This window comes from Elaeis guineensis, chromosome 2 (genome assembly GCF_000442705.2).
Source record: "Elaeis guineensis isolate ETL-2024a chromosome 2, EG11, whole genome shotgun sequence".
Lineage (NCBI taxonomy): Eukaryota > Viridiplantae > Streptophyta > Magnoliopsida > Arecales > Arecaceae > Elaeis > Elaeis guineensis.
In genome coordinates this window covers 115,079,368-115,140,315 of record NC_025994.2, presented here as the reverse complement: position 1 = coordinate 115,140,315, position 60,948 = coordinate 115,079,368, and the positions used below count along the sequence as shown (strand labels likewise).

The window sequence follows — 60,948 nt, the reverse complement described above, 5'->3', positions numbered from 1 at the left end:
CACTTGGTTTTTTACCCTTCTCATTTTACAGTCGAAATTCTGCCCGCGTGAGTCCTTGTTCCAGGTACTCTCCCGCTCCACCCTTTGTTTGCAGTTCTTTCTTTTCCTTCCAAGGGCCATTGTTGTCTTCCCCACCTTCTTCTTCTTCCTTGCCATCTGCTCTGAATCCATGGCTAGGACGTCCCCACGAGGTAGTCGGTCGGGAGAGCCGACCGAAGACACTCGGTCGACCCCGAAGGTGGAGGTTTCTTCACTTTCGGGGTCGAACGTCGATCGACTCCGGGAGCAGTACCGCATCCCGGAGCAGTTTCGACTGTTCACCCCCGACGTCGATGATCGGGTTAACAGCCCGCCCGAGGGCCAGGTGGCCTTCTACTTGGAGGATCTCCGGGCCGGCCTTCGATTCCCGATTTCGGAGTTCATCCGAAACATCTTTGACTATTACGGGCTGTGCCCGGCACAACTCGCGCCGAACTCGGTTCGGCTGATAGTCAGTTTTGCACTTTTGTGTCGGCTTTTGCCGACCGAACCTCGGATCTCCCTTTTTCGAGTCTTCTTTGTCCTCCGACCCCACCCTAAAGCCCGAGGGTGGTGGTACTTCGTCCCTTGGAAAGGGCTCTCTTTCATTACTGGTCTTCCATCGTCCATTCACGGATGGAAGAATCAATTTTTCTTTGCGTCGTCTTCTGCTTCTTGGGGGTTTCCCGTCCGTTGGGGGAATCCCCGAACCGAGCCGAATGAGAACAGTCGGGTGGAGGCTGATGATCGGGAGGACTTCCACCGGCTGAAGGACATCTCGGTGCCGAAGCAGAGCGAGCTCGTCACCGAGCAGGCCTTGTACGACGCCGGCCTTAGCCCGGTCCCACGTTTAGGTCGGTTTTTTATTTTTCCGACCACTCTTTCTTCTTTTTGCCTTTCCTTTTCGGCGCTGACCATTTATTCGTTCTTTCCAGATATGCCGCCGAGGACACGACTGACGGCGGCCGACATACGCCAGCACGCCGTGAGGAAGAGGCCGGCGCAAGGCGCCGGGCCGTCGCAGCCTCCCAAGAGGCCCCGTGCGCCTCCGTCGAGCGAACCGACCGGGTCGGAGGCGGAGCCGGTGATTGCACTGTCAGCGCCGACAGTGCTCGTCGATGTCCCGTCCGAGGGACCGTCGGTCGAGGGCGTCGCTTCACCCGACAGACGGGCTGTCGAGTCTGCAGATGGCGCGCCGACCGCTCAGCAGGCTTCAGAAGTTCGGGAGGAGGCCCGTGAACCCGAGCGACCGACGCACGCTGCCGCCGCACCGTCGGTCGAGACTCGGTCGGGGTCAAGCCTGCCGTCAATCTCCGACGCTAGGGCCTGGGCAACTAGCAGAGGCAAGGCCCCCATGGCGTCGGGCGACGAAGGTCGGTCGGCTGGCGGAGGATCGGCCGACTTTCCGCTTCCCGAAGGTGCATCGGGCCTGGCCAACCACAATTTGGCTAGGAAATTGTGCCAGGCGCTCCTCCTTCCCGCCGACATCAACGTGATGAAGAATCAGCATGTGTCCGACATGCTGTCTTCGTTCTATCCGATGATGATCCGGGTAAGTTTCTCTTTCCTCCGACTTTGAATGTAGTTTCTCATAAATTTGCTTTCTCATCGGTCGGTTTCACCTTGTGCAGCTGGTCTTCAATATCTCGGAGCTGGAGGCCGGATATCAGAAGTTCGGCGAGATGCGTGCGGCGTGGAGGGACAAAGTCGGAGCCCTTGAAGCCGACAAAGTCATCCTCGTCGATCAGCTGCAGTAGTCGGTCGACCGAGATGGCCGACTCGAGGGGGAGGTCTCCCGACTTTCCGAGGAGGTCTCCCGACTCAAGGGGGCTTTGGCATCGTCGGAGTCGGAACTTCAGTCAGCCAAGGACGACGCGAAGAAGAAGTCCCGGACCATCCGTCGGCTCCGACATGAGCGAGACGGCGTCGCCAAGGAGCTGGAGGCCGACCGCGAGCAACTCCGAGTTAGTCTCAGAAATCTCGCCAAGGTCGAAGAAGGCTTGTCCATCGCCCAGGCCGACGCAGACATCGCGAAGGCCGAGGCTGAGTCGGCGAAGGAGGCTCTGAGTCGGGCCGTTGAAGTCTTCCGAGACTCGGAGGAGTACCGAGAAGAACTTCTGGAGAGCGGCTACCTCTCGTACCGGGTCGAGTACGAGGATGCTCGGGAAGTCGTTCGAGGCTTGTACCCGAAACTGGATCTCAGCAGCGTAGTTCTGCCGGAGTCGGAGGCCCCAGCTGCGGAGGAGACGGCCGAACCAGTGTCGGATGGTCTCTCCACCAGGGCGGAAGTCAAAGAGGATGCAGAGCCGGCTGCCGAAGATCGGTCGGCCCCGACTGCAGAAGTCAGAGCTGATCCGCCGACCAACTCCCATCGTCATCTAATGGAGGATGTTGACTCCGACGATTAGTCGGTTTTGTTTTATGTTTTCGCTCTGACTTGTAATCGGGCTCCGGCCTTCCTTTGTAAACCTTATTTTGATCCTTCAATGAAATCAAAATTTTTGGACTTAGTTTTTTCTCTGCTTGTTTTCCTTCATTCGTTGTAGAATGTCTTCGTAAGTTGCTAACACATACAGGTCGGTAAGGACGTTCGGCAGCTCGTGCCGTCACGAACGTAGAGTAAGTCCCGACTTTAGATCGGCTTCCGATAGTCAGCGTCGTCAGTCGGGCACGTCTGTTGAGTCGGGAGCCGACCGAATGTGGCAAAGGTTTAGTAGTCGGGTTTCTACTAACGCGTTCAGTCGAATGTCGCTCGGTGCATTCAGTCGGGGGAGCGACGACAAGTCGGATCCCAACGCCCTTATGTCGGGTACTCATGCTGCGCCTTTTGATATACGGTGGCAAGCCGAATATCGTCCGGCCAGCCGTAGCCCGGTCGGTAAGTCGTCAATGCGACAAAGGTCGCGTCGTGCGATAGACGGTGGTAAGCCGAATATCCTTCGACCGGCCGTAGCTAGGTCGGAATTCGCGACGTCGGTCGCGTAGGCATTTCACCTTTCTTTGGTCGGGGCTCGATCGGCTTGTTAGCCGATGGTCTCTGACCCGAAAGTTCGACCGTAGAAGGGGTGTCAACTCCCATCAATGTAGACGCGTCGGTCCTCTTAAGAGTCCGATGTGTCGTCGAAGGTCGAAGGAGTGTAACTCCCGTCCATATGGGTGCATCGGTCCTTGTAAGGATCCGATGTATCGTCGATCGTCGAAGGAGTGTCAACTCCCATCCATAAGGGTGCATCGGTCCTTGTAAGGGTCCGATGTATCGTCGATCGTCGAAGGAGTGTCAACTCCCGTCCATAAGGGTGCATCGGTCCTTGTAAGGGTCCGATGTATCGTCGATCGTCGAAGGAGGGTCAACTCCCGTCCATGTAGATGAGTCGGTCCTCACAAGAGTCCGATGGGTCACCGGCGATAAGGCCGTTGGTTCCAAGTGGACACTAAGTCCACGTTGGCATGTCGGGGCTTGACCTTGATGAGCACCGATCATTAGTCGAAGAGTTAAAACTCCGAGATTCCAAACCGAATTTGTATTCCGACTGAACAATTACAAAGTTCACGGGTAGTACAACTTCAAGTTGTCAGCATTCCAAGTCCGGAGAACGGTTTTCCCCTCAAGGGTCTCCAATCGGTAGGCTCTCGGACCATAAGTATCTGCTACTTTGTAGGGTCCTTCCCAGTTTGGAGCCAACTTCCCTTGGTCCAAGGGCTTCGAGACCTCCGCCTTCCTCAAGACCAAGTCACCAGGCCTGAAAAGCTTTGGTCTGACCTTGGCGTTGTAATACCGAGCGACCCTCTGTCGGTACGAAGCCATGCGAATTTGAGCCTCGTCTCGTAGTTCGGGGAGGAGGTCTAGGTCGGCCCTCCGACACTCAGAGTTGCCCGGCTCTTGATACTGCTCGACCCTTGAAGATGGCAGTCCAATCTCGAGCGGGATCATCGCCTCCGTCCCGTAGGCCAGGCTGAAAGGCGACTCCCCGGTCGGAACGCGGGGTGTCGTTCGGTAAGCCCACAGAACGGAGCCCAGCTCGTCGACCCAGAGACCTTTGGCTTCGTTTAGTCGGGTCTTGAGTCCGTAGAGCAAGGTCCGGTTAGTCACCTCAACCTCGTCGTTGGACTGTGGGTGCCCGACTGAAGTCAGTCGGTGCTTGATGTGGAACCTGGCGCAGAAGTCTCTGAAGTCTCCGAACGTCGTCCTCCGTAAAGGTGATCACGTCGTCTGGGCGCGGCCTTTTCGTCGGCTCCCCTCCCGCAGACGTCCCCGGGCCCAGCCGCTTGGAGATCATGTTGATGACTCCGGCCGTCGGCTGATTGTTCGCCGCTTCTTCAGTCGGCTGGGGTCGTCGATCGGCAACTGATTGGGTCGGCGGATCCTTCCGAAATTTGTCGAGATACCCCCGGCGGATGAGAGCTTCGATCTCATCCTTCAGCTGGATGCACTGCTCGGTGTTGTGGTCGTGGCCTCGGTGAAATCGACAGTACTTCCGACGGTCGAGGCCTTTTGCCTTCAAAGGCGGAGGCCGTCGCAGGTATTCTTCCCCCTCGATCTCCATTAGAATCTGTGCACGAGGAGCGGAGAGAGGAGTGTAGGAGTCATACCTGGGGCATGCCGGCCTCGGAGTTTGTTGCCGGGGTGATTTTTGGGTTCGTCGGGGCGGCGAGACCCGACTATCGGTCGGGGGCCTGCTGGGTTCGGCGGGCTCCCGACCTTTCCTCCGCTTCTCTTTCGGGCCTCTGGGCTCGGCCAAGCGTCGGTCGGACGCTCCTTCGTTCGTGCGCATATACTTGTATGCGCGCTCCAGTAGCTCGGCGTATGTCCGGGGGAGGATCTTGTCCAGAGAGTAGGTGAATCGGGACGCCCTCAGGCTCCGTTTCATGGCTGAGATAGCCATGTCTTCATTGAGGTCCCGAACCTCAAGCGTGGCCGCATTGAATCACGCCACGAAGTATCGGAGCATCTCATTTTCCCCCTGTTTGAGGGAGAAAAGGCTGTCCGATGTTCGCGGCGACTTTCGACTGGTGCTGAAGTGGGCCACGAACGAGTGCTCGAGTTGTCCGAAGGAGTGGATACTTTCCGATCGAAGATCGGAGTACCAGGCCCTGGCAGCCTTGCGGAGTGTGGCGGGGAAGCCGATGCAAAAAAAAGCGTCGGTTGCCCCTTGAATCGTCATGAGAGCTTTATAGCTCTCGAGGTGGTCGACTGGGTCGGTGGAGCCATCATATGGCTCCACGTGCGGCATCTTGAACCGACTGAGAATCGGTTCGTCGAGGACCAGTCGGGAGAGAGGTTGGGCGGTCTGGAAGTCGACGTCGTTCGAAGACTTCTGGCCGTCCATCTGCAACTGCGCGAGCCGACGGTCGATTTCCTCGAACCGACGCTCGTAGTCGTCCGCTCGTCGATGCTGGGAGACCCCGGGAGTGGAGTCTCCGGAAGATTCCGAAAGGGAGGCCGACGGCGTGCGCGGTCGTTTCTCCTTCCTTGCCCGTTCCAGCGGGGAAAGAGAGGGTTGCTGGGACCGCCGGTCATCACGCCAGGGCCGCTCCTCCTCTTCTCCGCGGGAGCGCTGTTGAGGGCGCTCGTGCGGAGGCGACAGGGATCGGCGCGATCGTCGGTGGCTGCTCCTGGAGGGCATCGGACGGGCCGCCGGTTGTTGCTGGAGGCTCTTGACTGCGTCCGTCAGTACAGTCATCTGCCGTACTATGGCCGCGATCTGCACCTCCGTGGTCACCGCGGGGTGTGGAGAGCTGGGCTCCGCCGCCGGCGGTGGCGGGGAGGCCTCTTCCCGACGGGAAGAGCGCCTTGCCGATCTGGTGATCCTCGATCGCTGGGCTCTTGTCTTTGTCATCGTGTCTCCTACCTGGCGCGCCAATCTGTTGCGGCCAATCGCCTCATCGTCCGATCACCGGGGAACGTGCACCTGCAAAAATGAGAAGTCCACACTGACCGGAGGCGGCTCCGACGGGGACCCTCCGACGATCAAGTCAGAGAGGTGACTGGGCAACAGTGAAATGAAGACAGAGAGCTCGATCGAGAGAGAGAGAGGGAGAGAGGGAGAGGAGCGAGCCTGTGAGAAGTGGGGGGAGCCGATCCTTTGCACTGTTGCCTTCCCCGATTTATATAGTGGAGCACGGTATGGCGCCGTCATTAATGGCGCAGACAAGTGAGGAACTGTCAACTCACTGTAGACTGTCAGAGTCGCTGTGAAAGTGTCACGTCGTCGTGGGACTGTCAAATCACCAGGGTTGACAATGCCCTCAGCGGGACAATGCCCCTAGGTGGCAGCGCCGCATGCCGCTGTCAGAACTGACAAGGTCCGGCGGTTGTACGGCGATCAGAGGAGTCGACCGACCCTAGGTCGGTAGCCAGCTGAGTGGCATCGGGCTCCTCCGTTGGTCGGCAAGTCTTATGTGAGTCGGCCGCCAGACATTCCGATTCAGTCGGTCGGGAAGGGTGCGCCCGACATATCCTCAGTCGGTCGTAAGCCGATGATGGGCCGGTGATGGCGTCAGTCGGTCAGTCCGACTGTCAATCGGTCGGTCGGTTCCTCCGATCGTAAGTCGGTCGGTCGGTCCGACTGTCGATCGATCGGTCGGTTCCTTCGGCCATCGGTCGGTCGGTCGGTGGGTATTCTCCAACAGAACTCAATCCCTACTCTCTTTTATGGATTCAATTTTTCATTCCAATTCTGATTTCGATCACGAACCAAATATTTTGGAAGATTTGATCATTTCGATTCCAATTCCGAACCATTTTGATTCTCATTTTTATTTTGATTTCGGTTACGATTCAAATGCCCCCTCTATATAGGTGTTATTCACAATGTATTCACATGTCTCTGATAAAGCGTGTTCTTTGTATCTGATTTATGATGTAATTTGTTAGCACGATGATTATAAACTGAAATCTGTAGTGGCAGCTTCTGTAATTCTATCAAAAGTCTGTGCATTGCCAAGAGAGTTCGCCGGTTCATATTTTTAAGTTTGCACAAAAACCAGGAAAGGACTGTCCTCTGCATGCATGGCTGTGGTGGCTTTATGTACTAATAGTGATATAGAATTGCAGGGGGTAATATATTCAGTATGGCTCAACTTGATTCTTCTCCGTCGACTGCAGATACCATCATCTACATGTAATATCTTAGAAAGCATCTTTCAATTTGCATATCTATCATCTAAGTGGGCTTTATGTTAACAAACTTTCCCTTGCCTATTTTTTAGGGTTAGATCCGAAGGAAATCCTAATCATCCTCAGCGTTCAAGATTTTCGGATCCACAGATCTCCAATAGCCTTGTGGTAAGGTGATTATGCCACATAATCTGACAGTCACAACAATTATATCCATAAAATAAGATGAAATTATTGGTGCTTATACCATCAAAACACAACCCTCCTCCCCCCAACAAAAAAAAAAAATTCTCTCCAAAAAAAAAAATTTACGTATATTTTCAAACTTCAAATTTACATGAATATCTTCATAAAATTACTATTTATTTATATATTTTTATATTTTTTTTACATATCTATTTATAAAGATAGTTTAATTATTTTAATTTTAAATTATTAATTTTTTAACGATATTAACTGATGTGAGTACATATACGAAAGATAAGAAAAAAGATATATATAAAAAATAAATATTTTATGAAAAAATATATATAAATATTAATTTTAAAAAAATATTTATGTAAATTTAAATATTTAAGATGATATGCATGCAAAAAAGAAAAAAAAAAAATCAAACTCAATGCTGGCATGGTTAATAATATTTTCTACCAAGATTTACTCAAACATTCGCTTAACTATATTCCATAACAGCATATAACAACTTATCAAGCAAAGCTCAAAAAACCAAACAAACAATTGGATAGATAAATCATCCGATTTAACTAAAAAACAAAACAAAAAACTTGATAGAAACACTAAAATCCGAGAATCTCACGACTTTGTAACACGATCAAATCTTTTCAAATTTATTAGCCCTTACAACAGGATTGGCCTTGGCAATGGCACTTCGACCTGCAGCCTTGTAGTCGAACGTGCACTCGTGCTCTTCCGGATAGCGGTGCACTGCACAGTACGTCGCTCCGCACCGGCACTTGAATCCCCCAGCCGGCCCCACCCTTTTGTTGCACCGGTTGCATCTCTGCTTCGCCGACTCTCCGCCGCTAGACGATGGAAGCACCGCACCGGCTGTGGGAGAATGGGTGGTGCCATCGCCACCCTCATCAACCATGGCGTTCATGGTAACAATAGCAATAGGTGCAACAGGTTGTTGCTGATCGAGACAAAATGCTTTGAAACACTTGGAGCATAGATTGAGCGTCGTCGAGCTCCCAAAAAACCCACAGCCATTGGCACACAGAGATGGATTCTTGCAGCCCTCCTCAGAAGCCATAACGATCAACCGTGAAATCTCTGGTGCGAGAAACTTTTGCAGGGATTAAAAAGAACTCTAGGTTGAAAAAAAAAAAGAAAAAGAAGTTAAAGACATAAACATTAGTTTACCTGAAAGTTTATCTGAGAAGCAAGCTCTAAGAAGAGGGAGAAGCGTTTAGAGGACAAGGACGCGGTAGGAGAGGAACTTCGACGTGAGGACAGAGGAAATTAAGGACTCGTTATTTATAGGCGAAGCGTCCGTAAAAGTTCAGGGACGGACGGATTCTTGGCTTACCATAAAAGAAGAGCGGTCACCAGGACGGACTCGGATTTCCTAAATTACTAACGCGTCTTTAGACCACCATGATTAAGTTTTATTGGTATATTCCTCAAGGCAATGGGACTGGGAGTTGCACCAAACTCAGATGCAGCAATATCATGAGTGACAATACATTATGTATGGAAATTCACTTGTGGAAGCAAAATTGGGAGAATCATCTGTTATAAGAATCCTTCTGAAAAAAAAAAAAATATCAAATCAAAAATTATTTTTAAGTAAAAATTTTGATAAACATCAGACTTATCTAAACCATATGATAATGATAAGAATATGAAATTTGATCCGATTAGATTGGCTCATCAATTTATAATACAGACGAAGAAAAAATTCACTATCCTCAGATAAATTTCTGACTCCCATGCCAGTGTAATTATCTCATTAATAGTTCCATAACCCCTATTTTCTCCCAATAGTTGTGACCTCACAAAGTGGAAGATCGCTAGCTGCTGTTAGAGTTGCAATACCTTGCCTATGGACAGCGATGGGTATATGAATTCCAACATGGGTGAAGCCTCCTTCATCGTCTTACCTTTCTAAACTATCACAGTCCATTCTAAGAATAGTGAGGCGAGTCTTTCTACAGTTTCAGTTGCCGAGTTAGCTTCGAAACAGATTGTCCTCCCATTACGTTCTTTCCAAATACACCAATGTGCAACGAGGAGGAGGGAGAGTATATGTATGTATCATACGGCTGCCTATCCAGTCATTCTATGCAGTGAATTTTGTTGGGCAGCTGAGAAAGGTGATTTTCTTAGTTGAGAGATCCAGATATATAATTGAGCTCGAATTTTCTGCTGTGCACCACATGGTGTGGTGCACAATACATCGTCCATCATATAATGGACGGTCGCATGTGAATGCACGCCCGTTGTGCACGATCGTACACAGCAGTCCATCACATGATGAACAGGATACACTGTGCACCGTATTGTGCGGTGCACAGTAGAGAATCCACATGATATATAACCAGGGGCAGGTTATCGACTTTTTCATCGTGCCTAAACCAGAGTTTTCACTCTATGTTGGTGTTACTCGCAATGTATTCATTCGTCCCTGATAAAGCGTGTTCTTTGTGTCTGATTCATGATGTAATTTGTAACCATGTCTTATAAGAGCGCCATGGCCTCGGAGGTTTGAGATCATACGGGTCAAGCGATTTGCTTGCCTAGCTTTTTTGAGGATTGAAAAAATGGGGATTGACCCCATCACAATGCTTAATTCCCTGCTTCAACTAAAGCTAGTTTGATGTCTGAACAAACATGAACAAATCTATATAGAGTTTACTTTTCAGCTTTACCGGGATCTATTCTGTCAAACTATTTTTGCGGTTCTAGAGTAAAACCTCAATAATGAAGGACAATTTTGTGATTTCAGAAAAATGAAAAGCATCTTTTTGGTTTTTATTTGCTTTTAACTTGATTAAAACTATTCAAGAGAAGGAAGGTAACAATTTTGGCTGATTAATGAGAAATAAGTACACATTCAAATAAAATTATATAAAAAATAGATTTAACTTATTCAGGAACTAAAACACAGTCTAATGGATTTTTAGCTGTCTGTGCTAATGTTTCCTATGCGGAGACATGGTAACGATTTTAAAATTTTTTTTATGAGAAAGATATAATTAGAAACAATGCCATCCATGGTTCCATCGGTATAAATATGTAGTAGATAGATTATATATTTTTTATGATAAAAATATCCTCTCGAGACTATAAATAAGGATAGCAATCGAATTGGATCAGATCATAAATGAATCGGATCAATGCGGATCGATCAAAAAAATCATCAATTCAAACTCGATCTGTTTATTAAATAAATAATTCAATCCGATATATTTAATTTATTTATTAAATAGATCAAATTAGATTAGATGAATTAATTAAATTAAATTAAATAAATCAGAAACAGATTAAATAGATTTTAAACAAATTAATAGATCTTCAATGAGTTAAATAGATTTGATTAAATGAGTTAAAAATGATTAAACAGGTTAAAAAAATTATCTATGCAATTTGATTTGAATATTAAATAGATTAGATAGATCAAATATTTAAAATTTAAATTTAATTTAATTATTAAATAAATTAAATAAAATTAATTTATTTATAATTTAAATATATTTAATTTATATTTAAATTTATTTGTGATGAATTGAAGAACGAATTGATAGTTTGGATCATATTCCGTCAATTAGGCTTGTATTAGTCCAGGCCAGATGAGCCTACGAACGGGGGCTAGCTTCAAGAGACGTTTCCCGTTTGTTCTTTTTTTTTTTTGTTTGGTAAATTTTCCCGTTTGTTCTTTGGAGTCGTTTCACAATTCCCGAAAAGGTGGCTGACCAGCCGAGCTTGCCGCATACCGCCGATGGAAAGTGGAAACCAAGGGGCGGCACAATACCACGCGACCCCACCTCGTGCAAATTATTTACGCTCGACTGCATATAAACCCTTTATGCGAACGCGTAATTCTGCCGTCCACGTAGCTCTCGAACTCATCTGATCTGCTCATTGTTCCGAATTTGTATACCCGCTTAGGAATTTCTACACGTTCCATTTGGATATTTCTGTGAACAAAACGTGGGCTAAAACCAGCAGCCCCTCCACTTATTTCTTTCTCCGTTTCTGTTTTTTTTTTTTTTTTTAATACGTATAAGGGCCCACAAAATCCTTTCTGAATAAAAACCAAATGGTCCTCTCGATGGCTTCACCTCAGAGAGAATTAGGGAGAGATGGGTATTCCTGCGGATTTGAGAGACGCTTGGGCGAGCAAAAGGAAATCTTTTGCGATCGCTTCTCCTAACGAGCCGGCTGTCCTCCATTCCAAGAGCTCCGTGAGAGGTTGGTCGCATAAATTTCTCTATTATTTTTTTGGGATAAAAAATAAATTTTCTATTCATTAGAACAAAGTTTTGTCTTGACCCTTTTGCTTTCCATGTCTCCAATTTGGCAAGTCGAATTCTAATTTTCCGAGAGAAATCATTGTAAAATTCCTCCGTTTTGCTAATAAGACCAAAATAATCGTATTTGAAATATTGATTTGATCTTAAAGAGCGGAGGATTAATAAATTTGATGCTAAATTAGTTCTTAATGCCACCTTCTTCCGGTGTTTCATGCACTAATTTGAGCCACGAATGACATGTCGTCCCGTCCATCAAATCTCAATCACAAACAACACTTCCTTTTGCACCCGATTTTAGGTACCAACCTCGTGATCAAAGTCTTACAATTAGGCATTGCAACAGGAGCAGCACAGTGACTCCATAACATAAAAAAAAGGGGAAAAAATGACCACATTTGTTGGATCGTTTTTCTTGTATTCTTACTATTTTTTGGTTGTAACTCATAGACCATATTGCCTTGTTAACAGAATGGATAAGGGTGTTTCCCGTCATTTTTTTTCAATTATAATGCCATGGATTGCTGATGCAAATTTCTTCTTGTTTAATTCTTTGTTTCACAGAAGCCGTTCAGTCAGGAATTAAGACAGCCTTAATTGCAGGTGCTGTAGCTGCAGTACCAACAGTAAGCTTTCCAGTCCAATTCATGTCATGTTAATTGTTAAAGAATATTTGATCTAGTTCCCTGCTTTCATTTCGGCCATTGTCACAGATATTGAAGTATAAGTTAACGAGGAAACTGGTTTCACTTTGGCTATTCAGGCTCCTTTTCTGAAAGAAATAATTCTAACATGAAGGTTTTTGATTTCTTATAGGCTGTTGCAATCCTTTTTACTGATATCTAATTCTATTATATGTTTCAGTTGGTTGGCTGTCGTGTTATTCCATGGGCTAAAGCTAACCTTAATTACACCGCACAAGCGCTCATCATATCAGCAGGTAAGTTGTGCAGGACATACTTAAGTTTTGCTGGCATGATTTGTCGAAAACTGGACCTGCAATACCTTCAGTCCGATATGATTTAAAGCATAATTGGTTTGGAAAGTTAAAAAGAGTGGGAATGTTGGCTAGTTATCTTCCATTATTTTTTTTGAGTTGATTAAAACATAATGAATGTGCTACTTTTGCATTTTCAACATACAAGAAGCTATTTTGTGTTCTGTATATCTCTTTTGACTTATCAGCAATATTTGGATGGATAGTGTAGAGCCATGTCAATGTCTTCCAGATATGTGCCCTTTCATTCCAGACATACTAAGGAACCTAGTTTTTATCGTAATTGTGGTGCCATATGTTTGACAGCTAAGGTTTAGGATGTATCATTTAATGCCAGCAAAATCTGAAAAATTGATATCTGCTGAATGACCCAAAAAGGATTCAAGGCAAAGGAGAATCTAATTACCAAACCAGGAGCGAAGCCTAGAAGGAGGTCCTGTTGATCAGTGAAAGCTCCAGAAGCTTAGGACACCAAATAGAGCGTCATAAATATGTCAAGCTGTCACGCCCCCGATCCGAGATTGTGAATCGAGGGTCATGGCAACCGCCGCATACTTATGAAGAACTCTCTCCATAAGCATGCAAGGCATCTCATCACGATATCAATGCATCACAGCGAAATAAATTCAAATAATTATTATTCAACTTTAATTCAAGTAATTAAATCAAATGTCTTACATTCAATAAAATTTTACTAACAATAAAACAATAGGTCTAAGTTCAATGAAGTTGACAATGCTAAATCTCGCCTCTAAAAGCTCTGTCCCAATATTTCTTCCCACGCTCGAAATTAATTATCTGAATCTGAAAAATAGAAAGAAAGGTAATGAACTAGACAGCCCAGTAAGTAACAAATATCTCAACTAGATATTTCAGATATTATATAATTTTTAAGAACAATATTGCAAATAAACATAAGAGTATATTTCATGCTGATTTAATACAAATCCAATATTTTCAAATATTCACATATAATATAATCATAAATCCGATTCGATTCAAAAACACTCGCAGCTCAACAGACTTGACTATGACCAACGTTTAACCCCCATTGGTGGGGTCCACAGAATACCAGCGCACAACCCCCACTGGCAGGGTCCACAAACACCAGCGCACAACCCCCACTGGCAGGGTCCACAAAGCACCAGCGCACAACCCCCACTGGCAGGGTCCACTGAAACCAACGTATAATCCCCATTGGCGGGGCTCACTGAAACATAGTTAGGCTGAGAGCATAAATCCAATCTGTATCAAAATACTTTGTATCATAATATATCATAATTTTTCACTGAACATGCGCATAAATCGACATACCATAACATTTCAAAAGCACTTTTCTTTCAAAACATAATTTCATAAATCATGCATAATTTCAGAGAATAATTATTTATTTTCAGAATAAATATGGAATATCTCGAGAAGATGATTCATTACTTACTTTTCACGGAGCACTGAATGAACAGATCGACTAACTTCTAGGAAATTCTTCCGTGCCTATTATCCAAAATTATATTTTTACATTAATTTTAATTCAAAATTCAATCTAAACAAATCCCAAATCAAGACCTCACTTAAAATCAGACTCTTCCCTAAACTCGATCAAAATTATCAAATGAAGCCTTCCACTACGCTAATCCTAGAGGAATAACTTTAGAGAGAAAAATCCATCAAGAGAGAGAAACAATCTAGAGAGAGAAAATTTTAGAGAGAGAAAGTCCAATTCCAGAGAGAGAAAGTAAGGGTTTAGACTGAAAGAAGAGAGAGGAGAGAGAGAAACTCTCTCTCTCATTTTTTTTATTTATTTATTCATTTATTTATATATATATATAAGTATATATATATATTTTATTATTATTATTATTATGATTATTTTCTTTTCTTTTCTCTCTTTTTTTTTCTTCTTTTTCTTTTCTTTTCTTTTCTTTTCTTTTTCTCTTTTTCTTTTTTTTTTCTTCTTTTTCTTTTTTTTTCTTCTTTTTCTTTTCCTTCTTCTTCTTTTCTTTTTCTCCCGTGGTTTTCCTTTGGGCCGAAACAGGGGACCGTGAGGTCCCCTCGTTGGCTGGCCGGCCGGCGGCGCAGCCGGCGTGGGGCGGCCGTCGGCAGGAGGGGGTGACTCGCCGATAAGACGAGAGCCAAACCGGTGGTCAGCGGTGACCACCGGCGCCGGTAATCAAAGGGAAAACGTCCAAAAATGAAAGTTACTTCCGCAACAAAATCCGGCGACTCTGGTCGCCGGCGAGCATGTACATCGGCACGGGAAGGAAGGGGGAGAAGAGAGGAAGGGGAGGAGGCTTACCTCCGTCGCCGGCGAAGTTTTTTCGGCGAGAAATTGGACGGCACAGTGACGGATCTCCGTGAGGAATTTCCGGCGATTGCCGCCGTTTTGCCCCGGGATTTCTCGATGAGAGGAGAGAGGAGGGATCTCCTCCTTAAATAGGGCCGAAGGGAACTTGTTTCCGACTCCGATTAGGAGCCGGTGAACGGAGGAAGAAGACTCCCTTCGGGAGTTCTTCTCCTCTGTTTTCCTTCCTTTTTTTTTTTTTGTTTTGTTTTGGGCTTTGGTGGGCTGAGATTTGTTATCGGGCCGGGCCATCACACAAGCCCTTTAGGCTATTAAAAATGGCCCGTTTGCTTTTTCCTAGCACTCCTGCGGCTATTTAATTGGCCATGATTATTTTTTATCTAGCTAACCTTCAAAGCCATTCTTTTCTGTGAAAGAATATGCGTTCCTCAACTGTCCAACCAAAAGAATGGCTGTCTGCAGAACTTTACTTCAGCTTATATAGGGTCTTAACTCCAGACAGCCCTCCAACTCCATTTTGAATGATCCTCAAATCATTTATTTTTTTGAGGGAAAGGGAAGCAGGGAACTGCCACCCGTCTTTTATTAAGCTGACTATTTACAGAGCATGATCAAAAGAGAAGAACAGAGAGGAAAAGGGGACTGAGAAACTCCGATGCAGCACTAGAGCATGAAACAACATTCACTGAACACTCCTCCCAAGCTTAGTGCGAACATCTTACACCCAGTTGGAAGCAAATTGGGTTCTCAAAGTCAAACAAATGTTCCGAACATCTGTAGTGTAGCCAGATGTGATCAGCAAGGGTGAAACAGAGTTAAGATTGAAGAGTTTTTGAAGCACTTCAGGGAGAGTGTAGTAAGGGTGTCATGCACCACACAGTGCATCTGGAATCTCCAAGGAGAGAGGAGTGGCTTGATAGAAAGGGAGAGAATTACTATGTGAATGAACCTCAAATCACTGGTCACTCAAACTGGAATGCCCGGAGGTTTGCAACAGTGACTTGATGAGTGATTTATTTATATAAAGTCTACCAGTCAGCAATTTAGCCTTCTACTGTATTTCTTCACCACCAGACTTCAATAGAAAATTATCAAATACATAGTCATTCACATAGTAATTCTAAGTAGACAAAGTGTATTTTCTAACAAAAAAAGTCTAAAATGTTTGGCATGTTAAAATAACTCAAGAATTTGAAATAATATTTAAATGCAACAGAAAACCCACTTGTAGTAATGATTGACATAGATAGGTTTCATTTTGAGTTCATGAATTTCTATTTTCATTGGAAAGGACAGTTTTACCTTTTCAGCTTGAGCTGACTCATCTGTGAATTTAGAGTTATGTCTGTCTGTACAGTGAGTCCTGTTCCGTCTCTCATGCTAGGATACTAACTGAAGAATTGTTTCCACGTACTGAGTTTTGTTCTCTCTATCATGTTGAATATCAACCTAAGCATTGTTTCCATGTTACTGTTATTTGGCGGGTGTACTGAATGCTGTAGTTTTATATTATTGAAGCTTAAGTCTTACCTTTAGCACCTTAAGTCCAAGTTCTAGGTTTCCCTGAGCTTGCATGCTTTCTTATTGAAGTGTGTTAAATAATGATAGACTTCAGTTCTATTCCTGCATCAACTCATGTTCCAGCAGTTGCAAAGCGATGCTTTAATCCCAGAGCAGTATGTTATGTAGCTTATTCGAAACTTTCATTATGCAGCTTCCATTGCTGGGTTCTTCATTGCTGCTGACCAGACTATTCTAGAGAGTGCAAGGGAAAATTCGTTCCAGAAGTATGATAAAACAACTTGATGGGGACTCTTTCCCCCGAGTACAGTCATTACTGCTAGGAGAATCGACCTGGTTTCTCAGTTTCAATGCATTTCATATCTAAGCTTGTATCTTAGATCGTGCTTAACCAAACCAATTGCTGTTCATATGCTTACCCTCTGAATAACTGTAATATCGTATGAACTATGCTCCCTTCTGTTTCTCTCTCTTTTCTTTTTGGCTACTGTATTTAGCTCTTAATCCACCTTCTTTGTTTATTCATCTTTCTGAGTTTCTTTTGTTTGCTCTTCCTCTTTACACCAGGTTGGTAAATAGAAAACAAGGACTTTTGCCTTCATCAATTACAGTGATAATCTTCTGTCTGCTAAATATTTTTATGCGCATATGTCATCTTGTTGTTAGGACTGCTGATTTTTTTAGTTATAGTCTGGTTTAACTTGAAGTTGTGTAACTTCAATTTGCTGTCTGTGGCTGGTATTTGGGATAATGGGAGGAATTCATTGCTCCATGACTGTGGTAGTGGCGAGCTTTGTTCGTTTATGAAGTTGTGATGGCCTTCCTATGCATCCACAGATGCAAGACAGCTGAAGAAGTTCTTTACAATGTTAAAAGAGACCACGGTCACATTTGATTAGGCATCATTAGAGGGGTAGGAGCGCTTGAGCTTCGATGTCCTTGTGTATTGCAGTGTCTCCGAGTTTTGACTCAAATTGGATTGGTGCGGTGTTGCTCTAATCTAAATTCTGTGGCAACTCAAGTATGATCAGAGCACCAGGAGCAGCAGCGTCCAAATTGAGAAAGAAATACCATTTTTGAGCTAATAAGTTGTTAGATGATCATTGAAACTGGTTAAAGAAGGAAAAAGAGCATGCTGTATCTATGTAAGCATACGCTTATTAGTTCTTTTACAAATCTCTTCTCCCACCAATAGAAATTCTATCAGACTCTTTTTAGATTTGATAGAGTAATTCTATCTGACTTCAGTGCTATCCAACCAGGTCAATATTCTTCTTAAATGGAATTGCTAGCATCATGGTGCTACTCATAGTCTCATGAGATCATGCTGGCATGTCTTTATGTCATTTGTGGTGCATACGAGGGAATTATTAGATATGTTTCTTTTTGTTTTTAAATGTGTCCGAGAAATTTTTAGAGTTTTTGGCAATAAAGATTGTGTTTTACTGCGGTGTTCCGCGGAAATCTTACTAATTTTTTTTAGAGCCTGATGTGGTGATGGTAATCAATTATTAATAAACAAAAGTTCAGGATCATTCAAAAAATAACCGGTTGCTAAGTGGAAGTATGCAGCACAAATGCCGTAGTCATTGAGAAGTGAAGGGGTAGTTCCTACGTGTTATTCAAAGAGAAGGGGTAGTTCCTATAAGAAAATGGAGAGGGAGGGAGGGAGGGAGAGAGGGGTTCATCTCTCCCACGTCTTGCCTTCATTCATTCTCTCATCCCTGTCTTGTCCCGCCTCGGCCGTCTCCTGTGCCTTCAACCTCTTTGCTCTTAGTAGCTCCTCTCCACTGATTTTTGACCTCATCCTCTCTATCAGCATCTTTAGCTACAAGATGCGCCCTATCATGACCATATCGCCGCTGCCATCCTCTATGGATCTAATGCCGTTGCTGAGATCTCCCTCCTATCGGAAAGGGGACCACCACCACCATTCTGATTCACATGATGGCAGTGGCAGATTATGTTGAGGCTAATGTTGCCAAGGAGATCACCGCTGATTGTAGCTACAATGATGACATCATTAATTTTCAAGTTAGGGTTTCAATCAAGATTAAATTGTAGGCCAAAGAAGATAGTGGTGGTGGGGGCATTGAAGGATTGGTGATATACCAAACAACACCTTACAGTATTTTATCGAGACATTAGGATGGATCCTGGCATTGATAATCCGGTCATCGGAATGATATGAGCACTAAAGTAATGTGCAAATATTATAGTAATATATAATTATTGTATTTGATATATTATTAAAATATCACTAGAAATAGAACTTTATTGTGTTTAGTATACCACTAAGTAATACTAGTAATGATATATAAAATACCATAAGTAGCCATATATATTAGTATATAATAATTAGTTTATAACTTGATTAAATATTCTTTATTTACAGCTTCTTACAAAAATTTATAATAGTAGTAATAGTAATAATCATATTTATTATTATTACAGATATCTATTAGGCTATTAATATGATATGATGGTAATATTATATATAATCAAGCTTAGTTAGGTTTAGCCAATTTTGACCATCAATATCAAGATATTGTTGAAGATGAAAGATCAAAAAAAAGAAAGACATAAAGAGAATTTTTTTTCTATCCAATTTAATAATTAAAAATATTTTTATCTTAAAATAACTTCAGTACCTATCAAACAGCATCTAAAAATATATTATAGCAAGATCCATAAAAATTTCATTGCTTTCATGTCAAAATAAAGTGAATAAATTGCAACAATCTTTCTTAAGATTTAAGATAATTATAAATTTTGATTTATTATTTTAGAAATATGTATTTCACTATTTAACTTTTACTATATATATATATATATATATATATATATATATATATATATATATATATATATATATATATATATATATATGATGTATAACTTTCTATCAATATCTTTCTATTAAATAGATTAATAGTGTTACTGGCATCATCGCCGTAAGATTTTTAAAATAGCTTATATTTTTTATTTTGATTTCTTTTATTTTTAAATTTTAAATTTTTATATTTGATTGGGGTTACGAAAATATTAAATGGGATTATGTAATTATCTCAAAATTTGAAAGGGTCAAGATAATTTACTCATATAAAATTAAAAAATAATAAAATTTCATGCAAAATGCTTGGATAAAAGACGAGGACAACAACCACACCCAAGTCCCAACAGGTATTTCATATTAACTATGACTTTTGTTATAATTTTTAAGTGTTGCGTGCTGTTTGGCGTTTTTGTTAACCCCATTGACCAATAAGCCCCTTTAGTATATTGACAACACTAGTGCAAGTAGGTGATTATTTGGTGAAATTGATATAGAAAAATATTTATTGTTAAATTTTTAGCTGCCAAACCTGCAACGGACTTTACAAAAAAAATTCCTCCAATTGCCACGTGCCCTATGGCATGGAGACCTCGTTTGGCGTATTTGTTGGGCTTCGTAGATTTTATCCCTTATCACGTCTTGGATTAGTCCAAGGTGGGGTAGGGTAATAAGCGCGGGGACGGTGAGCTAGGCGCACGCTGACCGTCGGTGAGCTTTAAAAGAGTAAAGTGCCGTCTCTTGCGACCAACAGTGCTGATGGTGGCAGTGGTGGGGCCACGTACGGTTGCCAGCTAATCTTACCCTTGTCCCTTGGACAAGAGTTAACTAACGGATCCGTTAGCGCCGGTGGTTTTGAAATCCGGACAGCTTGCAAGGAGTTTGCTTACAAGGCATCGGTTTGATGGACGTGTGGCCCAAGGAAGAACAAGCGGTCAACCCAACTAAGCTCCTATTTTACCGCGAACAAGTGGGTTAGATCCAATCCCCGGACCCAAGCTCCTATGTACACAAGTCTGCGATGTGTCTAAGTCCGGACAGAGGCCCAACCCAATGTATCCGGGTTTTATACGTTTATTTTATTTTTATTTTTTATGAAAAAAATATTTTTTTTTGAATTGCAAAAGAGTTAAAGATCCGACAACAACAACTAAAAAACTGTCAGCCAAAATAAGAATCTTTATTTCAATAGGAAGCAAGGTGACAGAATGAAAATCAACCGAACATTATAGCCGAGCTAATCCATCAACAGGTTGATTGGCTTCACAAAAAAACATAAGATATCAAGAAAAAAAATTAGGGAGTGTAAACAAAATTTAATGTCAGCAAGAAGAGGGTGCCAAAATTGTTCGTCAAATTTAAGTAATCTATCTTGGTGAAGATTTGAGATTCATTTGACTACTACAACGGAATCTTCTTTCCATTGAAGGGATTTGGATTCAAACTGAAAAATAGTGATGATAAGAAGATATTTTCAGACTGCATGAAGCTCAACAAGTAATACTAAAAGGGTTTGGATTTTTCTCAAGATCGAAAATAAGGTATTTCTATGATAGCCTCTAATAATATAGCCAATATTTGCTCAATATTTATCCAATAAGTATCAAAATTCATTTTCATCAAACCACGGGAAAGGGATATCTAATAAACCAATTGATGACGAGGGTTAGAACTCATAAAGCCACCGATATTCCAGTGCCGCAGATCATTTGTATTGGATCTATTGTCCAGCTTGCTGAAGTATCAAGATCGTAGGCTCGTTGATATATTGAACTTGGACTCAGTTAGCACGTATTGAACTTGGACTCAGTTAGCACGGGAAGTATTTTATTAGGAAAAAAAAGAGGACTGGCGGTCATCGGTAGTTTGAATTTATTATCGAGCTGTGTCTCTTCGTCGAAAAGTCGCTGCTTCTATCTTTATTTATCTGTTAAAATTTCTCCTCTCCTTTTCCAGTTTTCCCCAATCCCAGTCTCCTCCTCTCTATCTACACACTCTCTCTCTAGTCGCTCTTTCTCTCTCCTCGATAAAACCCTAGAAACCTAGCGAGGGTTCGCCGCCCTCGAAATCCTAGATCATGAAGGGCCCGAAGCCGTTGAAGCAGCTCAAGGTCGCCGTGCCGGCCCAAGAAACCCCTGTCGACAAGTTCTTGTAAGCATTCCTCCAAGATTCATCTCTTCCTCTGTTTCTTTCGAGAGATCCAAGCTAATTTTTTCTTCCCCTCCCTTCCGGGTTTTTGCTGGTCGAAATTTGCGTTCAAAATCGAGTCGAAGCTGCTCTGTTCTCTCAGGATTCTTTAATGGCTTTGCAAATATGGCCCAATCATTTTTTCAAGATTCTTTATGGGTTTGATCGTGAGAAAATTGGGGATTTTGGGATTTCAGGACAGCGAGCGGGACGTTCACGGACGGAGGCTTGCGGCTGAATCAGAGAGGGTTGCGGTTGATCTCTGAACAAACCGAGAATCGCGTAAACTCATCTTGATTTCTTTCTTCTTTTCTTGAATTATACTTGAATTATCATTTTTAATGTTTAAGTTGCAGTATTGCAGCAACACAGAGAGAAGCTTATGCTTTGAATTCATTACGTTAGATTCTGAAGTCCTACAGAGTTCTTTATGCTGACATCACGATTTATAAACACTTTTAACTTTGTTAGCTCAATCGTAGGAATCAGCACAAATCTTGAAGTTTTATGTATTCTTCTTAAACCTTCTTTTCTTTTTTGATTTTCCTTAAGACTAGTTTATAACTAGTAATTTAGCAAAGAATTGTATAGGTTATAATGCTTCTGAGAATTAAAAGAGCATGCTCAGGACTAGTTGCATGAAGAAATTGAATAATGTGAGACCGTATCAGGATTGTAAAGAAGTTAGTAAGAGAATTTCAGGTTATAATCATACTGATGAACTATCCTTTTGCACGTTTGGAGTACAAAGATGCTAGGTAGACTCCAAATGAAGAAAAAGGGATGCCTAGAGAAGATTATATGATAAAAATCAAACCAGATAAAGTAACACTGTTGGAGGCTGGTTAATGAGAGCAAAAGTTTAGGTGGATAATGGCTGAATCAAATCAATGCCTGCTGAAAGAAAAGGCAAGGGATGGAAGTTCAGTTATAAGCATGTCTGTCAGTAAGCAATACTTTTGGTGGATTCCAGAATGCAGAGCATCGAGAGAAGAATATGGAAAAACTCACACTAGATACTAATTTTGACACGACTAATAAGGAATTGTATAAGAGAGTACCTATTGCTTCGTTCATATTGGAAATCTTAATACCAAGATTAACAATTTTTTTAATATATAGAATTTGACACCAATTTGATTTGCTTATCTATTTTTTGGAGATAATGTGCTTCATAATATCGTGCATTTGCTTTGTTAGCATACAAAATTTGACACCAATTTAATCTACGTATCTGAATCTTTTGGGATATTATGCTTCACAATATCTTGCATTGTCGTTATTGTAGGGTACACTTTTGGAGAGCAAATTAAGAGAAGACTAATGTGCTTAGTACATGGCTATTATTGCCTCTGTTTTTATGTTATTTGTGATTGCTAAAGAAGACATCAAAGTTCGGACTTTTATATCATGCCTATTGAGTGCAAAGTATGGAACAGCACAAAAATCCCAAAATTGCAGGACTAGGAGAGATGGGGGCCTCTTTGATCCTCTTGAGCTATGATCCTGTCCTTTAGCATGATGCCATAATGAATGCATTGACTTCATTTTGTTCCCTGAGCTTGATCTTTTATGATCAATTGCTGGATTCAGATGTCAATTCCTTGTGATGCTTGGAGTCTTCAAAGATAAACTCAAAATTGCTAACAGGTGCATGTTGATGCATCATCTAAATTGGCTGACAGGATTTTTTATCAAGATGGCCGAGACAATTACTAACATTCATCTATTTTTGAACCTTGTCATCATCATTTATACTGCAGACACTGCAATTTTCGTCGGATTTGCTTTGGTAAAAAGTGGATGAAACATTTTCATATTGGCCATGTATTTTGAAACTTGAACATTAAAGTAATCAAGCTTAAAAGGGCTTTTCGCTGATCTATTATTTTTCTTCCTTTTCTATTTTCTTTTGTTCTTGGTAGCCTTTGAATTCTGATTCTGTAACTCTCTAGCTACTTAGTTTTTCTTTAAGTTATACTTTTGTCATGATGATAGTTATATATGCTCTACTAATGTCTAGTGTATAGAGTAGCACCAATGATGTACAGAGAGCTTTATCTTATACATAATTGACTAGATTTGTACAAAATAATGATTAAAAGCTACATCAATGTCAGAGGAGGAATATATAGGCCCGATGATTTGATTCTTTTGAGTTCTTCTATCAGTTTTACTCTTTAAATGCTACCTTTGACATTATGCTTATAGGTGTCACTGATTTTGGCTTAGCAAATCTCTGCCTATCTTTTCTTAGTAAAAATATGTGCTTCCAAATTTTCTATTTTTAAATTTCAATGCTATTTTTACAATGCATGGATAGTTGAATAATAAATAGAGTTTAGGATAATATGTTTACTGTAGCAAAGTGAGAATGTTAAAATGGATATGCGTTAATTGTAGAGGGAAACGATTGTGAAATTACTGTACTAGAGGAGTTGTTGGAGTTGCAAAAATTAAGGATGAAGTGATGGAAAATCTGTTTAAAAGTTATGGGCACCTACAATAAAGATTTAAGAGGGCTCCAATAAGAAGAGGAACTTTAGTTTGTTCTGAAGGATGTAGGAGGAGGGACGGTTGTTTTAAGGATGTAAAAGAAGAGAAGATCTAAGGTTACACAGATGGAGATTGTGAGAAAGGATATGGAAAGCTTGAAACAATATTAGAGGTGGCCCTAGATAGAAATTCTTGGTGAATGAGGATCCAAAAAGCAATTCTGAAATAATTGGGATAAGGCTTGATGGTTATCATTATGACTTCATGCATGCATAGATGCAAGATCGGTGCTAGCTTGATCACTTTCTTATTTTGGTTCAAATGAAGTTTCTAGTTATCCATAAGTTTTCAATTAAAAAAGATGGCCTAATGCACGAGGCTTCTACCATCAGTGGGGTCTGGGGAGGGTCAGATATACAAAGCCTTGCTCCCACGTGTGGAGAGTTTGTTTTCATGTTTCAAACTTGTGATCTCCATGTTACAGTGAGCAACCTTACTATTGTGCCAAGGCTCATCTTCATCCATAGTTTTGCAATGATAGATAAAATATTTTTGAAATCAATTAAATTGTATTTGGCACGGGCTTCAACCTTTATTGAGCTCTAACTCTTCGTTTTACCTTTTTTAGATCCTATCCGTAACAATTATCACTTGTATCCATCTATTGTGAAGCAATCGTCCATTTTTCTTTTCTTCTTCTTTTTGGTGATATTTATCTTTATGCTTGGTTTTTTCCTTCTTAGGTGCGGCAACCAGATGTTAAGGAGGAGGATATGCAGTTCTCGTTGGAAGACCTTGAGACCATTAAAGTTATTGGGAAGGGGAGTGGAGGTGTTGTTCAGCTTGTGCGGCACAAATGGTTGGGAACACTCTATGCCCTAAAGGTAGAGAAGTAATAATGATGTTTTTATCTAATATCTTGTTTATCTGTTTCTTGTGTATATTTGGAAAAGAGTGTGTAACTTTATGTGAAGATAAGATTAGAAGGATTAGTAGATTCTCATCTGAAGGCACTGATCAGTACATTCTCATCCCTATGTCTTTCTGCAATGTTCAGTCTCTCATTATTTACAGAGTGAGATTGAGCTAACCTTAGGGCATATTCTTGTGTATATTATGACTTTATGGCCAGACAATTTTGCTAATGCAATCACACCCTTTATCTCAGTATTCTTAATTCCAGCCAACCAAATTTGTCGGTACCTTCCATCTTTCAAGAAAGGCTTCCCTCTAGAAGAGTAAACTGGATGAGGTTCATGAAGTCCTGACAAAGAAAAGGACTGGTATGCAGCTAGATGGAGGGTGGGACCTGCAAGATTTTTCTGGAAGCTGTTGTGGTGGATTTCAAACTGCTTCACTCATGCAATTCTGCCACAATGTCTGTTTGTAGAGTTGAAGAATATGTATAATATTAATTTTGGTATGATTTGAATGTGGAATTACATGTTAGCCCTCTTCGCTTCATCCTTATTTCATCAACAAAACTGTGAGAGTAGGCTAATTGTAAAGGCTGAAAATGCTCAATAGGGGTAAGAAAATTTTGAAAATATCCTGATCTTTGATAACATGCCTTCAGTTTTTCTTTTTGTGCAGCTGAAAGATATTATGAACAAAGAACAGAATGTTTCTTAAAATAGGGATTATCCTCGGGTTTATAAAATTGCATATGCAACACGCTAGGACATATTGCTTGCCTGACACTTGCATGTAGTATAGCTGCTTTAAAGATTTCTGGCTGGTCTTAGTAATCAGTGGGAAACTAAGGCCCTGAATCCATATCTGTTTTCCCCAAATAGCATTACATAGGGCACAATGAATTGATGTTAAGACATTGCATTTTGCAGGGCATTCAGATGAATATTCAAGAGACAGTTCGTAAACAAATAGTTCAAGAGCTTAAAATAAATCAAGCATCACAGTGTCCACATGTTGTTGTTTGTTACCATTCTTTCTACCATAATGGTGTAATTTCTCTTGTCCTGGAATACATGGATCGAGGATCTCTGGCTGATGTAATTAAACAAGTGAAAACAATTCTTGAGCCATATCTTTCAGTTGTTTGCAAACAGGCAAGGATAACTTACAGATCTACAATATGTATGCTTCTACGCAGCTGGCAGCTCATAATGTGTTTGATGACGTCATGTTTTCTCTTTGGCGTTCAGGTTTTGAAGGGTTTAGTATACCTGCACCATGAAAGACATGTGATTCACAGAGACATAAAACCATCAAACTTGTTAGTAAATAACAAAGGTGAGGTAAAGATAACGGATTTTGGAGTGAGCGCGGTGCTTGCTAACTCCATGGGTCAACGAGATACATTTGTAGGCACCTACAATTATATGTCGGTATGTTGATCTGCTCTCTGATAATCCTCATATTAATTTGATGATATGACTATTTTATCACTTCTATTACTTTAACCATTCTAGTAGTTTTGTTGCTTTTTCCTTCAAAACATAATTGACCTTATTAACTGATACTACATCATTGTTTACCATTTTTGCTGCCAGCCTGAGCGGATCAGTGGAAGCTCATATGATTATAAGAGTGACATTTGGAGTTTGGGCTTGGTAATACTTGAGTGTGCTATAGGCTGCTTTCCTTATATACCATCTGAACAAGAGGAAGGTTGGCCAAGCTTTTATGAGCTTTTGGAGGCTATTGTGGATCAGCCACCACCTTCTGCCCCATCAGATCAATTTTCTCCAGAGTTTTGTTCGTTTATATCAGCTTGGTATGTTAGTGCTCTTGCATCAAGCCGTTGTGTTGCTTTTATTGCATTGTCGCATGCTATCATATGGCTGAACCTTTTAGATTCATATTGTTACAAAATTTTGCTAGCATGGAGTATGCTAATTTTCACTTTTCAGTTTTTACAAATTACTCTTGTAGAGTTTTTTTATCTGCTGTTTCTAACCTTTTTTTGAAAAAAAAGAATAGAAGCATTCACCCAAAAAGCTTCAATGATTGGTCATATCACATTTTCTTTATCTTATTACTACTTGTATCTTTTTTTTTTATAAATAATTTCAGACCTCATCATAGCTGATGAACATCAATTGAATCTTATCTCTCATTTTCTTTGAGAATCATTATATGTTTGTTTTCTTTTTCAATATATAAAAAGGAATTAGAGTCTGTTTGTAAAATGGGATGAATGTTAAACATATTGGTAGTAAAGGCATATTTGAAGCTACACAGGACCATATCTTGCTGTTGATATTATTGCCACATGCTCTATCAGTTAAAAACCTTATAGAGATCTACCAAAAAAGAAATGCACTTATGAAGGATTTACCATCTTTCCATGATATTCACCTGCCACCTTCATCTTCCTCTGCATGCTTAAAGATTAGTGGAAATGATGTCTCTTCAAAGGCAATGTTTTGCTATATAAAAATGATGTTTTCAGCATATTAATATTGAAGGCTCTTTGCATCCTTTTTGATCAATTATCTCTTGCTCTGTGACATTTGGATTGCTCCGTTGTTCCATAAAGATATTGTTTTTCTTCAGGCTTCACTAGATCTGCAAACAGTTTCAGATCTTATCCCTTGTATGTTTTATAAGGTGAGTTGAAAAGCATAGTGGTCCTGCCTGTACATTCGTCTGATTTAAATTGCTCATCTTGGTTGTCTATAAGCCTGTTTTCCTCGTGCAGCTCTGAATGCCATCTGTTCGAACCATGATCATGGCAAAAAATCCTTTCATCTCTTATTAAGTACCTTTAATTGTCGGGTTATACCATTACGCAAGTTGAGCCTCTTCTTGAAATCCTGAGGTCTTGGGCGTATTTGGATTGATCTGATAGTTACAGATTTGATTCAGACATAGAAGAGCAAATTTTAGAATATGTTCATAGTGTTTTTTCATGATAGCAGTAGAAAATGCAAATACATGAATACAGCCACACCGAGGCAGCTCAGCTCATATTTTTATGTGACTCAAGGTTACAATTCCTCATTTCACACTTTTAAGTAACACTTAACATATTATAATAATTCTTCCTAATTCCATTTATAGAAACCCTCCAATAGTTTGGAATCCATATCATCCTTGGCATCTATCTAGTCTTGGGCTGTGGTGATTAAATGTCTTGTTCTATTTGTTTGAGTAATCAACTCTCTCTAAAATTGGGGATTAAACGTTTTTATAAGTATAAAGCATCCTTTCAGATTCTATTGTCGAGGGATTTGAGCCATTCAACCTCATAATGTTTACCATATTATTAGATGATGAGCTTGAAACCCTTGTTGAAACATACTTAGAAAATGACTCAAATGCAACCTCTGATAAATATTTATGGGATTCCCTGGAGTCCACTTTCTCTTTTTGCAGTCTATCTGAAAGTTTTTTTTATCAGTTTTGTGGACCACAAAGAATCATCTCAGTGATGCAATTAGACATTTAAGTGTCCTTGCACGTGGACCACCACTGACTGAGTTTTATACGAGTACATATCATCTAATGAGCTAATCTTTTCTTAACGCCTTTTGAAAAAAATCCAGGCAATACTAAATCTGTTATTTTATCAGTTTTGTGGACTAATTTATTGAAGACATTTTTGTCGTATTATTGTCTGTGTCTGAGTGGTGACTAGCTTGTCTTAATTCTAGATAGTTCATGAAATTAAAACAGTTAAATTTACAACTCTACTATCTTGACTGTATGCTTGTGCGTGCATGTGTGCATATGCCCTTTTTGTGTTTTTTTGTCGGCATGCATGCATTGGCATGCGGGTGTGTGTGGCTACTCTGAATCATCACCATGCATATGCATTTTAATTTATCTCCATTTTAAATATTCTGAACCGGATTCCTGCAGATGTCTATGCAGTACTTTTGGGTCATTAACATACATACTTATTGTTATTTTGTCTCAATTTAAACCAAATGTACTGAATTTGATTCCTTTGGATGTTTTCGCAATTTGTGATGTTTTCTGAATCTGCACCCCTTTTTTTTTGGGTAAATGCAAGTTTAATTTATAAGCTGCTACACAACATTTTTTTGATCATCACCTGTGGCAGCTTTATCGATCATCATTCGGAGATGTATCTCAAAAATTAGAAAAACTGTGGCTTTGGGCAAATCTTAATACTGCTTAAGTTACACAAATCATACTCTTGCTGTGCTTTATCTAATTGTATTTGTAGATTCAAATGAAGTAGTTGTTAATTGCTTTTGTTATTCTGTTTTTTGCTGCAAGTTTGACCACACTAAATTTTACCCCTCACCAAAGTCATATAATATGTGGAAAAAAAAAAAAAATTATTCCTGTTTTGTTTCCTGTCTGCAGCATACAAAAGGATCCTCATGAAAGAATGTCGTCTTTGGAGCTCTTGGTCGGTATCATTTTCAGTTTTTGCAGCAATTTTTATCTTAAACAATTTTATTGTGCTTGTTACTGAATCCCTTCACCTGGTTCCAGAATCATCCATTCATCAAAAAGTTTGAGGAGAAAGACATTGATCTGGCAATCCTTGTTGGCAGCTTAGATCCTCCTGTAGATGTACCTGGTGATGTGTAATTATGTGATGGTTTCTGCATAATGTAAAATAACAACGGGAGCTAAAGATGTTGCCAGTTCACTTTGCCCTCCTGCAGCTCTCTGGTTTGTTGCTGCTCTAGTTGAAGTCATGCATATACTCTGCATGAGATTCACGCGAGCATCCACGGAGGTGCGTAAATGTACCACTTAGTTCTCCAGCAAAGAGCTATTAAAATCCATATTGCGATGTCAATCGCTACGCAGTAATATATGCGGATCCAGCCACGGTCAAAAAATTGGCAATTTATATTCCAATCAAACGCAAAACATGTAAGCAGTGGAGTATAATTTATCAGAAAGACTCGCTAGGATTGGATCTGGAACATCTGAGTGCAACATAAGAAATTTTTATATTTCTTGTTGCACTGAACTTGTTTTTATCTAAAAAATCCCACCATTTGATCGTATCAGGATTATTTGATGTGTGGATCATACTCATTTGCACCAGCTGAACGTTTTTTCTGGTGATTTCTTAGTTGCTAAATCATTCTATTACTGGGCTTTGTCTCCTGCTAAATTACATCTAGGAGAATGGTAACTTAAGGCAGCTGATACAGCGGAACCATTTCCAATGAATAACAGACGATCCTATGCGCTCGTGAATTGTTGGGCCTTCCCTGAAAATTACTGTAAAATGGATTGAGATGGAGTCAATATGGTCGGTGCTCCTTTCATTTATCGTCGTATTGGTAGAGAAAGGGTTCTTGCTTTTGGAATATTTACCAAGCATCAAGATGATAACATCACCCTTATGTGTGGCTGACAAGAAGCAGCACCAACTGTTTATCAACAATCATCATTAGAGAATCAAACTAATTTTGTAAGTTATGGTCAACTTATGGGCTATTCACGTCGAATTTTTAAACCTATCTGCAGATTACTCAAGTATTATGAATATTTTATGGCTGACTCCGTTGGTCAAGAAATTAATCTTTAGCCTTTGTCTCAAAGGGTACCTTATCCTTCCGCCTGGGCGATGTCGAGATCAGGGTTCACCCGTATTTTAGAAGGGTTATTATGCTTTGAATCGCATGTATGATAGGAATGTTCATCAAATTGTCTAAAAATGAATTTTTTTGGTTGACCAAATGCCTCTCCTTGATTCTTTGAAAAATTATTGATGAATAATAATTTAAAATTTTCATGGTTTGACAGGTTCAAGAGATCTTCACGCATTGATCGTTAATGATGCAACATTAGTTCTTTTAAAAATAATAATAATAATAATAAGTTAGAAGGCCCTTAGGTTAGTTTCATTACATTAAATCTCCTCCGTACAAGAAAACTGGTTACTTTTCTTTTCAATTATAAAAGCTAAAAGTTGGGAACAAGAGAGAAAACAGGAAGAATGCAACAATTTTTGGTGGTATAGTTGCTAATAGGTGAGCATAATTGGTGTTTGCACAAGGAGTGTAAGAGATCAGAAAATGACATGAATTTTGAAGGAGACTTTTGCAATCGGTGATAATATGAAAATTTCACCCAGAAAGATTACTATATCCCGTGGATAAAAGCCAAACAAGGACAGTACGTCTCCTTAGAAAACGGTATTCAAATATTCATCTGTCGTAATAATTAGATCCCCTCTTGCAAAGCATGTGCTTCAGCTTTTTCAGCAGAGGAAGGTGGAAAGTAAGTCAAATGGCCCGTGATTTGATCACCATCAGAGTTTCTCATGATTATTTCTACATTGGATCCCATATGATTTGCTACTGCATCCACATAATGTAGTGTCTAAACTTTAGGGGAGGCTACGACAAGCAACCATGCATTGGATTCTGTACAGTATAATTTTTTGATGCAAGGCTATCCAATATTTTTAAATTTCTAACTTGTTGTATATATGCCAAAGGATTATAGCTGTCGAAATGAAAAGAGATTTTTTTTTTTTTTCCTTTAAAGTGTTGAATGAGGGGTGATAACCTTGAAGAAATCCTGTCTTTAAATATTTGGAAGCTCCTTGATAGAACTATGAATAGGGGAGAAAATCACACTGTTCATGCAAAATCACACTCATAAAAATAGATGCTCGTAAGTTTCCGCTGATTGATTGCATGTAGGACAAATAGGATCAAGACTGGAAATTCTTTTGTTAATCTAGGCTTCGGGAGGAAGAGCCTTATCTCTCCACCATATAAAAAATGTTGTTTGAGGAGTCGAGTCTTTGATCTCCCATGACAATCGCTATGATGGATCGAATGCTAGGAGTGTAAAAACGTTGAAAGATACAAGCTATCCCAGATCACTTTTTAGATCGAATTAACAAGGACGATACCTTAAGGATTTTTTTTTTTCCTTCCAAATCTATGAATCCTTGTTTATCCAGGTATACGTCTGTCTGTGGATATTTCGGTTATTCACATTACATGTCGTTGCACGTCGTCTTATTTGTGCAACTTCAGATTATTTTCTATCTTTATTTTCACCTTAAAATATAAAGGAATCTACCATGAGATCTTTTCTCTGACCAGGCTTTAACACATGGTCTCTAAAGCATCAACATTTAAATTTTAGTCACGCACGTGTGTGTATATAAAGAAGAAAGAGGGGTTAAAATCAGATTGATCGAATTTAGACTCAGATTCGATTAGATCAAAACTCTATAATAGAGATTCTACATCGATAATCCAAGTTATTGGATATAATTTATTACCTCAAAATTATTTGTACATAAAAAATTATATGATTTGAAAATCTCTAGTCTATACATCAAGTAGTCAAAAATTGGATCATCTAAATAAAATTGAATTAGATATATTTTTTGATCACTTGATGCATAAACTAGGTGTCTTCAAATCATATAATTTTTGGAGTGCAAATACTTTTGAGATAGTAGATCACATAGAATGATTTGGATCGTCGATGTAAATCTCCATTATTCAATTTTTACTTGATCGGATCTAAGTGTATATATATATATATATATATATATATATATATATATATATATATATATATGCGCATGCGAGCACGGACGCACACACACTTGTACTGTATCCCATGCACGTGCGCAAACTGATACCGTGCACACTTATAATAGTTATTGTTCATACTCATATCGTCTATACACTATATAAGTACACTGTCCATGCATATGCCCATATTTGTGTTCACAGATATTTATTACTGTGTACATATATACTTTTATCAGAAAATCCTGCGTACATATTTGGATATAAGCATGCACATCAACGAAGGATCTAAAGAAACTTTTAAACTAGGAACAGATATTAAAGTTCAGGACTACAAGTTGTAATTTAGTCGATAAAGAAGCAACTAAATACATGAGAAATATGTGCGTTGGTATTTATGTTAACGTATAGCTTTCAGTTTCTTTTACTAGATTTTAATTTCTGATTTCACCATATACTTCTGATTTTTTTTATATTAATCCTTGTTCCAATTCTTAGGCTTTAACCGGATTATCATCATCCTCTAACGCCGAGAATCCCGCCGCCGTGTGCGCGCCTGCACCGATCGAGGCTTTGGATAAGCATGCACGGGAAACCAAATTAACAAAAAAAAAAAAATCGTCAAGTGGAACGAGCCCTTTGAGGCTTGACCGCCGGCATTCCGCACGCCGCTTCATCCCCACCAGGTCCCAACTCCCAATTCCCACCGTCCGGGCCATGTGATATAGTGGGCCCCACGGGTCCAAGTAATCAACATGGGCTGTTGGCCAGTTGGGCCTTGGCAATCTGGTGGTACTCCCAATAGAAATTTATTCCATCTAGCGACAGAAATTGGTTTCATTATTTATTATTTTATTACTGCTCTCCAGCCCCCCCTTCCTTCCGTCGATCTTGAATCCATCCCAGGCTCTGGTCTGACGTCTTCCTACGTGATATGACCAAGTCCTCCGTAAAAGCAAGGGGACGACTCTGGCCTGTGGAAACAAACCTATTCCTACTTAGACTTTGGTCAATCCCGCTGCCACAAGAAATCGGCAGGTCTGAAAGCCTACCATGCGACCGTATAAATGGTGGGCCAACAAAATCTATCCGGGATTCTGTTTAGTTTCCTCGTGTGAATCCTTCAACTCTCGTTCCACCGAACCCCGTATTGGACAACTTGTGTTGGGTGGACATTAATGCTGTAAAATAAGAATAATTGGACACCTGGCTTTCGTAATAGCAAGTGGTGGGGGACAAGCCCACCAAAGTTGTCTCTATATTTGTTCAACTGCGATCATTTTCCACCGGAAAACCGACAACACATGCATCGAACTGGCTATAGAAGAAAGATACAAGCACGATATGGATGAACCCAAGGCTTGAACCTTATCCATTACAGCTCCACGAACCAGTTTTACAAATATACCCATGGAATATACGAAACAGAGCAAAAGGGTAACACAAAAAGTTAGCCCTCCCTTCACTCCTTTTTCAAAATAATGATTTTTATCCGACATACTTTACTTAAGATAGTAAAGAGCCCAACGACCAGGATCCACCATTCCCTCTGTCCACATTTATTTTCATCATTAATACAAGGTAGCTTCGTAATTTTAAATTTAAATATCTATAAGCGCATAGAATTGCTAACCCCGGAATAAAATTGTGAGCTGTGTCCTATATGTAACCCTTGCATACAATATATTAAGAACTAGTGGGCTTGTAACGTACGTATATATGAAGAGCCTCCATATCCTTGGTCTCCGGATTAGCAAAGGCGAGAAACTAGTCATGGGTGCAGACCTCAACCAAATGTTTGATGGGTTTCCATCTCGTGACGAGGATGATGTGGAGCTACGCCAATCTTCCTCCAGCGATTCCGACGAGGAGTCACCTCTATCGGATTTCAGAGAGGAGGAAGCTACTTCTCCAGGCTCTCCCCCTCCTCTGGCCAAGACGACCTGCTTGCCACCAAAATTCGATGCAAAGGGGCCTCTCGACGAATTATCCTCCCTTATGGCTCAACTCCCTTTCAAGTGAGTATTACTCTAACATGAATCTAAGCCTTTATTTTTTTAATCCATGATCGAAGCTCAGCTAGCCAAATACAAGAAATAATTAGTTTACCATCCTTTTAATGACTCTTATTTCATCATATAGATTAGCTTTAAGGCCCTTCATACTCCTAAAAAAAAATATCAGAACAACATTTCATATGGTGAATGGAAAGACCTTTGTTGAGAAGATTGGAGACTTTTAACTCTTCTTTTGCTTTCATATTGGTTGCAGTACATCTTTTCTATGACTGCATAGAGGATTACTATTGCCATCTATCTTATCATGAATTCAATTGATAAATATTAATTTTGGGTGTTGTAGGAGAGGGTTATCCAAGTACTATCAAGGGAAGTCCCAGTCCTACTCATCCCTGTCCGATGTGAGATGCCTCGCGGATCTGCCTAAGAAAGAGACACCCTACAGAAGGAAAATGAAGTCATGCAAGAGCTATGCAGGAGGGCTGGATGGAAGCCCAGAATCTAATCTTGATCCGGGAACTTCCAGCAAGACCATTTCAAAGAAGGCATCCGGAGGTTCCTGTGCTTCTTCAATTGCAAGAAGTAGGAGCAAACCACCACCGATTTCTGTACCGAAGAATTTATGCCTTCACTAGATTAATTACATGATGATGAAAAAAGCTTGAAGAGTTTCATCCCTGGAATATCATTAGATTGTACAGAGATATATAATGAATGGAGCATGTACTGAGTTTCTTTGATCTGCGATCATCTTGAGGGGGTTAACAATTTTGTGATAAAAGCTTTTGAACACCTTAATATACCTTAATCCGAGAAGTGGTAGTAACCTTCTGCAAACGTTTCCTTCAGTAAAATTAATCGAAAAAACGTCTTAATTCCAAGCAACTTCAAACTCCAAATTTCAATGTTTCCCATGGGGTTGCACACCTCGGTGGTCTATGACTTGGTAAGTGGCTGGCTCGCGTCTAGAAGTTTCTTTGGTCAATTTGGTAATACCTTTTCCATCCCTTGGGTTAGGTATTAAATTTCCTAATCTTGATTTTTTTGGTAAAGCTTTCTTACACTTGATTGGTGGAGCTTGAGCTCTTCTCTTTTTCTGGGGAAGAGAAAATCTTGCTCTTGCTCATTGCGGCTCTAATATTCTCCGAATATTCTTGGCGCCCGGTTGCGGAGCGGAGTAAATAAAATTTTAATGATGAGAGAGGAGAGCCCTGTATACGAAAAGATGGAATCTGTCTTCTCTCTGAACTCTCGATTTTTAAGGCAAAAATTCCTCCTCTTCTCCTTTAGTTGTTCATCGCTTTTCCTATTCGAAGAATAGATCTCTCTAATCTGGATTGGGGAAATAATCACGGGTCATTGGATGTGCATGAATCATGCGACCACATCTAATTGGGCAGGACTCATGTCGTCCGTGGGGCAGTGTTAGTGAATATAATAGTCTCATCCATGGATCAACAGATAGGATTAGACCTCTCTGATTTTTTTTTGATTTTTAAATACCTAAAGATATTTAAAAATTTTTCTTCTCTTCTTCTCCAACCAATCAAATTAAGGATTGAGTACTGCTCTCTCTCTCTCTCTCTCTGTGTAATGTGTGTGTGTGGAGGTCTCTCGATCCAAATAAAATATTATATACTTTTGCTGGATGCGCCCTGCCGAAGTTAGTGATTACTCTTTTAGAATTGTGATATTAAAATGATATTTGATAAATTAAAAATAAAATAAAAATTTTATTCTATAATAAATAAATTTGCTCCATTAAGAAAGACGCCAAATCTCAGGCCAAACAAACAACACTTACCATTTTTTTATTGGCATCACAACTATACTAGTTTTTACACGCCAATTTAAAAATTTTTATATAACTAAATTTTTTGTTTGAACCTTAGAAAATAGAATTACTATATGACTTTTACAACCAGTTTGATTTGCAACTAGAATCAGAAATGGACATATTTCTCAGTATATTTGGTTCATAAGTCATGACTTAGATCGAAATTGGAATCAAAATAGAATTTGAATACTACGATAAAATAAAAATTATATATTTTAAGATTTAATTATTTTTATTATTTTTAAAAATTAAAATAAAAATAAGATTCCTCCAATCCAAAAGTTAGAATAGGAATCATTCATTCTCATTCTTATTATCAAAATCTAATTCCTTCTAACCAAACATGCCTTTGATTTTGAATGTCTGTTTCTTTAAAAAACAACTATGTTTAAAAGTTTATTTTGTTTGTACGTTTCTTTTTAGCATATAGCATGTTGATAAAAAAGAAGGAAAATAATTTGCTATATATATATATATATATATATATATATTCTTTTGAGTGAAATGATAGATCACATTAGAACTTAAATCTCCTATTTGAATTAAATTTATTTTACAAATATTCATATGCACCTATTCTATTATATGGGATTAACTCCTCCAATATATCTGTTCGTGAGGCTTATCTACTAGCTTCACGATAATATTTTTGGACATCCTGCATGTTTTCTATCTTCTGTGTTTCCTTATCTTGCCTTGCATCTCTATAATCTAAGATCATATAGTGAAGCAGCTCAGTAGCTAGATTCTATGGTCCTTAATTATAATTTTAAAAGTTTCAATTCTTTTTAAATTAGTATTTATGATTTTGCATTGTTCCATACTTATTTTTTCTTTTTCTCATCGATATTTTAAGATCATGTTAGAAGATTGCTTCGTGATTAGAGAATGAGGTTGTTAATCAATTCAAAACCCTTCTTTTAGCATTTATTATTTATTTAGATTTATTTTAAAATAAAAGAAATCATGTACAATAGGAAAAAAAAAAAAAAGACATGAGTACCGAATGTCCCATATTTTACTATATTCAAATTCATATAGCTAATTTAGATTTTTAAATAGAACCGGCGCCTAAGTCCCGATTTCTTTCTTTCTTTTTTTTAAAAAAAAATTTAATACTGGGGTAATCACACATATCTCACGTGTGCTGTTGCAAAATAGAATAAAAATAAAAGATACGAATATCTGTGGGACTGTGGCATCATCACCTTTGGGTGAGTTCGGAAGAAACATTTTAGTCCCATATCGGCTGCGAGGGAAAGTGGAAGCAGGGTCAGTTTGAATAAAACACCGGAACCGGCGGCTGGCCAAGGCATACCTTTCTCGGCCTTTTGGCTAAGATCAAGTGTAGTATCTGTTCTTATCAGTTTAATATCTGATACGTGGGCCATCGGCCCACCATGATATTAAATTAATTTTTTGTGGGGAAGGGCCCATCTACAGTGGCTTGCCTCTGGGGCCCTTGCGCGTCGCCCATGCGTTGCACTAAAGCCCGGGCCCGGCGCACCCCTACCAAAACTTCAAATTAAACTTTCTGTCATCCTTTTTCTTTTTAAAGTAAGTTCTACCAATAATTAAATATATTTGATCTCTATCATAAACCCATACAGATAAACATAACTATAGTTGCGGAAAACCATTTCTATTTGCCTCTAGGTGGTTTATTTATTCTTCTTGTCCCTGTTGGCACCTGTTCCGCTGCTCGTCCCCGGCGCCGGACGATGGAACTTGACAAGGCCGGAGAGACAATTGCTTTCAGAGATAGAGAGACACAAGGTGGGGGAGGTTGTTGAACCCCGATGAGATCTTGCTAGAAAGGTCTTTTCTGGCAAGATCGAGTCGAAGCAGCTTGTGGAGGGAGAACAAGCCGGGGGATTTGAGGGTAGTACGCTACTGGGAATATGATTGCGAGATTTGCGGAGGCAGTTGTTGGATACGGTCCAATGGTTCGATGAGGTCAGAGCCCATGATGCAGATTTGGATCACAGGAAAAGGATCAGGTTTCGGAGGAACTCCAACATTTGGGGCTCAAATAGGAAGTGCTTGAATTCATGTTCGAGGGTGCCGTACGTTGAGGAATGATCGATCCACATCGGATAGGCTTGGATCTGTTCACCATAATGCCCGAGTTTTTAGATAGGAACAGAAGAAAGTAAGCCAATAGGCTGTCAATCTAAATCAGAAGATGGTGGGATGTAAAGCTAGCTTCTCATCTCTGCTTTGAGATGCCCATTTCGACTCATCTGAAATTTGCTGACAGAATCTCAACCCAAGGACTGCTTTAAATTTATTCAAGTAAATAAGACTAAGTGAAGGTCTTATACATAATATTGACCAAATCTGATACGTCAAAAAAATAAAAAATAGAATAAAAAAACTCTATAATTTCTGGATTGATCAACAATTGCAGCGTTAGAATCTCAGCAGTGGAACCTGTGTCATGCATAGCGTTGTGGTGCCGTTGTAAAATGCTCAGAAATCTGAAAAAGCTGGTGTCTGCTTGTCTCGCAACACATGCAAAGACTATCGTTCAAAGTCAAATATATGGAATTTTTTCCTCCATTTTCGTATGTGATACATGTTTGGCAACAACAATAAAGCCCTTCAATTATGGAGAAGCAGAATAATAAAAACCTGGAACACAAAGGGTGATCTGGCATCTCCAGCTCAAAACAACAGTCCTAACTTCAAAAAGCTATGGTCATCATAGCCCAGACAATGAAAAGGCCTTTTGTTTGGCTCAATCTGCTTGCAATAATCATTGCACAAAATATAAAAAAAATAAAAATCTATCATTGGTTGAATCCTACGTATCATTGAAAAAATCAAATCAGACTGCTGTCCTGTATCTTGTCCTCAAATTGCATGTTAGAAAGCGTACTGGTATATAGCCTTTGCTGCACCATCTTCATCATTTGTGGCTCCAATCACGTTGGCTACAGCTTTAGCCTTCTCCGACCCATTGGCAAGCGCAACCCCCAGCGATGCTATTTGAAGCATCTCAACATCATTTTCGCCATCACCAATAGCCATGACCTGCAATGAAATATCGTACCCTTGTAAACCCAAAGAAGCATGTAAAAAAAAAGAGAGATGTACCCTGGATATCAATCAGCCAATACAGTTTAGAACATTGCAAAAAATCTGACAAGGAAAAAAAAGAATATTGCAGCATATTTTTCTAGGATTTGTGTATTTTTCTACTAGATTTATCAACTTTATGTGCTGGAAATTAAGTATAAATAGGGGGGTTGACAAAAGCGCAAAAATTGAGCACATCATGGGAGTAAACTCATGCAAAACGCCAATCACATTTGTCACAGAAAAAAGTAAGGATGTTACCGGCGGCACCAAGACTATGAACCAATCAGGATTCCACTGTCATATCATCATTGACAAAGGTGATTAAAAAATTATGCCTATTACCAATGATTTATCTATTGCCTAAAAACCATTCATATCACTTGATAATCAACATAGGCTTACAGCCACCAAGGCATGATATTACATGATTTTCACAGAATAAAAAATGAACATTCAGTTAAAAGTCTCACCATTACCAAAATCCGATGCCATTTTACTAATTTTCATAAATATTTTTTATTACTAGAAAAGGTGGAGGATAGAAAAAATGAAGGCATCTTGTACCTCTTTTGCCGTGACACCCAGGTGATCTAGCAGCATTTTCACCCCATTGCCTTTTGACGTCCCATGTGGTACAATTTCAAGCATATCTGGCATTGCCTGGACAATACCTGCTCGGCCTTTGGTTGCTTTTGTCCAATGTGGCCGCAAAGTAGAAGAAACCCCTTCAGCAGTGTCGAGAAAAATTAATTTCTGCAAACAGAGAGAGGTTGCCTATAAGACTTATCCACACCTCTGCCTTATTATGGTCAAGAATCTACAAAGCACAATATAGAACGAAAACATCATTCCATTAAGCAGCGAGACAATGCCTGCCTCCCTAGAATATTTCAATATAATTGATTTTCTACAACCATTTGTGAAAGGTCATACATCAAGACCAGAATAGTAAGCTCAACTTTACAGAGCACATTAAGATGAATCCAAAAAGAAAGGAGCTAACACCAATCAGGAACGGGTATCAAGATAAATTTATTTCTGAATGCAAGATTTGCCTCATATCAGTTAAAGTATCAAAATGTCATAGACAAACAGGACTATTTTGGTTATTCTATCCATGACAATTATCATGAAATATTCAAACAGCACATAAGCTGCTGAAGACAGAATACCGACTTTAGCACTTCACAAGCATAAAGTTATTTAAACACTTATACACAATGCTTAAACCACATAGGAACATCCTGTATATATGTCTGGAAAAAGCAGCTATATTTTGGTCAAATTTCGAAAGAAGCTTACCTGTACTTCAGCAGCTGCTAGGAGGTGCTCAACTGAAGGCATGACCTCTGCCTGCATAAGCAAATTTAGCTTAATCCACCTAAACTTTTAGATAGACAGATAGAGAGAAAGAGAGAGAGAGAGAGAGAGAGAGAGAGAGAGAGAGTTTTCTCACATCTGAGTACCTTTGGCTCATGATATATTGTATGCAGGGAATCAACCAAAGGATGTTCAAACAATGTGAAACATCGGTCTTGGCAAAATGCTATCAGAGGAACCTCATGTTTCAAAGAAAATAAACATGCCTGCGATTCAAAAGAACAAGAATATTAGTTTTACACTTTATATTTGACATTTGGAAAAAAAACAAGGCAAGGTCATTAGTTATAAAAAAAGCACTATTCCAAAATACGGACATATAAGTTTCTTCAGTGGAGATATCTCCGATGATTTTACTTGTAATATGTTTTTGAATATTAGACTTTGTAAACATATTGAAGGAACATTGTATTGCAGACTTAGATACTGATATAATACTAGCAATAATGACCTATGCCATGAAATAACATCTATTTGAGAAGGTTAATATCATATGACAGACTCATGTCATCAACAGCAAGCAATATGAAAGACCAGATTTGTTGTGACCCTCTTCTGGGGTGAAGAAAATAATTTGCTAACATCTAAATTTCTTTTTACATGACAAAATCCAGATAAATATTTGACGAAAGCTAAATAGAGATAGAGGCTATAAAATATGCAAGACAAAGATCAAGAGATCAATTAATATATGAAAATGACTTTAACAAGTACAGACAGCTCTCTACCTCTCTACAAACATTTTGATCTAAGTTCCTTCTACATATTTCTCTACCTTGCCTCCCATAAACGAGCAATCCCTGAAACCAAATTTACATCAGATAAAACTATAAAAACTGCTGAGTCAGTCATAAATAACTGAGAATGTGAAATCAGAAACCTGAACTTTTAAGATAGAAATTGCTTTACAGATTTGAAGAATACAGAATATGATTCGGAAATTACCATGATCAATAACATGTACACTGATTGCTATTTGTTAATTTGGTTATTGATAATCATTTTCTCCATCCAATACAAATGCTTCTTCACATGCATCCATTGTTCAGTGTAACATTTCATTCTGTTGACCGTTGCAAGTCTTAAGTTATCTGAATTTTTTTTTTTGGGGGTATTGAATAAAAATATGGAGTCCATGTGTTATTCAAACAATGTTTAATGAACTCCATTAAAGAGGGGTATCTTTGCCTTTTGACAAATAGTGCATTACTGAAACTTAGGCCTCCCATTTCTATATTACACAAATTTTCTCTTTCAGAATTCTTAAAAATGCAAAAGTTGTTTCTACTTTCGAATTTAATCAGTCTTGCTGTATTTGTGCTCCCTTAAATTCTGTAGAATGTCTATACTTCTTTAGATTACAGATAGCCACTAAGTGTATTCAAAATTTAAGATAATCTTCAAAAAAATTTTACCTATCCACTATTCCTACCAATCTTCTAGTTGATATGCCAATTTTCTTTCTAAAAGCAGACATACTTAAATTTTTCAGAAGACCCTCAAAGATAATGCTTTCAGAGAAGAATTTCAGATACTATGAGGACCATAAATTTTTAGAGATTTTTCCATTTTCCACGTTGAGATTTTGTGCTGTGTAGTGTATATGTAACAAAAATGTGCACAATATTGCCAGAACATGTTTGCCATAATTATAAGCAGTCAAGCTTAAGTCAAACAAAAAAACCTGAAGAAATATCCCTGGCAAAAATTCTGAAACAACACCATGTTTTCCAGCCAAACCAACCATCTTCAAAGCAGTTATAGCAGCTGGACGAGTCTGTTTTTAAACATCAAACATATGAATGAAATCAAAGTTAGTCTACTTGTGTGGTGAAGAACATTACATAGCAGTGAATATCAAATTACATATCCAAACCAGGAATATTTAACAGTAGTCATTTTTTCTTTCCGTCTTTTAAGTTGCTTTTTCTTTTATTCAAAAGGGTATTTCCACAAGGCCACATATTAGAAGCAACAGGATTTTCTCCCAACAAAGGTGTAGTACATTCACCATCGAAAAAAAGCCATTTATGTTAGGCAAGCACCCATTGATAATATGGAGGTGAAGGCCTTTTGGATCTAAAGCTCACCTAACACGTGTATCCCAGTATGTGAAGAGCCAGATTATTATAGAGTGCTTTTCTCACCTTTCCAGTAGCAATGACTATGTTCACTCCTCTTGATATTGCTTTTCTGATAGCTTCTGCTGTCATTGGAGTAATTTGACTTCTACTGTTCAAAAGTGTACCTTGTTCAGACAAGTACCATCGGCATAAGTACAATAAACAGATGTCAAACACAAACAATGTAAAAACTACTGAAGCTTACCATCCATATCACAAAAAATGTAGCTAAATTTTGGTCTATAAAACCGCAAGCTGCCTGCTTTCTTCAGACCTTTCATAACTTCTCCTGCAGAAAATTTTGAACTGCTAGGATGTGCTTAAGAGTATCTTACAGCTCAAAGTGAACGATAGAATGAATGCTTCCAGGAAGATACAATTCACATGTGATGACACTGAAATTTGTAACAGTGGAATGATTATTAAGAACAACTTACCATCTGAACTTTCTGCATGAAGGATGCCATCAATTACAGCATCATATGCACTCTTAACTAAACCTTTTCCTTTCCATCCAAGACTCTTCAAAACTAGTTCCTCTTCCTTCTGCATCTCTGCTTCAGCCTCACCATTAATCTCATGATCAAAGCCCAGAAGGTGCAACAAACCATGAACCTAGATGTCAAATTAAGCAGTCATATTGTTTAAACAATTCACTGGCTTCATACAATTGTTATTTAAAAAAAAAAAAATCATAATACTGCTCAGACCATTTTCACTCCATCCAATTTTTTAGACTAGCCCTGCTCTCCATTTCTTGTTCAATGTAATCACAAATGTCATAATGTCTGGAAAATGATGAAGAAGAGGATGTTGGCTTTCTATAAGCAATGAACTTTGCGTCTGCCCTATATTGTGCATGAGAATATGTAAAGAGGTGTGATGTGAGCTTAGGCATAAGTACATTGCTGTTGGTTAATTCCCATATCAAGTTGAGTTGAATAATGAGTCTTTAGGTGAAAAACTGTGTATGCAATTTGTGTAATATAATAACAAGGAAATTTAGTAGGATTTGAATTTGTTTATTAAAGTATCTATACCAGATCTAGTAACAAGTTAAAAAAACTACATCATAATTTAATATCAATGGTCAATTCTCCCACAACTATTTATATTTGGGGTGATGAAAGAAATCAAAATTTCCAAATGAATTATATCATTTAAGGTTTAGTAATTTTTTGAACTCTCTAAATAAATACTATGCATGGTAACCTCCTGTATAACCAAAAGTTTCGAGGAGTCCATCCATGAAGCTTTCCACATGCAGTGTTTCCACAATTCTCTGCACATGCATGGCATGTACCATGTTCTAGCATACAGATAGAGATAAGATATTGGAAAAACAGTCTTGCTTGCTATTCAGATTCCACTGGTTCTATTAGGGAAAGTTCCTAAGCTTGGCTAGCACAACCCCACCATCTTGGCGGTGTGACTTCATTAAGGCCTTTTTCACACCATGGTACTAGAAAAAAAACACTCTTGAAAGTGTGCAGAGTGGTAAATTGTAATGGTTATGCGATCATATATGTAAAACAAGAATAACAAGCAGAAAGGAAATTATACTATGCATAATTTCCAAGCAAAATGCTGAAAATAAAATAGAGTGGTAACCTACCATGAGGATTCGTATTTCATCAAGAAGTGTATGGCCTCTCTCCCCTGCTTGCCTAGCAGCTGTCTCAACAGAAATTACTATATCACCCAGCATGAGCTGTGTGGGTGAAAAAAGCATGTCAAATGTAGCAGACAAATAGTCAATGAGGCTAATCAACAAATTAGACCTTTCAACTCAAAGACATGTTCTTACAATAGGAAGATCAAGTTCAGGCATATGCTGTGACATGGATAGAACATCAGTAGCACAGTCCTCGCCTCTCCAATCTTTATTGAGCTTTCGAATGAAATCATCATTGCAAAATAGCACAGACAGCTCAACTTTTTCGAATTTACCAACATCATCTATAGAAGACTCTCTGGTTTTATACTCTGAATCCTTGAGACCATCAAATGCAATTTTCATTGCCATGGGAATATTCAATTTTAGCATTTCTGCAATGCTCTGCAAAAACACCGGAAACAAAGCATAAAGGAAAATACATAAATGAAACTGACTACTTTTAACTATATTTCAATGCAATATGCTAAAATGTCAAGCTAAAAGTATGCATATAGTCCTCGATTAATGTACCATTTAACCCGTACCACATATGTCTTAGTTCTCTCCTCTATTTTGCTCTGTGAATATTATTTTTATCCATTAAAAATGTTTCAGGATTGACGGATGGTGATGTCTTCATCCCAAGGAAGGCCAGCCCATACAAAGGCAGCTTAGTATAGTATGCTCAAGTTATTAATGGGAGAAGATAAAGCTCAACAGATTATTATCTTTGACTTAAGTATATTAGGTTGTTTAAAATTTATTGTGTGAACAAATTGAGAAAAGGGAATTCAGGTGTACATGCACAGAGATTTGTCCAGATAAGTTGGAGGCAGCCACCCGTGGATGCAGAATACAAGGAACATAACAATTAAAAGCATGTTCTAAATATTCAGAGAACAAGGCAAACCGCACACCAGAAAGTTTCGTTCTTATGAAGTTTGTGCAGCACAAGACTGTATGACCTAACTCATACACCAGAAAACCAGGATAGTTATCTTTTCCTAGTGTAGTCTCCATCTATGAAAAGGGAGTTACCTGAAGCTCTAACATCGTTGATCAGTCATGTAGAAGAATCTGTTCTAAAACATTTCTCAATTTTGATAAATCATTATGTATATCCTCTTAAAACAATCAAGGAACTATTGATTTGACAGATACCCTTAACCCATGAAACCCCTACCTTAGAAAAACCAAAACATATTCTTTACCAAATAAAGCATCGCTTTTTCATCTAAAACTTTTGCAGATTTGCAATACAAGTTATATATTGAAGCAGCAGCCATGTTTCAACAAATGCAAACGGGTACCTTAGCTGTTCTCTCAAGATTACAGAACAACAGATTGTTATAATATAAGACGACATTTTCTAAAAATTCCAATAACTATGAAAAACGGATTGCTATAATATAAGAGGACATTTTCTCAAAATTCCAACAACTATGGAAAAAGCAGGATAATAAAGCTTCTTGTTACGCTGCATCAAAAATAACCCAAATGGAACACATAAATGAACTCAAAGTATCACCTCGAAACGACAAGAATTCACCAAACTTTTCCAAAACCTAGAACTCCGGAAGTCTCATGAATCGTAAAGAATTTTATAAACCACTAGACCCGAAGTATCGGCCAATGACCATGAAATCAATAATTTCCGTCAAGAATATACTTTTATCACCTTAAAAACCTAACTATCAATAAAAAGCAAATCTGGAAGTCCATTATTCCCCAATCGCAGCTAATCTAAGAGAAAAAAGAATCAATTCTGAGTTACCAAAACTTCGGGATCGTTAGGCAGTTCATCTTCGATGCTGATCTTGACGTCGAGTTCTAGCTGCTTCTCCTTGAGCGCCTGCTTCTTGGCCGCCAGCCTCCGCCTCGTCTTCCGAAATCCCCTCAGCGACCCGAAGAATCCCCCGAAGAGCGCCGGTGATCGCGAATACCTAGACGAGACATGAAATCCCCTTCTCTGAGAATCGGAATAGAAAGGCGAGCAAAGAACCGAATTAGAGAGATGAGACGAGGCCGTCGGAACACCCCGCGGCCACCACTGGAGAGCGGCGGCGATCGGGGCAGGAGAATGAGGGGGACGGACGGGGGATCTGGTGGGGAGAGGGAGAGCTCGGCCGACGATCCTCGCCATGGAGACGGATTCCAGCGACGAGATCGCCGGGAAGTAGGAAGAGGGGGGGCGATTGGGTCCAAGAAGAGAGGAGAGGGGGCGGTAGGGGACTTGGTTGGGCCGCAAAAATGGGGTATTGACAAGAATTCTAAGCCTAAAAGTGCCGGCGGAGTATCTGGAACGCATCGCTGTTTCTCCGCCGTCCGTGTGCAGTGAAGCGAGGAGGAAGATGGCCCGATCTTTCGAGCCGGCTGGGGTTGGGTGGAAGTGAACCGGGTTTCAATCAGAGAGGCCTCAGGCCATATAATACATGTGCGCTGGATTGTATAGCATATAGGCCTTTGCTTAGTCTAAACCATTGGTTTGAGACAGTATTTTCAGTTATAAATTTATTGAACTCGATGCATGCATACGTTAGTCCTTTTAGCTCTCTAACGATTATTTCAGATGGATCATTGGCAGGATCGATCTTGGAGCAGGTCGAACTGGGCGACCGCTTCAGGCTCCAGATCCTACATTGATGTTCCAATTCGATGCAAAAATAATTTTTTATAATATTATAATAAAAAATAATTATATAAATTAATGATAAATTTTATATGTTGTTTAACGAACATATCTATAGTAAATTATTGCATGTAGATTAATTTTTTAATGATAATTAATATTTAAAATATATTAATTTTTAATAGAAAAGATTTCATTTTTTTTCATTTAGTCTCAGATCTCAAACATGTTAGAACCGGCTCTGATCATTGGCGATGGTTAGCTGGTAAACATTTTCACTCAGCCCTGCTGGTCGTCCTCTGTACCACGATCACTGACCTGGACCTTTCAACATGGATGAAGTTGATGACGATCTCGGAGTTTCTAACCTTATGACTCATAATCTTAGTTGGTATGGTGGAAAACTTCTTGCTCTACTTCCTCCTGGCGTCATTTCTTTAATCATGGCACAAGCGTCACATTAGTACCTCCAGCTAATATGTTTAGATGGGGTCAGCAAACTTCCATGAAAATTCAGCAAGGATGTTACCAACGGCTGTCTCATGGCAAGCCTGCATCTCTCTCTTCCCTCAATGAATTTTCATGGATCCTGAAGTGTAAAGGTAGCTCCCCGTGTTGGTTTCTTTTGGTAAAAAATTGCTAGGAGAAGGCTAACATGCAAAGAATATTTGGTTCATTAGGTTTTCCACAGCAACAGCATGCCTGTTGTGACCTGTGACTTGATGTTGAGGAGGGCATTAATCATCCGATCTATTAGCGCAGGGGCGGCTCAATATCTTTGGAGGCCTAAAGCTAAAAATGAAGGCGGGACCAGAGAGGACCTTCTTCCGGGCTCCGACTTTCGAGAAACGAAGGCGGACCGGCGGGCCGCCGGCCCGGCGCACAACCGGGGTGGAGGGAGAGTGTCGAAAAACAAAAAAAAATGAAGAAACTTACCGGTGGAGGTCGGGGGGTGGACCGCCGCCAGGGAGGGGCCTTCTTCGGTTCTTCCGGGCTCTGGCTTTCGAGAAACGAAGGCAGACCGGCGGCCCGCCGGCCCGCTGGCCGCTGTCGCCGTCGGAGAAGAAGCGGAGAGCCTCCTCGAGGCGCTTGAGGACGGAGAGGTAGCCGGGGAGCCGGGGAGGTCGGCGTCGGGGTCGGAGAGGAGGGGCCGCAGCAGCCGCTCGAGGCCGTGGACGGCGTCATTGCGTCAAACACCTTGAGAACGGCGGCAGCGGGGCTGACGGCGCGGTCGATATGGCCGCCGACGGCAGTGAGGGCGTCGCGGTGGGCGCGGATCGGGCGGACGGAGGCCTCGAGGGAGGGGAGGCGCTGGTGGATCTCGTCGAGGCGGGGGCCGACGCGGGCCAGCGCTGCCGAGTGCCGACAGGCGGCCGGAGGCGGAGCTGCGGTCCCGCGGAGACATGGAGGCGGAGCCGCAGAGCGCCGGAGGCCTGGAGGGTGGCTCAGGCGGGACCAGGACGCCGGAGGCGGAGGCGGGGGGCCTCCTGGGGGCGGGGGCCTAAGGCAAGGGCTTCGGTGGCCTTACCCTTCAGCCGCCCCTGTATTAGCGTTCATTTGCTAGATCTGTTTGGGAGCATGCAACGCCATTGCCCTATCTTCTCCCATTACTAATATTGATGATTTAATACATTTGCTGGTAGAGCTATAGCACGCTGGGAATGAGCATCTCTCCCAAGGGAAGAACTCCGTACCATTTTTTATTGCTGGTAGAGCTTGTGGACTAGTTAGGAGTGGAGAAGATTCTGCTACATGCAATGCAACCTTGTCATCATGGCGAACATGCTGCTTGGATCCTTCACGGTAAACATTTTTTTATCTTTTTTTTAGAAAATATTATATATCCTCAAAAAAAATGAGTTCTCAGTTTTCTCCTAGACCTTTCTAGTACTGCTATCGATCACCTACCGAGCGGCGATTGGGTGATCTATAGCTTTTGTTCAATTTCTATCTTCTGGAACATCAAGGGGGTAAAATTGGCATTATAATGATCTCGAACTAACACCTGAGACCACAACCAAAATTCTGGTTCGCATCTTTGGCATAAAATGTGTGGCTGTGAGCCTTGCTCGTATTATTTGTCCTTGGTACCAAAGGGCTTACTCGAAGTCTTGCTCTGTCCTTACCAGTTTCGTTTGAATTGACAAAATTTATGTGGTCTGATCAGCTCTTATGGGGACGCACTTTACATTCGGTGTTTCTTTATCTGATATTCATGTCCCGACTCAATCTCATCCTCCAGAAACTCCTCTTAAACTTCAATTGTATCTAAGAGCTCAACATTCCTCCCCGGATAAAAGTATTCTGCTGGAAGCCGTTTTGGCACAGATTGCCTTCCGAAGCACTATTAGTGCGTCGTGGTGTTTTTCCTGTTGATCTTCAATTTTGTGACTTATGTCCCCAACAGGTGGAAGACACGACATGTTTTTCTTTTTTTTTTTCCTCTTTTGCTAAGGCTTGCTGGCCGCTTCTCTCCCGCATGTGCTAAGGCTCTAGCACATTTTTTATGTCTAGCCAGGGTGGAGCATAGGCAGAAAATGCTCTGGATATGTGTAGCTTGGAAGCTTTGGCAAAGCCGTAATGATCGCATGTATACCCTATTCAGCTACTGTGGCAAGTCTATTCATTTACATCCTCCATATTACCTTCTTCTGATACCTAGTCGAGGCCCTGGGGTAACTGTTTACATCATTCTATCCCTCATCCTTCTCGTGCTTATTTTCGTGGGTGCCCCCTCTCTCTGGAGTCATCAAAGTTAATTCTGATATCTAGGTTATCTCTACTCAAGCTGGTACCGGCTATGTATTAAGAGACCATGAAACTTCCTTACTTCAGATTAGTGGCAAACTGTTAAGATTTAACGTCTCGAGATTCAATCCATATTGAGCCCACAACGAGATCTGCGATAACAAACAGAGTTCAACGAGCTTAAGATAAGCCCAAACGAAATCCAGATGGAGAAGTTACGCACGAAAAAAATCCGAAGAAAATGGCATGGCCCACGAGGTGATGGAGGCCGGCGGTGGACTGACGGAGGCTACAGCAACACGAGCGCACACGACGGCATGCGGCCTGGCTGCGAGCACGTGGCCCAGTGCATGGACGTGCAGGCACGTGCGATGTACGGCCCAAGCTCGAGCGGGCACGCTATGCGTGCCCGCATGGTTTTTCCCATGTGGTCCACGTGTGGTGCAAGGACCGACGGTCCATGGGGACCCGTGTGGACCGAACAGACATTTCCTCTAGGTTTCGTGCGGTCCACGATGGACTGGTAGGCATTTCTAGCTGGTTTCTCACGGTCCACGATAGATTCTCATGGACCGATGCACGATCGAACGGTCTGCAAGGCTTGTGGTCAAGATCCAATACTTCAGAGGCATGTTTGGGTGATCTGAGGAGTCCTAATTTACATTGCAGTTAGGATTGGATCAATTTAAGGTCTTTAAAAGACCCTATGGCGAAACAGAGAGCAGACGGATGGCTTTGGTTGTTCGACAGAGGATCCAGAGCAGCAGCAGATCGAGAGGTGCCGACAGAGAGCATGAGCAAGGTGCTTTAGACAGACTGTTAGGCAGCGGACAACGGTCGCTTCAAAGGTTCAAGGAGGTCTTTCTAAAAAGAAAATTTTTGTGAGGGAGAGATTGGATATACAAGGGTTGAGGGTGTGATCTCCTCTTGTAATTTTCTCTTTTTCATAGTAAAGCTTGCATGTCCTGTGGAGGCGAATCTTTTGATTGATCCACGTATTTAATTATTTCTGTTTTATTTCTTCTTTCTTTCTACTGCGATGCGTGATATCAAAAAGGTCCTGTGGAGATGATATCCTGGTCAGACATCTGAACAAGTGGTATCCGAGCGAAACGGTATCAGAATATAGATTGCGGCGATGGTGAGCAAGATTGAAGATGGAGAAGACATGCTCAATCAAGATGGAGATCAATAAGTTTGATGGAAAGAGCAATTTCTCTTTATGGCAGGCAAGGGTGAAGGACGTACTCATCCAACAAGGGTTGATCAATGTTCTTTTGTGCAAGGAGAAGCCGATTATCATAGAGGTGCAGGATTGGAGGCGGCTCCAAATGTATGCGATGAGTACGATCCGTTTGTACCTAGCAGATGAGGTGGTGATCCATGTGCTTGGTGAGACTTTTCTGACGGTGTTGTGGTCAAAGCTCGAGGAGTTGTACATGACAAAATCTCTCACCAATACCCTCTTCCTCTAGAAGCAGTTTTACCAGCTGTAGATGACTAAGGGACAGAGCATGCAGGAGCATCTCAGCCACTTCCAGAAGATCCTCACCAACCTCTTCAGCGTTGCGAGAAAGTTGAGGAGAAGACCAAGGTACTGGTCTTGCTAGCATCATTTTTTTCTTCGTATGAGTTCTTGATGACTGCTCTTCTAGTGAGGAAGAGCACCATCAAGATGGACGAGGTCACCACGGTGATTCTTCAAAATAAGGTTCTCAAGAGGGAGAATTTAGCTTCGAGCTCAGGTGACGGTAGCTCAGCTTTAGTGATTTTTGGAGTAGGAGGCGGTAGACGGAGCAACAAAAGATTGCGATGAGGGCGGTCCAAGTCTAGGACGAGAGACTTGAACAAGATCAGATGTTATCGGTGTGACGAGTTGGAGCATCTAGCCAGAGATTACTCTCAATTCAGCGATCGGACGAGGGCTACTACAGCAACAGTCAATAGCGAGTCAGAGGACGATGTCTTGGAGATATCTAATGAGATATCTAGTTCTTCCCAGCAATAGATATTAGATTCTGAATGCACCTATCATGTATATTGCAAAGAGGAGTAGTTTAATTCTCTAGAGAGTAATGAGGGCACTGTTTATCTATCGGATGGATCGAGCTATGTGATCAGAGGCATCGAGACGGTCAGCTGGAGGACACATGATAGTGCAGTAAGGAGATTGGGAGAGATCTGATACATATCCGATTTCAGGCGAAATTTTATCTCGCTGAGCAGACTGGATTCGAGAGGCTATAGGACAGTAGCTGCTAGAGAAATCTTAAAGGTGTTGCGCGGCAATAGGGTTATTCTAGAGGGAAAGAAGAGGATGAGAGAATATTACTACCTGACGGAGAGCCCAATGCGAGGTGGAGCTTCAGGAGCCAGGAGGAGCTCAGAGCGAGGTGGAGCTCCAGGTGGAGGTGGATTGAATACAAAATGCGAGACTCGGGAGGATAAGAGGCGATATCGCAGAGTGAGATTCCTATTGCCGCAAGATGATACCCTGAGCAGATCTCAAGTTAAGAGGAGCACAGCATACGATGGAGATAGGATCGAGCGGCCTAGTTCAACTCCCATGTTTGTCTATCCAAGATCAGCAGGCGATTGTTCCAGGACATGGAGATAAGGAGATCTAGAAGCTCTCAGAGTTAGAAAGAGACCGAATGTCGAGTCGAGATGAAGAATGTTAAGATTTGATACCTCAAAATTCGATCTACATTGAGCATACAGCAAGATCCACGATAATGAACGGAGTCCAACGAGCCCAAGATCAGCCCAAACGGAATCCAAATGGAAGAAGTTATGTGCGAAAGAAGTCTGAAAGAGGTGGCACGATTCACGAGGTGGTGGAGGCCTATGGCGAGCTGGTGGAGGCCGCAGCGGCATGAGGGTGCACGGCCCAGCATGCAAACGCACAGGCACCTGCGGTGCGTGGCCAAAGCCCGAGCGCATGCGAGCGCAGGTGCGGCCGAAGCCTAGGCGGGAGCATGCAGCATGGCCCGCACGATTTTTCCCATGCAGTCCATGTGCGGTGCATGGATCGGCGGTCAATGGAGACTCGCATGGACTGGGCGAATGTTTCCCCTTGGTTTCGCGCAGTCCACAATGGACTAACGGGCATTTCTGGCTGGTTTCTCAAGGTTCACGATGGATTCTTGTGGACCGGTGCACGATTGGGCGGTCTGCAGGGCTTGCGGTCAAGATCCAATGCTTTAAGGCATGTTTGGATGATCTGAGGAGTCCTAATTTGTATTGGAGTCGGGATTAGATCAATTTGAGATCTTTAAAAGACCTTATGGTGAAACAGAAAGCAGAAGGATGGGCTTGATTGTTCGGCAGAGGGCCCAGAGCAGCAGCAGATCAAGAGGCATCGATAAAAAGCATGAGTATGGTGCTTCAGGCAGACTATTAGGTAGCGGACAATGTTCGCTTTAGGAGTTCAGGGAGATCTTCCTAAAAAAAAAAATTTTGTGAGGGAGAACTTCCTGTGAAAGAGAGATTGGATGTACGAGGATTGAGAGTGTGATCTCCTCTTGAAATTTTTTCTTTTTCATAGTGAAGCTTGCGTGCCCTATGGAGACGAACCTTTTGACTGATCTATATATTTGATTATTTTTATTTTATTTCTTTTTTCTTCATGCTGCGAACATCTTGTCCACTCTTCTGTCTCCTATGCTAAGCTCACAGCTGCTTAGTTAGGCCATAAAGTAGCAATTCAATAATTTGGAGCAGTTGAAAGGTGACTCTTCTACAGTTGTATCATGGCTATCTTCTTCCTTTGCTTGCAGGCTTCATCATTCTCCTTTACTTCAAGATATTCAAGCCTGGAAGGCTGCCAATATCTCTATACATGTCACTCACATGTTTGGGGAAGCAAACAAAACCGCCGACCATATGGCCCGCCAAGCTTTGGAAGGAGATGTTTGTTGGATCTCAACGTCCACTGTGGATCCTCAATTCACTCAAATTCTACAATCCGATCAGCATGGTTTTCCCACCTTGTGCTTCACTTAATTTTCCATCAATGCAAGTCCTTGCGCAGGCTTGTTCCAAAACAGTCTCTTGTTTAACACTCATGAATTGCTGCTGGGGATTTCTTATTACTACTCTAAGGCTCAGCATCTCCAGGATGTTATTCATTATGTTATGTTTTCTTTCATCTAACTCAGCTTATTATATATACTACAATGGCAGGCTATATCATACGCAATTCCTCATGATAAACTCAGCATTCATAAAGCCTACACGCCCAATTATTTCATCTTTCACTTCAGCTGCAACTGCATACCATGTTCTCAGCATCCTGGAGAGCTATCAAGCCGCCACTCGTCCCAGAGTTCCTTCCGCTTCTATTTGTTCTATGCAGGATATTCCCTCTGACAGCAGTCTATTTGAGCCTTCTTGCATTGTATTTTACAGATACTTGCTTTACTTTTTCAAATCTCCAGCTCCTATCCCATGCTTCTGTAACAAGGTAACAACAGGAAGTCTGGGGACTGTCTTATACTCGAAGTTTGCTGCAGTGCTGTTTTTCAATTCAAAGCAGCCTGGCCAATGGATAGTTATGCATCATTCTTCTTGCTCCTTTCAAGAACATCATCTAAAGCTTGACACTCTCTATAGGCGGCATACTGTATTTTAACAGGGCTCAAACTGTATGGCAATTCATGGGCAATGATCCTTTTATATGTTTTATATCCCAATTCACAAAGGTGGCAATCTCTTTTATCAATTTTGCTGGCTGCTGTTCCTTATCTGAATACATCCTAGAAGAGAAGTGGCTTTCCTCTTCACAGTGTTGTTTCCATCTTCAGCACATTACTGCATCATCTCTAACTTGTTTAATGCCATATGACTCTTGAATTTTTGTAATTATGCTGAACCTTCTATCACTTTTACTGCTGGTGTCTCTCTACTGTTACTTACTACCCACTTATTCCTGCTTCTGTTTCTGCGCAAAAAGTTTTGATCTTTTTGTTATTCTCATATGTAACCAGCCGTACTCAGTTCTACTCTGTTATTTCATTAATGCATAGCCGATGACTCTGTTTACCAACACACGAAAAAAAAAAAAAAGGTGGAACTTGACAGCGGCGGGCCTTCCCTCCTGTCTCCACACACACACACCATACCAAGGTAAAGATCTACCACTCGTGTGGTACCTGACATCCAAACAAGCCTAGATAAAGATCTACCACCCACGCAGTACTTCACATCCAAACAAGCCTTACACTGATTTCTCTGACCACACATAGAATTCGCAGCTTCATGTCAGAAGATCAAAAAGACTACCCGGTTAAGTCATCCTTTTGTCTAATCTTTCAAAGGCCACGAGAATAGAGAGAGGAGAAAAGTGAAAAACATGCACTAAGAAACGTAGTGGATTTAATCCCTGACTCACTCCCAGAGAAACAGGTCGCGGTGAAAACAGAGACAACCCTCAAACAAAGGGTGAAAGCCTTGAGAAATGGATCCATCACGAGTATTGGAGAAGGCCTGTTCATATAAAATTTTGGTAGCAGAAAATCATAGAGCTAGCATTCCAACAAATAAAACCAATAGAATAAACTGATCCGACAGAAGTATCATTTTAGTTTCTGCAGCAGTGACTTAAGCCACCATTTGCTTGAAAAATGGCCGAACAAAAATAATCAGGTTAGGCTTCTGGACCTGCAAAACAAGCTAGCGGATTGTTGTACCATTTCTCTTGGTGATAAAATAATCAAAACCTAACGACAGAATAGATTAAAAAAACAAGAAAAAACGAAAATCCGCATTGAATTGATAAAGAGATTTACAGAAATTATCTTAAAGTCAAAAAAATATCTGGGCAACCAGAAACAGAATTTCAGACACAATGGTCACCTCTATCCTTCTTTTAGTCAATCTAACATTACTGACCGCAGAAAAATTTACATTCCTGCTCTATATTCTTCTCTCTTCCTAGAACCTCCTTACAGGAACCCCAGATAGGCATCGGTATTTCTACCTAGCAAGCACGAACCTCAGCAAGCCGGCTGGCAGCTGGCTGGCAACTACCAGAAAACTTGGATGCAAAGAGGCAAGATAGCCTCTTAATCATGGGCCTCATCTTAACAATCCCATTTGATGAGACACTTGCATCTTTATAAGCATCTGCATAAGTCTCATACCCTTCTAGATCTGCCTCAGTTACCAAAACTTCATCCTCCTTGAGAGGACCTGTTGTCATGGATCTGGTTCGAATGATCCTACACAATGAGAGGCTGATATCATTGCTATCATCTTCACTCATCCCATATCCTTCTAGATCTGCTGCAGTAATTAAAACTTCATCACCAGCGAGCAAACATACTGGCCTTGGACTTCGAATTGCAGGGAATTCCAGTTTGCGCTTGCGGTATTCCTGGACAGCCTGCATAGGTTACATGCACACAAGTTAGACGATAAAACCAGCCACTGCTGCTGTACATAAATGACGGCCTGTGGTTTCAGTGTTGGTGGACAGAGAAGCCGCACAAAAAACAAAGAAAAGACTATTAAAAATATTTCGGTTGAATAATATTCAATTCATTCCATCCCAGTCACTCCATCTCTACCGATAAAGGACCCCTACATCCAGCCAGCTAAATGGCCTATCAAAGATTTATCTTGTCAGGAAATCACACATATTGCACAACTACAGCATACTAACAAGCTCAAGGTCATTTAAGGTTTGTTCATATATCCACATATATTTAAGCAATCGAAAGAGAGTTATGGCCATGCAAAAGAGTCGCAAGGCAATTGCAATCTAGAGTAGGGAAATAATTAGACAGAGAAATGGACACCTCCTTTATTTTTCTTGTTACATAATGACAATTATTTCAATGAATGGATTTGACAATTCAATGTGGTAAGTGATGCACAAACAGCAAGACTTGTATCACCACATGACATTGAATCACAAAGATATTGCATCTTCTAATAAGGAGAGTTGATATCTCATGAATAAGCTGACAAAAGGATGCACCACAGAATACCCAAGCACCATTGTTCTCCTTTTTTTTTCCCCCAAGAGAAGGTGCAAAATCGCACCAATCATTCCATTACTCAGTGAAATAATGAAGAAAGGCATGCTATAATAGAGGCAGGAAAGCCCTCTGAAAGGGGAAGGTGTTAGTCACAGAACTGCCATTAGAGGAAACCAGTCTCTGGCATGGGCTGTGCACATGATAGCATATGTATCGAAAACCTTAGAAATATGGACAGTTATGATCTATTTATCATCTTACTTTTCCACAGCTCCTTGAAGAAGAAATTTCGAATTTATTAAGAGATAACAACTATGTCGATTGAGATGTACATAAAAGTTAGAATTTCTATGATGGGAGGAAAATCAGGACTCAGGATAAAAGCCAAAAAACAAAAGAGGAATGCAATGAGATGGATTTTGGTTTTTCTCCCACACATTAAGGGCATGTGTTCCACACCATCAGTGAATGCTTCATCCTTCAGAGCCCAGCTTTCTGTATCCAACTCTTTAAGAGTTGTTACACTATAATAGATGAATACAAGAACAAAATGCAAATGCGAGTAACAGGAAATGAGGGTCAAGAAAGACCCTAATGTATGAAATGGGAAATGTGATCATAAAGAAAGCAAAAGTGGATGCAAACCATACGTGAAAAATGCACAGAAATCATAGGAAAACCATATAATAAAGTAATTTTGAATGAATTTCCACTAAATTCTCAAGTATGCAATTTGATTTATGTCAATGTTCTTCTATCAAGACTATCAAGGAGAATTTTTTACTTGGATCTTCTTTCCTTATGTTGTTATGGATATGTGTGAGGGAGTTAAGAAAATAAATTAAATCATCCTTTTTTGATAGCCTCCCATCAAATAATATTAACAATAATAATAAGCAGAATTTTGGAATTAAGGAAAGCAGGAAAAGATTCCATATGCAAAGACCTACAGATAGGGCCCTTGCATATGTTGATGTAATATGATCATAAAGTTGAGGTCATCCATGCACTCCAGATACCCATGGGATTCTTTAATTATTATATACGAATTTACTATTATTTTACTTCATCAAAAATGAAAAGAACAAATGAGAAATAGCACATTGCCGCATATAAAGACTTGCCAAACAAACAGAACCAATAATGACATGACTTATATTTCATTTAACTATTCTATCAAGAAACAAAGGTTATTTCCTTACTCGCCATTGTGCAGGAGCCAAAAGCACTCGAGGCCTTCTTGATCTCACATATTCCAGAGCAGCTGTGGGTGTCATGTGCTTATACTCCACCTATGAATTTAAAAAAATAATAAAATTTATTAGAACACTTTCTAGAAGGTCAGAGACACCATGCTTTATTAACAGTGCTGGACTGGCTGACCTACACTCGTCAACTTGCATAATTCAGAAATGAGTTATAAGCAGATGGACAAGAGCATACCAGATAGCATAGAACAATTGTGGTGCTACGTCCCCTTCCAGCTTTACAGTGGACATATGTAATTCTCCCACAGGATGCATTCCCTATATAAAGAATATATAAGTTTCAATGTGTGATTCAACTTTAAAGGAAAGAAGAAAGAACACAGTTCAAACTCTGGATATGACCATCTGTAAGAACAGTGTTCACATCGTCAATAGTTTGGATGGACCACATGGTAAAATGTGAATTCAGAAAAACGAAACCAATTGGTATGGCTTGGTCTAATATGAAAAAAAAGGATAAATGACCCATTCTAAAAATTCTGATTAACTAACATCCAAATTTTCTATGAGCTATGCTACCATTTTTAAGCTTCTCAAGCCAATATTGAATAACTTTTAATCTTGTTGATTATTCAGAAAAGAAAAGTATGATTTTCTTGCTTTTTCTTTATTTTTCTTGAAAAACAAAAAATCGCAGAAACTCAGAGTACCCATCATTCTACCAACAGATCACAGATGTATATATGTGATACTAGATATACTGACTATGAACATGCTTACCTAAACAATAATGTAGATACATGATAGGTCAACATTTTTAAATATTAAGAACCATATTACAAGTCCTCATCTACGTCAAACCAATTTGCATCTTAACCATACCGATGCTCAACTTGACCTTCTATAGAAAGCCAGGCCCTTCATAATTGATCTACCATAGGTCATTATTGCACATGCTCATCCAGCTACACCATCTTATTCGGATTCCCAAAAAATTTGTCCTCTATTGATCATGCATTGGTCATAACTGCACATGCTCATGCTGTCTTAGTTAAATTCAAAAAATTTATCCTCTAAGTTTGAATCACTTGATCTTACCAAATCATGACAATTTTCTAGGTTTGTTCGTCTTGCCGTACATTTGCCACACCAGTCCAATTTCTACATCACACAGTTTATGTGCTTAGATTTTCTTTATTGTTGATACTCTTGGTGTAATTCCTCATTGACCTAGATTTGTTTCATAAGTTTCTATCAGCAGATATACGGGCAACAGCACCTCTCAGTGTCATTTCCTACATGCTAATTCTACCATAAACAACCTTATCAAATATAAGTACTGCTAATGAGGCAATCTTTTTCCTTCACTTATTTGCAATCATCACCAGGATAAGTAGTTACAACTACCTAAAACTTCATCATTCCTGAAAGATACATATCTTATTAAAGTTATGCTTATTTATATTATCCTTGAGTATGTACTGGTGCATCTTGTTTTCTCAATTTTTCCATGTCTAACTGTCTCCGATATTGCATAAAATAAGTACTCAGAACTCTAGACAGCACTAAATTATTTTGAAGCTCCCTATACCCAAATAAATATGCATTTACAGTGCCAAATTGTCTCTATGGATTTGATACACTTTGTGGCTTTTTTCCCCTTTTTGACAAGTGAGTTGATATACTTGGTGAAGCTCTCCGGACCATAAAATATGTGCTGCAGTGGCAACCGTCTCTGTGATCTGGATCACCAGTTATGGATTTCGTCTCTAAAATTCATGCATTGAAAAAGGGAAAGAAAGTGGCAAAATGAATATGCAGCTACAAATCCCAACAGGTTGGATCATGCCAAAGATGTCATCGGCATGGTGCCCACGAGCACCATGGATTTTTCATGTCACGAAAACCAACTAGACATAATATGCCACTCAATCTAAAAATCATGACATAATATAAATAGAAGCTAGACTAAGTCAAAGCTGTCAATGGTCCCAACCTGTACGCAGTAATTATTTATAGAATTGAATGGCTTGTAAGTTTGGCAATTTACTTTGCCCCATTGGGTACCCGACGCAGATGGAATAGGTTTTACCCAGCCTGCAATGGATCCAAGGTAACTACTGGCAGTGGTAAAACTCGCTCCGAACCTGACTCGGATATATATAACTCTTCACAATTCCTCTTCTCGAGACAAAAAATGATTTGTATGAAAAAAAATGTAACTTTGCCCAACCTGATCCATCCAACCCACTTCGTTTAATTCTACCCCTACCATCCCACCCCAAGACTCTACTTGCCCCGCCCTAGCCCAAGGCAAGTATGGGGCCATTACAGGTAATGGCCTACCCGATCCATTGCCATCCCTAATGGTTTGCAATAAAGACCAACACATAAAGAGAGAGAGAGATAGAGACTACGTATTAATTGCATCATACTGAGGAGGATCATCTATCTTAAACTTCTAAGTCTTAATTATCCTGAATTATACAAATGCTACAGTATAACAAGAAAGGATCATTGTGCCAATACAGAGGCCCGTTATTGGTTGGCTGGTGGCACAGTTCGTTACACACCCATGCCTTTCCATCCTGGGCCCATACTGGCACAACAAAGAAGGCAAGGAAGAGGGAGAATGGGGGGGGGAGAGAAGGGGGGAGAGGGTGGGTGAGGGAGAGGGAAGTAGGGAGGGAGAGAGCGAAGGCCAGCAGAACGCACCCTGACATGGCAAAGAGAGTGGGAGAGAGGAAGAATATGAGAGAGGAAAAGAGAGAGAGAGGGGGGGGCAGGGAGAGAGATGGAGGCCACCAAAGGGCTGCAGAGTGGCACGGAGGGTTGGAGGGGCTCCACCCTCCAGA

The 60,948-nt window shown here is 40.5% G+C and overlaps 6 protein-coding genes and 1 non-coding gene across 10 annotated transcripts in view; 4 read left to right on the top strand and 3 right to left on the bottom strand.

The window, feature by feature from the left end:
* Positions 1-7,964: 7,964 nt before the first annotated feature.
* On the bottom strand, positions 7,965-8,405 carry LOC105041883 (zinc finger A20 and AN1 domain-containing stress-associated protein 8-like). Its single transcript, XM_010918946.3, has one exon. It carries the CDS (start codon positions 8,403-8,405, stop codon positions 7,965-7,967), a length of 441 nt encoding a protein of 146 aa, XP_010917248.1.
* A 3,001-nt stretch (positions 8,406-11,406) lies between these two features.
* On the top strand, positions 11,407-16,970 carry LOC105040195 (early nodulin-93). The gene is made up of 4 exons (XM_010916620.3): positions 11,407-11,566; positions 12,190-12,251; positions 12,490-12,565; positions 16,639-16,970. The coding sequence occupies exons 1-4, from the start codon at positions 11,458-11,460 to the stop codon at positions 16,728-16,730; spliced, it is 339 nt and encodes a 112-aa protein (XP_010914922.1). The 5' UTR covers positions 11,407-11,457; the 3' UTR covers positions 16,731-16,970.
* A 4,230-nt stretch (positions 16,971-21,200) lies between these two features.
* Positions 21,201-29,924, top strand: LOC105040189 (mitogen-activated protein kinase kinase 1). 2 transcript variants are annotated; one of them, XR_003800869.2, is made up of 9 exons: positions 21,201-21,429; positions 21,663-21,747; positions 24,705-24,845; positions 25,806-26,030; positions 26,127-26,309; positions 26,475-26,698; positions 27,481-27,534; positions 29,263-29,308; positions 29,395-29,562. XR_003800869.2 is itself a non-coding variant. In XM_010916608.4 (8 exons), the coding sequence occupies exons 1-8, from the start codon at positions 21,356-21,358 to the stop codon at positions 29,491-29,493; spliced, it is 1,077 nt and encodes a 358-aa protein (XP_010914910.1). In that variant the 5' UTR covers positions 21,205-21,355; the 3' UTR covers positions 29,494-29,924. The 2 variants fall into 2 exon arrangements, 1 of the variants encoding a protein (XP_010914910.1); XM_010916608.4 differs by lacking the exon at positions 27,481-27,534 and having other exon boundaries at positions 21,205-21,429; positions 29,395-29,924.
* Positions 29,925-34,124: 4,200 nt separating this feature from the next.
* On the top strand, positions 34,125-35,186 carry LOC105040180 (uncharacterized). The gene is made up of 2 exons (XM_010916595.4): positions 34,125-34,444; positions 34,788-35,186. The coding sequence occupies exons 1-2, from the start codon at positions 34,146-34,148 to the stop codon at positions 35,077-35,079; spliced, it is 591 nt and encodes a 196-aa protein (XP_010914897.1). The 5' UTR covers positions 34,125-34,145; the 3' UTR covers positions 35,080-35,186.
* A 2,409-nt stretch (positions 35,187-37,595) lies between these two features.
* On the top strand, positions 37,596-37,793 carry LOC114913015 (U2 spliceosomal RNA). The gene has a single exon (XR_003799037.1). It is a non-coding gene; the product is annotated as a U2 spliceosomal RNA (small nuclear RNA).
* A 1,017-nt stretch (positions 37,794-38,810) lies between these two features.
* Positions 38,811-46,922, bottom strand: LOC105040164 (endoribonuclease YBEY, chloroplastic). 2 transcript variants are annotated; one of them, XM_010916572.4, is made up of 12 exons: positions 46,300-46,920; positions 44,676-44,927; positions 44,484-44,579; positions 43,306-43,483; positions 43,074-43,157; positions 42,893-42,993; positions 42,430-42,522; positions 41,474-41,545; positions 40,832-40,951; positions 40,668-40,718; positions 39,930-40,118; positions 38,811-39,317 (listed from the first exon to the last, which is right to left on the bottom strand). In XM_010916572.4, exons 1-12 carry the CDS (start codon positions 46,831-46,833, stop codon positions 39,150-39,152), a joined length of 1,938 nt encoding a protein of 645 aa, XP_010914874.1. In that variant the 5' UTR covers positions 46,834-46,920; the 3' UTR covers positions 38,811-39,149. The 2 variants fall into 2 exon arrangements, with proteins under 2 accessions (XP_010914874.1, XP_073108960.1); XM_073252859.1 differs by lacking the exon at positions 38,811-39,317 and having other exon boundaries at positions 39,928-40,118; positions 40,822-40,951; positions 46,300-46,922.
* An 8,732-nt stretch (positions 46,923-55,654) lies between these two features.
* Positions 55,655-60,948, bottom strand: part of LOC105040151 (phosphatidylglycerophosphate phosphatase PTPMT2) — an 18,861-nt gene continuing 13,567 nt past the window's right edge. For both annotated transcript variants that reach the window (XM_010916557.3, XM_010916563.4), the window contains exons 5-7: positions 58,329-58,411; positions 58,088-58,177; positions 55,655-56,287 (exon numbers count right to left, since the gene is read on the bottom strand). In XM_010916557.3, coding sequence (XP_010914859.1) covers positions 55,883-56,287; positions 58,088-58,177; positions 58,329-58,411 — 578 coding nt within the window. In that variant the 3' untranslated portion in view covers positions 55,655-55,882. The remainder of the gene's footprint in view (positions 56,288-58,087; positions 58,178-58,328; positions 58,412-60,948) is intronic.

What these genes read in the sequence shown, in the direction of transcription:
- LOC105041883 (XM_010918946.3), bottom strand. Translation starts at nt 8,405, where the DNA reads ATGGCTTCTGAGGAGGGCTGCAAGAATCCATCTCTGTGTGCCAATGGC.
- LOC105040180 (XM_010916595.4), top strand. Translation starts at nt 34,146, where the DNA reads ATGAAGAGCCTCCATATCCTTGGTCTCCGGATTAGCAAAGGCGAGAAA. An exon ending in ATGGCTCAACTCCCTTTCAA is followed by an intron (nt 34,445 to 34,787) that starts GTGAGTATTACT and finishes TGGGTGTTGTAG; the next exon opens with GAGAGGGTTATCCAAGTACT.
- LOC105040195 (XM_010916620.3), top strand. Translation starts at nt 11,458, where the DNA reads ATGGGTATTCCTGCGGATTTGAGAGACGCTTGGGCGAGCAAAAGGAAA. An exon ending in TTCCAAGAGCTCCGTGAGAG is followed by an intron (nt 11,567 to 12,189) that starts GTTGGTCGCATA and finishes TTTGTTTCACAG; the next exon opens with AAGCCGTTCAGTCAGGAATT. An exon ending in CTGTAGCTGCAGTACCAACA is followed by an intron (nt 12,252 to 12,489) that starts GTAAGCTTTCCA and finishes TATATGTTTCAG; the next exon opens with TTGGTTGGCTGTCGTGTTAT.
- LOC105040189 (XM_010916608.4), top strand. Translation starts at nt 21,356, where the DNA reads ATGAAGGGCCCGAAGCCGTTGAAGCAGCTCAAGGTCGCCGTGCCGGCC. An exon ending in TGTTCGTTTATATCAGCTTG is followed by an intron (nt 26,699 to 29,262) that starts GTATGTTAGTGC and finishes TCCTGTCTGCAG; the next exon opens with CATACAAAAGGATCCTCATG. An exon ending in TGTCGTCTTTGGAGCTCTTG is followed by an intron (nt 29,309 to 29,394) that starts GTCGGTATCATT and finishes ACCTGGTTCCAG; the next exon opens with AATCATCCATTCATCAAAAA.
- LOC105040164 (XM_010916572.4), bottom strand. Translation starts at nt 46,833, where the DNA reads ATGCGTTCCAGATACTCCGCCGGCACTTTTAGGCTTAGAATTCTTGTC. An exon ending in CAATATATCATGAGCCAAAG is followed by an intron (nt 40,719 to 40,831) that starts GTACTCAGATGT and finishes TTGCTTATGCAG; the next exon opens with GCAGAGGTCATGCCTTCAGT. An exon ending in TAGCAGCTGCTGAAGTACAG is followed by an intron (nt 40,119 to 40,667) that starts GTAAGCTTCTTT and finishes CTCTGTTTGCAG; the next exon opens with AAATTAATTTTTCTCGACAC.